We start from the raw sequence: 51,990 nt of genomic DNA, 5'->3' as shown, positions 1-51,990 counted from the left end.
CTATGTGAGGGACTAGAATTAGGCGAATAAAGAGGAGATGGGCTAAATTGATTATGGATAGGTGTGGTGCAAGTGGATGCATCAAGAGAAGGAAGAGGTGATGAATTATTTGTCATTATCACAACAATTCATCTATATTTACAAATGTGGATATATGCACAGCTATCCGGATTTGTGAAATATAGGACTACAAGATATGAACTTGATAAAATCTTTCTCTCTTACTACGTTCATTCTATAATAATTCATTTTACTTGCCCAATTGACCCCTGTCCGAGCTGAATTAGTACATAGCTCTTGAAGGCATCCTTCCAAAGTAGCCAAAATGAATTCCACTTCTTGAACTAGTTAAAAGTATCGAGGATAACGTAATCTGTTGTATTCTAAGAGACAATCATCAATAGCGACGAAATATGTCTTAAGAAAATTGCTAATATAGGCCTTAGATTTGTCTAACTCTGTTCTTTAATTTTCAGTTTTAGTGTTCATATATTTTTTGATTAAGTTCAAATAAAATCCCTGTAGTTTTACGTTTTTACAGATCGGTACCTATAGTTTTTTTGTTAAAAAAACAAACCATGTGGATGACATTGTTAGCTATTTCGGATTGACTTTGCCAAATTTGGCAAATAAGAGCATCTCCAAGAGACTCTTAGTGCACTCTCTAAAAATAATATAAATAATTCACTCTTAGGGGGCGTTTGGTTTAAACTACGGAATCGGAAACGAAATCGGAATCGGAATGTGGCGGAATCAGAATCGGAATGACTATTTATTTATTATGTTTGGTTCAATCTGGAATCGGAATGAATCTCTTTGAAGCTGTTTGGTTCTTTAATGTTCGGAATCGAAATAAATAAAACATTTGTTAAAAATAATTTAGTAAATAATTATTATTATAACATCAATTAAAAAATAAATATAAAAAATATTAAATCATCCTAAAATTAGATATTTTAATACAAAAAAATAACTGTAAAAATAATACATTAAAATAAAATTAATAATTTTTTACAGATAATTATTATTAGTATTATTATAAACAAAAAAAATAGTATTATAAATTCAAAAGAAAAACAAACATTCCTATATAATTCAGATAAATTAATATGTAAAATATAATATAATGTAAGTAGTTTATCAAAATATTAACCATTAAAAATATAAAAAATAACCATGATCTTATGGTTTTGAAAAAACGTGGGTTTTGAAAATCATGGGCATTGTATTCTTTTTTAATAAAATCAATGTAATGGGAATGGAATGTGATTGATGTGGAGAGAGAGGAGGGAATCAATATTTCTATAGATGGGGGAATGAGATTATCATTCCTAAATTATATTTATTTAAACAAACACTAACAAAGGGAATAATTCAACTCATTCCCATTCCATAGTTTAATTTTAGCTAACCAAACACCCCCTTAGTGATTTAAAAGTGACTAAGATATATCATCTCCAACAATACTCCTTATATTCACTTTTTATTTATTATTTTATAATTAAAATTATTAATGATTGTTATATTTACCAATTGTGAAATGAGAAAGACTCTTTAATAATAAATTATTAATAAAAAAATGAAGTTAGAAGGCACTAAGAGGTGGAGAGAGGCTATCTATTAATAGAGATGATGGAGAGACTCTTAGTGATTTGAGGAGCCACTAAAAGGCTGTTGGAACTGATTTTTAAGGAAAAATTACAAAATTGGGTCAAATGGAGTACATATTTAACCCATTTACTCAACCTCCTATATATTTAGACTATGTTTGTGTGACTTTTCCAAAATACCCTCAATATGTTTGTAATTTTACGGTGCGGCTGTCTCCCTCCTGTTTGACTTCGTGAAATCGATGATTTCGTGAAGTCTGCGAAGCAAATTTTTGGTTTAGTTGATGATTTTAATTGGCATATGCGAAATCTGGACGTGTTTTTAACAAAACTAGTTTTTGACCCGTGCGATGCACGGATTCATCTTAATATATAAATATTAACAAAAAATATAATCTAATAATTACAATTAATGATATAAAGGTGCTATATCAATTAAATATTATTATTTTATTTTCACATTTAATTTAAATAATCTTTTTATAGATAAATATAATAATATAATTAAAATTAATATATTATATATTATATTATATTTTTTTATCAGTAAAAAATGAGGAAGTGACACCTCAGCACCACCGTTACAATTTTATATTATATATATAGATATGCAGAGAATTAGAGAGATTTTAGGGATTAATTTAAATTCTGTAGAACTCTTAGATATAGTACGGATAAAATAATCTTTTTATAGATAAATATAATAATATAATTAAACCTAATATATATTTTATCAGTAAAAAGGAGAAAGTGACACCTCAGCTCCATCGTTACTGTTTTATATTATATATAGATAGATTATATTATATATTTTATCAGTAAAAAGGAGAAAGTGACACCCCAGCTCCATCGTTACTGTTTTATATTATATATAGATATGCAGAGAATTAGAGAGATTTTAGGGATTAATTTAGATTCTTTATAACTTTTAGATATAGATATGCAGAGAATTAGAGAGATTTTATGGATTAATTTAAATTCTGTAAAACTCTTAGATATAGTACGGATAAAATAATCTTTTTATAGATAAATATAATAATATAATTAAAATTAAGATATTATATATTATATTATATATTTTATCAGTAAAAAATGAGGAAGTGACACCTCAGCTCCATCGTTACTGTTTTATATTATATATATATATATATATATATATATATATATATGCAGAGAATTAGAGAAATTTTAGGGATTCATTTAGATTCTATAGAACTTTTAGATATAGATATACAGAGAATTAGAGAGATTTTAGGGATTAATTTAAATTCTGTAGAACTCTTAGATATAGTAGATAAAATAATCTTTTTATAGATAAATATAATAATATAATTAAAATTAAAATATTATATATTATATTATGTTTTTTATCAGTAAAAAAGGAGAAAGTGACACCTCAGCTCCATCGTTACTGTTTTATATTATATATAGATATGCAGAGAATTAGAGAGATTTTAGAGATTAATTTAGATTCTGTAGAATTTTTAGATATAGATATGCAGAGAATTAGAGAGATTTCAGGGATTAATTTAAATTCTGTAGAACTCTTAAATATAGTACAGATAAAATAATCTTTTTATAGATAAATATAATAATATAATTAAAATTAAAATATTATATATTTTATATTATGTTTTTTATCAGTAAAAAAGGAGGAAGTGACACCTCAGCTCCATCGTTACTGTTTTATATTATATATAGATAATTAAAATTAAAATATTATATATTATATTATGTTTTTTATCAGTAAAAAAGGAGAAAGTGACACCTCATCTCCATCGTTACTGTTTTATATTATATATAGATTTGCAAAGTGGTATATAACAACAAAAAGGCACAACAACAAGGGATTCCAACATTAAAATCATAACATTATCAAAATTTATAACAAGATTGCCACAATAACAACACTAAAATTATAACATTATCAAAATTTACAACAAGATTGCCACAATAAACTCCTAACAAAACATTTGAAAGTGAACGTGATCAATCTGGACGGAAATTTCTCTCTGTATTGGAAGTCCAAACCTTTTGGGATGAGAAATGGAAGTCTGGACCTTTTGGGATGGATGTCTCTCATGGTACATACCAAGATTGCCACAATAAACTGTTGAAACACATTTCCACATGATTTTGATTTGACAAAATTATTTAAGTAAATGATAAAAAATATTCTAACACATTAAGTTTAAATGCTTTGATTTATTCACACTAATGTGTTTGTTCAATGTTGAGTTTATTGATTTATAAGACATTAAGATAAAAAGCCTAAAGACCCATAAGTGGAAGTCAAGCCCAAGTCAACAGATCAAGACCTCACGGCCCAAGAAGATAAAACGCAGTCGTATCAAGTGAAACGACGACTCAGCATGAAGAAGGATCGAGAAGCCTTCTAACAAAAGCTTTAAGAGGAAGCTGCTGAGTTAAGTGACAATGCAGTCAGGTCAGCGGCAGAACAGAACCAACTTATAGACAAAGTATTTCTACTTTGGGTAAAGTTCAGAAGGCGCAGGAAGCTGTCTGGAAGACTTTGCCGTAAATGTCGAAACATTCTATTTATCTAACGAAAAGCTGCTGAGCACTGCCGTAGACAGAAGATGCAAGAATCTCACTGGCCAACGACACTGAGCACGTCCTGAGTGACAACGATAGGAAGCCGTTAGCCTCCAACGGTTATTTCGAAATTCGAAATTACCGGTGCTTGAAGTGTCACTATATAAAGGCCTCTCAATTGCTTCATTCGATGCAGATCTTCAATTAGTCGAAACGCTGACCAAATTCATACTTGAAGTTCTGTGAGAAAAGCAAAGCAAAATCTTACACCAATTTCCAATCATTGTGTAAATGTCTAGAGCGATTTCATTCATCTAAAGTGTCTTAGCAATTGTTGTTTAGGACAAACACTTATCATTTTTAGAAGAATAGAAAGGAGAAGCTGAGTACTCGGTTATAGTACTCAGCGGTAGGTATAGGAGTGAGTAGAGGTATAGAGGAAGGTACTCTTGTATACTCAGCTTCTATTGTAAAAGGTTTCGTGCTCTACCTTTAAAGAGCTCAGTAGAGGATTCAAAAAGCTCGGAACGAGTTCCGGGGACTGGACGTAGGCGGAGAGGCCGAACCAGGATATGTCTGCTGAGTAACATATTTCTAACCCTTAAACTCCTTTATATATATTGCTTGCTATAAAACTGACTAAGTAACGAACTCACACTAAGTTGAGTGCACTAAGAAGCTGAGTTCAGGGGTAGACTTAAGTGCTATCTCCTGACTCAAGGAAAGAAGCAGACTTAGTCACCAGTTGACTAAACTTGTGTCTTAAAACTACTTAGCGCCGCTATGTAAACCTTTTCTTAAGAAAAGAAGTCAGCCTTAACGGATAAAATTTTAAATTGTTCCTATCCCCCCCCCCTTTGGAACTAACCTTGTCACGTTATACGGGACCAACATAAACTCCTAACATAAATGAATGTGACAAATCTTGATGGGAATTTCTCCCTGTATCAGAAGGAAAGTCATCCCATCTGCATCCGAGGACACCGCCTTCTTGCGGGATGTTATGTATTCAACCACCTACAGAAAAATTTAATCGTGTTAGGTAGAAAAAAGGAAGATTTGGCTTCGTGAAATGAGGATTCGCGAAGTATACAAATATAAATGTGCAAGGAAGAGGATGATTTGACTGGTTTCGCGAAATCTGTGAGGAGAAATTTGTTGATTTAACTTCGTGAAACAATGATTACGCGAAGTTTGCGAGGAGAAATTTATCAATTTAATCATCGTTTCACGAAGTTAAATCGATAAATTTCTCCCCGCAGACTTTGCGAAAACACCATACGCTAAGTGAATTTCTGAAAAAAAAAAACACAGAGAAAACAGTATATACTTGCATTTTTCGACAAAAACAATATGATAAACTGGAAAAAACGATGAAAATAACGTAGAATCACCATTTCTTCGATGGTTACAAGAAGAAAGAAACCAAGAAACGAGCAGGAACAGGAAGATGAAGAACTCTGGCTTCGTTTTCTAAGATTAGGAAGATGAAGAATCAAGAGATGAAAAGAGGGAGAAAAGAAATACATGGTGATGTGGAGAAATTGTGCAGATTTCGCGCAATTTAAAGAAAAAGAGAAAGATCAAAGGTCTGGAAATCATTTGGGGAAGATGAAAAGGTCTGGATTAATTTCCAACCGTTCGCGTAACCAGAAAGGAGGTGGAAGATGAAAAGGTAAGGGTATTTTGGAAAAGTCACACACACAGTCTAGATATGTAGGAGGTTGAGTAAATGGGTTAAATATATAAATGGGTCTCCCATTTGACTCAATTTTGTAATTTCCCGATTTTTAATTCTACCTATTGAAATTTTAATTTAAGAGTCAAACTAAGAGACTCTTGTAGATGCTCTAATAACCTCAAAATGAAAGTTTCAAGAATTAAATGACATTTTAAACAACTTTAAGTCTTCAATTTTTTTGGTTTGATATCATTTAGGTGTTGTTTTGTAAGAGAGATTAAAATTTCGAAAAAGAAAACTCAAAAAATGATAATTTTGAAAAATAAAATATTTGGTTTCATATTAAATATGATATTAAACAACTTTAATTCTTAAAAAAATTCCATTTTGAGATTATTATTGGTCAAATTTGGTAAAGTCAACTTAAAATGACTAACAATGTCAACCATATGGATTGTTGTATAAAAAAAACCACAAAAATTTTTATTTGAAATTAATTCTATATTTTGTTCTGTTTTTGTATTTGATTTAATCATGTCTAACATGAAATTATTAGTCGGAAGTTTAATTATGCAAAAATCAGAAATAGAAAGGTCAATTAAAACAAAATTAAATATGAGGGTTTGTAAAGAAATGTATACAGATAGAGGGGTTAAAACATGAGAGTTTGTTAAAGAAATGTATACAAATATGACTTTGCCTCTTGAAAGTTGAAACAAAAGACTAGTCTACAAGCAACAAGAAACAATAAATAAATAAATCGTATGAGCAAGGCTGGTTTGGCTGCTGTCAAAAGGAAATACTCCTCTATTCTCAAATAAGTGTCGTTTTAGGTAGAGGTGGCAAAATGACACACGACCCGATTACACGATACGAACACGACATGGATTTTTAGTGTTAGTGTTGAGCTTAATAGGTAATGGGTCATTTTTGGGTTGACACGAAACTGACACGCTAATTTTTGGGTTGGGTTAGTGTTGATATGTGAACCCGAAAATGACACGAAATGACACGGATATTGAAAATTATTGTTATATTCTCTCATGTTTTTTATGTCACTTTATTAATAAAGATAATAAAATTATAATTATTAATTGCAAATATTAATTTGAATTTCCTAAATTGTTATAAACACATTACATGACCCTCTAATATGATATTATCGAACTTTTCGATAATTATTGTTTACATACTAATCTAAAAATGATATAAAATGTTTAAAAACAGTATCATATCTTCTTATATTTTTAAGAGTTATTATTAATATATATGCATAAAAAAATTACATGTAACCCGAAAACACGACACGAAATCGACACTAACCCGAACAGGTTAACACGACTTTGACACGAAAGTTTTTGGGTTGGGTTTGGGTTTACTCTTTTTGACACGAACCCGAAATGACACGACACGAACACGACTCGAACACGATAATTGCCAGGTCTAGTTTTAGGTAATTGTTTTTGTTCTTTTTTAAGTGTCGTTTTCGTTTTTCAATTAGTCATTTAAATTTTGTCTTGATTTATGTGTTTTTTAAGCTTTCAAAGTTTCTTCTCCAATCATTATAGGAGAGAGAATTTTTATTTAGTTAATCCATGTAAATTTATTAATTTAAATGCATATTAATTGTGTTTCTTAATTTGTGTGAAAATTCTAAAACGACACTTATTTGAGAATGGAGGAAGTAGTACGTAGTTCCAAACTCTGTCTATCAAATCCAATTAAGTGATCCAATCCTTTTCCGATTTCTTAATAATCAATTTCTAGGATAGGATAGGATATATACGACTATACAATTATTTTCTATTTTATTTTTATTTTTATAAAAAATAAATATATATTTCATTCAATTTGGATTGCAAGCAAGCAGGGAATAAAACATCATTCATACATAGGTTAAAATCTAATATAACACCCCCCAAAAAAATAACAAAACTACATGGATGGATTTAGAGGAGGATTTGAACACCCACAAATTGCCAGAAAATGCTATAAATTCTATGGAGATTATATACAAGTTTTTAATTTTTTTATATAAGAACACCAAAAATATCATTTCGGCACTCAGAAATCAAGAGAGACAGTGAATCCTAGAACCATCATTACAAAACTACAAAGAGTAAAAAAAAACATAAAATATACAACTAAAATAAAAAGACCACAAGTCACATATTTCTCTTGAATCCAAATTCGCATGAAAGCAGCTGCAAACCAATTGTCATTTAGTTTCTTCTGATTGTTCGGATTTGAATCCTTTCTACTGATGTACTACATATAATATAAAGTAAAATCGGATAAAAATGTATGAATTTCAACTAAAAAGAAAAGAAAACGTTGATAAAAAAAACTAAAATAAAGTTGTAAATGTAAAGTGGAAGAAGGAAGACAAGTTTTTTTTTAATAGATTTAGTTAGTTTTATTAAATATAAAAAGGACACAAGGTTTGGAAAAGAGAAAGGAAGAAGAAGGAAGTAAAGAGACAGGGCGGCGGTTGTAGGGTTTGGGAGAGTTCTCTAGTCAAGCGAAAGAAAGGGTTGTGTCACAAATACACCAATAACATTTATTTATTTATTTATTATACTTCACAATGTCAATGTTGATATCAATCAATCCAGCTGAGATGCCTAAACTTTATTTAAGATCATATGATTCCATTTCCAACAACAAATCATATAATACAACGACAAATCATATATATAAAGGCTGTGCATTATGTAAAATACCGTCAAATAAATAAATTGAGTAATAATAAAATAAGAGGATAAAAATTTTAGAGTAAATTTCAAAAAAAAAACCAATGTGGTTTGATGTTCTTCTAAAAAAACACTTGTGGTTTGTTATTACTTGCGCCGTTACCCGAAAAACGGAAAATAGCTTAACGGTGTTAAAATACTGACGTGGCACAGATGTAAAGTTGGAAATTCGAATTTTTTTTATTTTTTTTATTTTTTTATTTTTTCCTCCTTCTCCTTCTCCTTCTTCTTCCTCCTTCTCCTTCTCCTTCTCCTTCTTCTTCCTCCTTCTCCTTCTCCTTCTCCTCCTCCTTCTTCTTCTTCTTCTCCTTCTTCTTCTTCTCTCCTCTTCTTTCTTCTTCCTTCTTTCTTCTTCTTCTCTCCTCCTTTTTCTTCTACCTTCTTTTTTTTCTTTTTTTTTTTTTAAGTTTCGGAAAATTTCCAGATTTCAGGAAATCTGGAAATCCGAAAAAAATAAAAAAGAAAAAATAACAAAAAAGAAAAAACAAAATTAAATAAAAAATAAAAAATCCCAAATGGACCCACCTTCTTCTTCTTCTTCTTCTTTCTTCTTCTTCTTCTTCTTCACGTGCAAATTTACAGAAGTTGTTCGTTGTTCTTAAAGGGTAAAACAGGAATCTCAAAGAACATGCTACTGATTTATTAAACACAACAGGAGAAATTAGGAAAAACAGAGAAAAATCAGATGCAAGTTTTCCGCGAAATCAAAATCCTCCGCCAAGCAGATTCTCCTTACATCGTTCACTGCCATGGAATATACGAGAAAGCTTCGGGAGATATCGCGATTTTAATGGAGTATATGGATTTAGGAACTCTCGATACTTTCAGTGAATCAAAACTCGGGATCGTGAAACTCGCAGCCGTTGACGAAGCCAACGCGATCGATCGATAATCTCACAGACTATTATTTCGAATCTTCCGTTGCAGAAGAGTTCCAGATCTTCAACGGCGACAATGGAGACTATTACTGAGAACGGCAATCATTTCCAGACGAGGAAGAAGAAGAAGGAGGCGAAGAAGACGAAGGCCCCAAAAGAAGAAGACCTTGAACAAGATTTGGGGATTTTTTTAATTTTTTTAATTTTCTTTTTTCTTTTTTTTGTTATTTTTTCTTTTTTATTTTTTTCGGACCATTTTACCCCTCTGCCACGTCATCAAATTAACGGTGTTAAGCTATTTTCCGTTTTTCGGATAACAGCGCAAACCACATTCCTTTTTTTGTAATAACAAACCACAAGGGTTTTTTTGGAAGAACATCAAACCACAGGGTTTTTTTTTTGGAATTTACCCAAAATTTTATCAAAAAAAAAGATAAAAATAGAGCAAGAAGCAGATATAAAAAAATTGGCTGAAAAAAATCCTTTTTTAAGAAAAAAGCTATGTAACGGTGAAAATAATTGGTAAAAAGTATAATTAGACCTCTGATTTTTTTATTCATTAAATCCTTGATCTTTTATTTGAATATATTAGGTGCTTGATCGTTTATTTTTGGTCTTATTAAGCCATTGATGATCAAAAAAAGTAATTTTAAATATAAAATTCGGTTAACAGAATGTTATTAATTGCACCTGTATTTGAAATTTGTAACTTTTAATTGTTTGAAAACAGTTTTGGATGTGTAATGTGACTATAAAAGAACTATAAAAACCTTGATTCAAACGGTAAAAAATATATTTTTTAATAATTTTCAAATACATATGAAGTTAATAACGTCTTTTTAACAGAATTATATATTCATAACTTACTAATTTGGTCATCAATGGTTTAATGAGACCAAAAATAAAAGATCAGGGGCTTAATATATTGAAATAATTCAAAGGCGTAATGAATTAAAAAATGAAAAATCAGAGGCTTAATGATGTTTTTGCCAAAATAATTTTACTAAGAATATTAATAATGAGAATATAAAAACTGAGTCTCTCAGGCACACCAAAATTTGAAATATATAATAACCAAAATTTGAAATATATAATAATCATATTCAGTCGGTCAATTGTGCGGTTCCTAATCATATTATGCAAGCTTGCAAATTGCCTGAGCCGGTTCTTAAGGATCTGGATAAAATCAATCGTCATTTCCTGTGGGGGGATTCTGCGGAGGGGAAAAAAAATTCACCTCGTTCCTTAGAAAGAGGTTTGTCAACCTAAAGATATGGGGGGTCTGGAGATTAGACAATCCAAGGACAATAATAAAGTTTACTTATGAAACTTCTGTGGAGAATGTTGCAGCTTCCTTCTTCTCTTTGGGTTCGCTTATTATGCGGGAAATATAGAAAAGATAAGATTTTTGGTGGTCCCAAGGAGAGAGTTATTAATTGTTCTTTTCTCTGGAAAGGCCTAAGTAATGTGTTCTCGGAGTTTTGCTCTGGGATAGGTTGGGCAATGGGAAATGGGAATTCTATCAGTTTCTAGAATGACATCTGGATTGGTAAAAAGTCTTTATTAGAGGTTTGTACTTTCCCGCCGCTTGTGGATATCCGGGATTGGAGGATTGCTGATGTGATTGATTCTGAGGGTGATTGGATTTGGTCAAAGTTTGACTCTTTCCTTAATATAGAAACTCTCTTGAGGATTAGAGGAGTTAAGATTAGTAATAAGGAGGAAGATAGGGATAGTCACTGTTGGGCTTTGACTAATAATGGGACTTATACTTGTAAATCTGCCTTTGAGGCCTTCAATCAAAATTTGGAGTTTCCTCGCCTTGATATTTGGAAGAAGATTTGGGCTTTGAAAATCTCGTACCGCATTAGGAGTTTCCTGTGGCTTGGTGTCAAGAATAGGTTGCTTACTAATACAGATAGGAAAAGGCAGCATTTGGTGGAATCTGGGGCGTGTAGCAGATGTAGAGGGCATGAGGAAACCATTTGCCATGCTCTAAGGGACTATTCTATGAGTAGAGAGGTGTGGAAGAAAGTTCTCCCTAACCAGTTGTTGTGTGCTTTCTTGTCCCATCCTGAACTTGACTGGTTTACTGATGGTGTTAATGGTAAATTGTTAGCCAATCTGGAGCATGGTGATATCATCTTTGCAGTTGTTTGTCACCAGATTTGGAAATGGAGGAATATGTAGATTTTTGAAGGAGAAACGGTTATTATTCCTAATTTGGTTGATTTCTTCTCCAAGAAATTCTGCACTATTATTGATAGCTTCAAGGAGGACACTCTTGCTAGATCTATCCAGAAGAAGGCGGTTCATCTCTTGGGCTGGTGTAGGCCTAGCAGAGGGATGGTGAAGTTAAACACAAATGGCTCTTGTCTGAAGGACGGGAAAATCGCTGCTGGAGGAGTCCTGAGAGATGATGGTGGTGTTTGGGTTTTCGGGTTCGTTCAGAATCTTAGGATGGGTTCTTCCTTTTCTGCTGAGCTTTGGGGAATCTTTTATAGCCTTAGACTTGCTAAGAGTCTGGGCTTGCAGAAGTTGCTTGTGGAATCTGATAACCTTGAAGCTATCAAAATGATATCAGATGATAATGCTATTTGTTTGAATAGCCAGAATTTAATCAAAGGTATCAAAAGAATTTGTTCTTCCTTTGAGTCCATCAATTTCAGCCATATTTTTAGAGAACAGAACCGGGTGGCGGATCGTTTAGCAGCCGAGGGCCATGAGAAGATGTTGGGAGTCACTACTTTCTCTTCTCCTCCTACTTTCCTTTCCTCTCTCCTTTTGGATGATGTGGTGGGGGTTAGCTTCCCTAGGCTAATTCCGGGTTAGGCCTCTTTTTGGTTTTTTGTTTGTTTTTTCCTTTCTTTTTCCTACCAAAAAATAATAATAATGAGAATATAAAAATTGAGTCTCTCAAACACACCAAAATTTGAATATTCAGACTGTACTCTTACAGTCACAGTATATTATTCTCCGATCTTTCAAGTCTCTATCTCCATCCTTTTTGGAATCTCTTTACAATTATGACTCGATAACAAAATGTGACAAGTCATTCATATTAATCCGTTAAGTTCTAATTTCTCTCTCAACTTACAATTGAAAGAACTTAACGAAGTAATGTGAATGACGTGCCACGTTCCATTACATTTTTAAAATGTTAAATCTATATTGGTGCTATTTTGTACGTGGAGCCTAAATTGATACTTTCTCACAAAAAACCTTAAACTTATTTTTCTACCTTATCCCTATTAATTATGTTTTGTTTAACTTTTAAATTTGTGTTTTTTATTTAAGGAAAATATACATATAAATTCACTTTTAAAAAACTATCTACAATTATGTCAAATAATGATTATGAATTATATCAAACTAGTAAAATCAGTATTTTTAATATATTTTAAGGATTAGAATTTATAAATTAGGGGTTTAGAATATATTTTCTAGAATTTAGAAATTATGAATTGGGGTCTAATTTTTTTAAAATTATGATGTAAAATTATACTTTATTTATAATATATAGAAAATAATGGCATATTAAGAATTAAGTTTGATAATATGATTTAATTATAATTTTGTAATTAATTATCCAATCCTGATCATATTCATGTATTTTGACTCTTTATTTAATTTGATTTTTTTCTTGCAATTAATGATGGCCCAAGATTTGAGTAATAATCTCTATATGCGGAGAGTGTCCATTTTTGGGCAACTTTAAATCCCGCCATTCTAATAGTTTAACACCGTTTTTTTAAGATGAAAATTTTCAAAATGGTCCTTACTATGCACACCACTAGAGATGCTCTAAGCATCTTATTTCAGATGATCTTTTCCCTCTCCACTAAAATCTATTTAATTTCACAAGTTATCAATATTGATAATTTCAGTGCATTATGTGGTTTAAAAGTTTATAAACATGTATATTAGGGTTGGTGAAGTTTGTAGTTAAATGATATGTGAGTCAATTTTTCAATAAAAAATTAATTGCGATTTAGTTAATTTGCAAAGTCAGATTTTATATATGTGATAATTTGCAAAATCACTCTTCTTAATTGCACCAAATCATTCCCTTTTGAGATATAAATAGTCACCACACCAATTTTTGATGGAATAAATGAGTTTGTAAACTGCACAAACTATATACTACTATTTGAATACTTTTAAACCATGAGACTGTCTTTATAAATAAGTCAAACAAGAAAAGTTGGATGATAGGAAGATGTTAGGTGATCTTCGTCTTTGAAGGCTCTACGATAGGAGATTCTGAAAGGGGCTAGGGTTTCATCTTTTGCCTTGGCCGACTCTTTCTGTCGTTGTCAGACATGGTGAATAAAGATCGTTTAAGCCACGAACAAAGGACAATCAATTTCAAGGAGCGTTTTCTCTCTGGAGCTACGATCGGCGATTCTGAAAGGGGCTAAGGATTCCTTTCATCTTCTTCCTTGGCTGGATCTTTCCACTGTCGTCGGCCTCATGGCTGATAGTGGTTCTTCTTCCTCTCTTCTAGAGGTGTATGTCAGCGCTGCTAAGATGTTCAACTCAGCCTGTGAAATCGCTTCTCAAACTCGTGCAAAATCCTTTGTTGATGTTGTCAATGGAAATGCCAATCCTTTGCATATGAAAGAAGCGTAGATTAGTTGATATATCTTTGAAATTAGAGATGGAAGGTTGTGAGTCAGAACTCATTATCAGGTGGTTCGAGATTCTTGTGGCTTAGTTGCATTACAACTCGGAGCTCTGCTTTTGGGTTGGTGGTTCGAGATTCTTGTGGCTTAGTTGCATTATCAGGTGGTGGTCATATTAGATCATCAATGTTTGCTTTACATGCTGAGTTACAAGCAATCTTGTTTTCTTTTCAGGTTGTTTGCAAGGCTGGTTTTCATTCAATTCAGGTTGCATCAGATTATATTCATGCTATCCATCTTCTTCGTGGTGAAAAGAATGTCACAAATTGGCTTGGAATGGTTGTTAAGACATTTTAGTAGAGGCTATGGTTTTTCCACATATCCAATTTATTCACGGACGGTGTGCTACTTGTCAGGGGGCCAGGTCTGAGCCTGGCCAAAACCCTGTACGGCGTCTCGATTCCCCTGCGTCTCGGCCAAACAACTCCTACCCTCCCCTTTAAGAGTACTGTCAAGGCATATGTCAGTATTCTGTCCCGAAGGGTCTCCATGTGATTAAACCTCACCCTAAAATGGGCACGCAGTATGGACTTTTGCCGACCCCCTAGTGTCCATAGAGTTCCCCTTTATGGAGACATCTGCCTCCCTTCACAAAGGACGAATGCTCGACTCTCATGTCCCTAGTGGACGAGGATGGATCGCTTAAGCAGTTCCGACTACCGACACAGGGGGTGGTAGAGATCCAACGCCAGGGTAGTTCCTGTCCCCTATAGTGTTGCTTATACCAACTCAGTCTCTACCATCAGCGTACGTTGATATGTCTCATTCGCCATCGATGTTGAAGCCTTCTCGTAGCTTTGCCAATGCTTGGATTGAGTTTGCCTATGGTCAAACTCCCCCATACGCTGCTAATACAGTAGCATATAATTTGGCAGCATTAGTGGCAGAACGAAGGGGGTAGCCGGGGTTGAAGCCCTGGGTAAACCCCAAAAAATGGTGAAAAATGAATTTTTTTGAACCCAAAGTTTCAGAGCTGGTTGGAAACCTAATTGCTTCAGTCCCTCTGTTGGACAAAGTGAAGAAGATGAAGTCTGTGTGTTTTATTTTCTTTTTTGTTTTTTTAGTGAAATAAAACGACGTCGTTTCATTTAGTGAAATAGAAATAGAAATTAAAATTAAAATTTGGATTTTAGTCCAACAATTGATGTATTTGAAAGCTGTGAACTGCTCTCTTTCTACTCCACCACCATTGTCTTCATGTCATTGTAATACACTTTGGGTGCTCAAAAAATTTGGTTCAGTTTGCCGCTTGGCTTGGCTTGGCTTGCAAGCTCGAAAATCTCTCATTCATCCTTCGGGCAAGCAAGAGGGTCAATATTAGTTTAGTTTAGTTGATTTGTAATTTAAATCCCTAGCCCTAGGTTTGTATATATAATACATGATTTGTGTTTCAATTTGTCTTTCAATAAGTTTTCCTTTCAATTTGACTTGATTGATTAACTGTTGATTTGGCCTGAATAGAATTAAAAGTGTTAGTACCTTGTCGTTTTCGTTTTTGTTTAATCGAATTATCAAAAGTATCAAAAAAACCTGTTTAGAATTGAAAGGATCAGTAGAATGTTGATAAAAAAAATTTAGGTGTGAACGAAAAAGAATGTAAATTGAATTATGAACAAAAGACAAGTGTAAAAGGTTGAGACAGCTAGAGAAGGTTGTCTTTTGACATGTTCTTGGACAATTTGTCAAAAGGATTAATGCTCTGTTGTTTTCATTGTTGTTCAATCGAAAATTTAAAAACTACAGGTGGTAGAACTAGTGGAATAAGTTTCAGCAACTGTTTTTAAGTCCATTCAAGGTAAAAGAATATTAGGGAAATTGGGTTAAAAGAGAGAGTCAAATAATCTGATTAGTCTTCTTATGAAATACAATTGTTGAACAAAAATATACAAGTTGTTTCGAGATCCTACTCCTTTTTATGAATATATCTTTTTCCTCATTTCAACCAATTTGTTTTAGTTTTTTCTCACTCTTGCATTGGCTATGAGTTTTTGGATTTTTTTACGGTGTAAATTTTATGCTGTTAAATATTTAAGTCCTAAATCAATTGGGATTCTGATTCCGCCATTGGTAGCATGTGTTGGTTTTCTTTCACAAATGGAAATTCTGATTGAAGATTTCTCTTTTTGTTTTTAATTATATTCAAAGTGATTGTGGTGTTATTTATTGTTAACAAATTTGATTTGTTTTTTTAAAAGAAAAATGAGATTCCAATTTCCAACAACCTTATTCATTTTGTATGTTGTGATTTCTAAGCTTCTTGTATGATGCAAATTAACAAAATGAATGTGACATTTAGCCTACCCTAGACAAATCATCAATCTTTCACCCAAATAATGCACCGACACTCTCTAACAAACTTGGACATGTTTCACCCAATTGCTTAAACTCTATAAATTGGGAGATTTTTTACTATTTGACCCACCTTGGACCATTTCATGACCGTCAGAGCCTGGCCCAACGGGCCCTCATAAACAAACTGGATCGAATTACAGGAGTATTGAGAGGATAATTCACTCCCCACCCATGTTTATAAATACAATCTCAAAATCAACTAATAATAGGGTTGTAAATGAGTTGTTTCGGTAATGTCCGACTCGGTGTTCGTCTCAATTTATAAAAAAAAGTTATGTTTGCACACGAAGAAATTCGGTTCGAAAGTCGCGAGCAGATTCAATTATAAGTTTATGAACAAGTTCAATGGTTCGAAAGTCGCGAGCAGATTCAGTTATAAGTTTATGAACAAGTTCAATGGTATTGTTGTTGAAATGATGATGTCTTCAATTTGTTTAAAAAGCTTAATTGGTCCCTTAAACTTTCAAAGTATCCCGATAGCCCCCTTAACTTGCATAAAATGTTCAGTTAGCCCCTTGAACTTGCGCAAAATGTAGTCACTTGATCACTCGGTTGCAAAAAAAAAAGTAAGTTAAATGCGGAAGATGTATTGCACGCGTCTTAAAAAAGTAAAATGACCAAGATAAGAGGTATACGGTTTTAATATTAGTGAAGACAATTTTTATAGTTGAACAAGTAATAACTTTATTTTTAATCTATTTTTGAATTATTTAATAAAATTTTAAGATGCGTGGAATACATCTTCCACATTTAATTTACTTTTTTACAACCGAGTGATCAATAGATTATATTTTACGCAAGTTCAAGAGGCTAATTGAACATTTTATGCAAGTTGAGAGGACTATTGGGACACTTGAAAAGTTAGGGGGCCAATCAAGCTTTTTGAACAAATTTAGGAGGCTAATGATGTATTAAGCCTTTTTAAAAATATATGTTATGTATATAAGTGTTTTTCTATATTAAATAAATTTATATTATTATTTTTATATAATATAATACATATTTTAATTGAATTTATATAATAATTTATTGATTAACAAATAAAAAATACAAAAATATAAATCTGATTCATTTCCGACCAATCCCCAATTAATCATCAAGTATCATATCCGTTTGACTAGCATCTAACATTTTTTACAATCTTGATAATTTTTATTAACATGTTCATGAGCAAACTTGGTTCGATTATTTTTTTTTTAATAATAGTATTTCTATAAAATTTGAAATGTAAAACTGATAGTTTTGTTATTATATAATGTGATTTAATGACAATTGATATAAAAAATTATATTAGTATTATTATTATTATGGTATATGTATATATTAATGGATCCAAAATCCTTAATTAATATATCAATTATAAAACTATGTGATTAGATTTTTCATATCCTGCGGAAAGCTTGGTTCCACATATTTAAATCTAGAGGTGGTAATTTCATGTTTCGTGTCAAAATCGTGTTATTTCATATATATATATATATATATATTCCATATGGTTTTATATGTTTTATATGGTTTTATATGTTATAAATGCTAGAAAAATGATTTTTGTGTCAATCGTACCGTGTCAGTTGGATTGTCTCTATAAATCATGTTTTCGTGTCAGAAATTGTCACTTCTATTTAAATCATTGATTAAGGGCAAACAAATGATCAAATGTGTGCATGTGAAAACTACTTTTGTATGAGATTTCATCCCTTCAAGATAGCATGCATCAAACTCTAATTAAATTGGAGATACAAAATCATGTATCAACTTCAACAATCTGAAAATTTTCAGTTAAGATTATGAAGCTTCTATGCAATTAGAACAACTTCGTAATAGGAGAATACCCATAAAACCAAAGAAGTAAATAGATCAAAACTATCAAAGGATAACAAAATTTTACCGTTATTCACATACAGACACACGAGAAAGAATATATATGAAGGGTATAAAAGATTAGGCCTAGTATATCACTACCAGTGGCGGAGCAGGAAATTAGATTTGGGAGCTAATTTTAGCATTGCGGTTAAAGGTAATTTATTAAAGTACAGCCCGTTAGGACTGGACAAAACATTTTTAGCCCCAGTACATTAAAACATCATCATTTTTGTGTTTTTGCTAAAATATTAAAAGTATTCAACGTAAAAAATTAAACAAATTTAATTTTTTTTATTAGTTCAATGTTAGTTTCTAAAAGATTATAACATTTTTTTATTTTTAGTTCTAACATTTAATTTAGAAATTAAGTTGTTTGAGTCTTAGAAAATAAGAAATTAATTTTTTTTAATGGAAACATAATAAAAATGAGTTCAAAAGTGTTATGAAAATAAATTAATTAATTAATAATGGTAATATAGTTTTATTATTATTGAAAATAAATAAACACTTTCTAAAATAAATTGAGGTTGGAAGAATTGAACTTAAGACCTTTTTAAAAAAGCAAGTATCTTTAACCATTTCATCTATTTTTAAACAATAAAAAATTACTACATGAAATCTATATAGACTAATATTAAAGGGACTACAAGAGGCGAAACTATGAATACTCAAGAGTGGAACCGATGGCCGGGGGGCTCGGGTCCCTCCGGACACTGGGCTGGCTCCACCCCTGATCACCCCTCCATGTCTCTGGCCCTGACACTAGACATTTTGGTTCCTAAGCATATTAGAATATAAACTCCTAATTACAATCACTTCTTACTCAAACACTACTTCCTAAATACAAATTCATGTTTTGTCAAAAAAAAAAAAAAAAAAAAAATACAAATTCATGTGGTACAAGGAATATACATTTATCACCGCCTAGCCGTCTTAAAGTTTTGAGGGCCTATACAACACTTGATTTTTTTTTTTTCATTCTTTTTTTCACATTGAGATTCATATTCTTTTTATTTTAGGAAGTATATTGAGAAAACACTTGCTAACCAAATTAGTTAGTTGTCAACGTAGAATTCTGCTAAAAAGAAGTTATTAATTTAACTTGTATTTGAAATTATATATATATATATATATATATAATTTGAATTAAGATTTTTACAGTTTTTCTATAGTCACATTACACATCCAAAACTGATTTCAAACAATGAAAAAGTACAAGTTTCGAATGCAGATGCAATGAATAACACTCTGTTAACCGAGTTTTATGTTCAAATTTGATTTTTTTTGTCATAAAAAATGTTTAATGTGACAAAAAAATAAAAGATCAAATGCTTAATGTATCTAAATAAAAGATAATTTAATAAACAAAAAAAAATGAAAGGTTAGGGGCTTAATAATAATTTTTTGCTTTAATAAAGATATGCAAAAACATATATACTCAATTAAACCATACAATAAAGTTTCATAAACAAAAATAGAGCCCCTCCCAAATTAGGGGCTTGTGCAGTTGGGCACCTTACACTTACTTAACTATGGGCATGATCACCCCCCACCCCCCAAGTTATACATGTAATCACAAACTGTAAGCCTGTCATCTAAGAACTGAAACCGACCTCGAACAAAAGGTTTTGTAAAACGCATTAGTGGTTTGCTCATCTATATTGATATAGCGCACTACTAGAGCCTTGGATTAGACACGATCACGATCACGAACAAAACAAAAATCAATTTCCAAATGCGTGCTGAAGTTATGAAAAAACATGATTAAGTGTAAGATAAACAACATTGAGAAAAGCCAATCTCTTTGAGTAACTTTTGTAACCAAATGAGTTCTGAAGTGGAAATGGCAATGGATCGATATCCAGCCTCACTTCATGAGCGAGATATAGTCTTCTGCTTCCAAGATGACCATGATACCAACAAATAGCCCAAACTATTGTGTAAACCACTATAGTAGACTTTCTATCATCATTATCACCTCCTCAATCCACCTCAGAAAAGCAGTGAAAGGCGTGATGTAGGTCCTTTGACAAAATGAAGTCCATGAAAAATAGTATCATTCAAGTATAGAAGAATGTGCTTAACTGCTCCCCAATGAACATCCTTAGGAGCATGAATGAATTAAGAGACTTTAATTACTTCAAAGGCAATGTCTGAGAATGTTAAGTATTGGAGGCTGCCTACAATGCTTCGATACAACGATGCACCAGAACATGGTGGCCCTTACAATATTTTCGGCGAATTTTTGGGCTTGCTACATGCCGAAATTCTCCCATCTTTGCTTTTGCAATTACTGACAAGTAATACTTCATTTGGTGTAAAAACATTCCGCCTTTGGACCAATATACTTTAATCACCAAAAAGTAATGAAACCTTTCCAAGATTTTGTACAGCAACAAAAATTGGCCCAGTTTTTGAATCAGAGACGATGAGTTTCTGTGATCAAGAGATCATCAATATAATCAGATAATAGATCCATGTGTCCCCTTTCAGATAACAATATAGAGACCTGTTAGTTTTTGAACCCCGAAAGCAAAATATAATTAATCGAGATGTCAATTTTTCATGCCACAGATGGGGAGATTATTTGAGTCATAAAGTGATTTGTGTAATTTACACACAAAATTCGACTTTGATGGATCAACGAAACCAAACGGTTGGACCATGTATACATCCTCGTGTAAATCACCATGTAAAAAGGAATTGGAAACATCCAAATGAAAAACGGTCTAATCCAATGAAACTGCAGTACCTGTAAATCTCTACAAAAAGGTCTCTAAGAAGGGCCCAAACCAACCAAAATACAATCAACAAAATCATCATGTCCCATAGGATGTCCACAAATAGTTAACTGATAAAACAAAACTTTTGCTTTTTGCATATAAATCGTGATAGAACCTTAATCATGTTTCAGAGTTAATAATTGATGTCTATCTTTCTGAAATCCTCTCTTCCAACGGTATTCCGGTGACCTGAGATGACAACAGTTGTCAGAAAAGGGGGTCGGAGTTCTGGCAAACCTTCTCCAATGCTAAAGTCAGTGAATATTTGAGAAAATATTAGACCAACTTAGAGCAATGGAGTAAGAAGATGAGTTATGAAGTTTATGTACCTGTAATTACTGATTCTCAAGCTATTTACTGTGTTATTAATATAGTTACAAAAAAAACTAATAAAAATGTACGAAGCTGCTTTAATTTATCGAACAATTTGTTTGGAAAGTCTGAGAAATTTTTAATAGCGCAAAACTAAAATTGATCTTGCTTAAATTTATATCATTTCATATATTAGAATTAAATCTATACATAGAAACAATATTATCAAAGTCGGATCAGACCGGTTCGATTGGGAACCAGCAGGAAGTCGATCCGAGCTTGATTGGGTTAATCCACCTTTAGAAAACTGGTGTGAACCGGTCAAATCGGGAACTGGTGCAACCCGGTTCACACCGAACTGATATTAAAAAAAATCATTTCGGTGTGGCATTACATGCAAGTGCACCCCTAACCGAATGGTGGCTCAACTACACCCCCTAAGCATGAGAGAGTCTTTCCCCTGGTAATTAGTTAAAGGCTTGTGAAAGCCATTTACTTATAAACTAGTTAAGATTCTTATTTCTTTCCTATATGGGATAAGAATGCTTAGTTTATTTTTATGTTCTTCTAAACCATTTCAAGTGGTTCACTCAAATTTCTCATTCATCACTTGTCCGTTTTGAGTTTATAATGTACCGTTAAAAAGATTGCATGACATAGAATATGTTGATATATTTGAAATCATTCTAAATTCTATTTATCCGTTATATATTTAAGTCTCAAGTTGATAAAAAGTAACAAACCAAAAGTTGTTTATAATTTGTTTTGGATATATATAATTTATAAAAATAATTTTAAATTAATTATATATATTTAATATATATAAATTTTATTTGTTTATTTATTTATTACGTCATCCGGTTCGATCAATCCGAACCATCCGGTCTGATCAAGTGATCCGTGATCCAGTTAACAATCCGATTTAATATCCGGTCGGTTCTGATAATAATACAGCTGTTTGAAAAGGTTCATTTCACAGTAAATTCCCCTGTTAAATTGGACAAGAAAATTAATCGAAATGAAGGAAGGATATCTACTTCAAAACTTGGAAGAGCTTCAAGTTCAAAATTAAAATATCTTTTTTTGATGTTTATGTGATGTGATAAGGTCTCCTTCTTTGTTTCTCTCCATAACCAATACCAATACCAAATATCTTTTACAGCAACAAAAATGGCATACAATCTCTGCTCTTCTCCTTCATCTCTCTATCAACCACTCTGCAATTCTTTCACTTCTTCTAGAGAATCTAAACCAAGAACTTTGAATTCTTCTTTTCGACTAACCTCTCCCCAACTTCAATCCAGACCACCTCTCCAAATTACCCATGTCTCTTTACATGACCCAATTACACAAGAAACAATGCCAGATGCGAATTTGAGCTCTCCAGATACCAAAAAGGATTTATCTTCAAAATCTTATGTCTGGGTCAATCCCAATAGCCCCAGAGCTACTCAGCTTAAGCAAAGATCGTATGAAGCTAGGTATGCTCATCTTCTTAAAATGGCAGACTCTTTAAATTCATGTAGCCCTAATGAGAAAGATGTTCGTGACATTTTGAGTGGTTTAGGTGATAGGATTTTGAATCAAGATGCTGTAGTTGTCCTCAATAACATGTCCAACCCAGAAACTGCTTTGATTGTTCTTAAGTATTTCATAGAAAGACTCAACTTTGATAAGAAGGTCATTCTTTATAATGTGACCTTGAAAGTTTTTAGGAAATGTAGGGATTTAGATAGAGCAGAGAAGCTGTTTGTCGAAATGCTTGACAGAGGGATTAAGCCCGATAATATCACATTTTCTACTATGATTAGCTGTTCTAGGATGTCTAATCTTCCTGAGAAGGCTGTGGAATGGTACGAAAAGATGCCAAGCTTTGGGCTTAATCCTGATGATGTTACCTACGCAGCTATGATTGATGCCTATGGCCGGGCTGGTAATATTGAAATGGCTCTGACCTTGTATGACCGTGCTAGAGAACAGAAATGGCGTATTGATGCCGTGACATTTTCCACTTTGATCAAAATTTATGGGGTGTCCGGAAATTTTGATGGGTGCTTGAATGTTTATGAAGAGATGAAGGCTCTGGCTGTTAAACCTAACTTGGTTGTATATAACACTTTGTTAGATGCTATGGGAAGAGCAAAGAGGCCTTGGCAGGCAAAGAAAATTTACAGAGATATGATTGATAATGGTTTCACACCGAGTAATGTGACCTATGGGGCTATATTGCGTGCTTATTGTAGAGCTCGATATGGTGAGGATGCTCTTTTCGTGTACAAAGAGATGAAGGAAAAGGGTGTTGATCTGAATGCTGTTCTTTATAATACCCTATTGGCCATGTGTGCTGATCTTGGCAAAGTCAGTGAAGCTCTTGAGATATTTGAGGACATGAAGAATTCAGGTGCGAATCCTGATAGTTGGACATTTTCATCTATGATTACCATCTTTTCGTGTAGTGGGGAAGTGTCCAAGGCAGAGAGCATGTTGAATGAGATGTTGGAATCAGGCTATGAGCCTAACCTATTTGTTTTGACATCAATTATTCAGTGTTACGGGAAAGCCCAACGCACTGATGATGTTGTGAGGACGTTTAACCAACTGGTCCCATTGGGCATAACTCCAGACGAGCGGTTCTGTGGGTGTCTTCTGAATGTGATGACTCAAACACCAAAGGAAGAACTCAATAAGCTTGCTGAATGTATTGAGAAAGCAAATTCGAAGCTTGGTATTGTGGTAAAACTTCTGCTATCAGAGGAAGGAACCGAGGCGAATTTTAAGAAGGAAGCAGCTGAACTTTTTGATTCTATTGGTGCTGAGGTAAAGAAGGCTTTCTGCAATTGCTTAATGGACCTGTGCATCAACCTTGATATGTTAGAGAAAGCATGTGAGTTACTTGACCTGGGGCTAACGCTTGAAATTTACACAGACTTACAGTCTAAGTCTTCAACACAGTGGTCTTTACATTTAAAAAGTCTCTCTTTCGGGGCTGCCCTTACAGCACTACATGTTTGGATAAATGACTTGTCGAAGGCACACGAATCTGGGGAGGAGCTTCCACCATTGCTCGGGATCAATACTGGACATGGAAAACACAAATACTCCGACAAAGGGTTGGCTTCCGTGTTTGAATCACATTTGAAGGAACTAAATGCTCCATTTCATGAAGCTTCTGATAAGGTTGGTTGGTTCTTAACTACAAAAGTTGCAGCTGAGTCATTTTTAGAATCTAGAAAATTAGCTGATGTAGTTGCTGTCTAGGTGGGTATTTTCTGCAACTTTGCTTTACTATGTCCATAAATCGTACGGCCTCTTGTTCGATAATTTTTGCTCTCTATGAAATCTATTTACATGTTGAAGGTTTATAGAGTTGAGGAAATTGTAACTTACATGCTATTTATGTTCTTTTTAGCATTTCAATTTTTCAAAAGCTATGGGTATATGTATGATCCTTCAGCGCGTTATTATATTATTTTTGGCATTGCAATGTTTCAAAAGTCAAAACCTATATGAAATGAGAAACGATTATGCTAGTTGTGTTGACTTGCAAAAAGTTAAAAATTTAATTAAATTGTTGACTTTGGCATAGAATTTTTTATTTCTATTTTTCTGATAGTAATGAATACAATGAATGATCGCCGACTTCTGAACGTTTTAAGCTTCAGAAAAGAAAATAATGCTGAGAAATGCTTTGTCCCATTGACCTTCACCATTAAAGAAAACAAAAAAGAGAACGTTCTGCTATTTTTTTATTTTTTTTTTATTAAGGGTCAAAGGGGAAATAAAATAAAATAAAGTTGTGATGGATTGCACGTCAAAAAGTGAAATCAATTGAAACCACTGTATAAATTGATGATTTTGACGATTCAGAACATCATTAAACCATGGGAAACTGTATGAATGTACTCTGCCACAAAAATGCAGAGAAGAGCAGAGTTATCTGCTGCAATAGAAAACAAAAAGAGTTCAAATCATCTACACCAGTTAAAAAGATCAGTTCCGGCCGCTACCGGTACAGTAGGATTGTACACTATGCTTTCCCTTTTTCACCATTGTCACTTGACACCATGCGACCTAGCCTCAAACGTTTTCCCACATTGGCTAACCAAAAGCAGAAAATCAAGATTGTTTTGACCATAGAGCAGTTAGAGAAAATGTTGGGAAATGGCATGGAGTTCAAGTCTAGAGGAGTTAGTGTCCAATTCTCTGAGAGTTTCCGGCGAAAATGGCTGCCATCCTTATCTAGCATCCAAGAGGAGCAGCAATTTTAAAATCTGCTGCATCTTTTCTTTTACCAGTTGAATTGTAAAGCAATTCAACTTGGAAATGTATATCATTTTAAGATAGATGGTACAGGGTAGATTTTTTTCTGTGGTAGGACATACCATTTGGTATCCGGAGTCCGAAGATACCGACTGATCCAAATCGAACTGGGTAGGATCACAAGGGTGGAAAATGTCTTTTGGCACGGTAAATTCCGAGGAATCCTAGGTTCAGTGCAGATTGTATAACCCACTTGTTTTGTTTTTTGTCCAGTCAAGATAGGAACTTCCGAATTCAGATATGAAGTGTTTTGTCTTGCAACTGATTACTTTTATGATATCTTAGCAAGCAAAACATTATATTTGTTTTATTTGTGACCAAACTGTTTCTGTGTTTACATGTAACTCACTGAACATAAATCTTTGTTTCCGTTTTCTGTTTATTCATATACACAAACCAAACCAGATTGAACATTATGAAAAATTTAAGCAACAATGAACAATGAACCGCTATTCAGCTGTATCCTATGATGTTACAAAGTCAGAACTCCATCATCAAATCCATACTTTATTTTTACTAGCCATCCATATGAGTAGATCAGTCCCATATTTACATTGAAATATGAGAAAACAATGATGAAGAATCAAATGAATTTCAGGTACTTTGAACAGAAACCGATCCATGATGCTTTTTGTTTACCTATTGAAATCAAATTACGACAAAGGTTATCCATCATTCTCATTTCAGCAGTATAGCATATATAGTTGATCAATTATAAACCAACCAAGAGATTTCAAATTAACTAACCTTTTAGAGGAGTTCATACTACCAAAGGTTTTGTTGCTGTCCGGTTTTGTTGAAACTGTTGCTTCCTTCTCTCTTGCCACCATTTCTCTCTTGACCTTCTTTGACTCTACTTCAACGGCTTTCGCCAGTGTGTTGACCTTCTTTATCAGCATCTGAAATTCATTTTACTTGGTGAAGTAAATACCACTTTTTTTTTTATTGCTTATACTATATGTTTAGACAGATAATGGTTGTTATTTTCTCACCTGAATTTCTTGATCTTTAGCATCCAAGTTGCTATCTTTAGCCTCACAATATTTCCTTAGATGCAAGACCTCTTTTTGAAGCCTGTCATACAGAAACCCGGAAACTACATCTTCACCTTCAGTATTGATATGCAAATTGTCATTACCAGAATCCTTGTTCTTCATTTCTGCTGAAATTGCGGAATCTTGAAACTTATGCTTTTCGGTATTTGCGTCCGTATTTACCTTCAAGTCCGTGTTTTCCTTCCCAGTGCTATCAATGATCTTACTTCTAGACACCCACAGACTATTTCTCAACTTGTTATCACCAGAGCCATATTTCTTTTTAAAGCTGTCAGCTCTTTTAAATGCTACAGCAACATCCGGTTTTTCATTGTCTGCATTTGGTTGCTGTAAAGGCGTACTTCTACTCACAGTAGATGCCCTTGGCTGTGAGCTAGACCTCTTCCTAAGCCCCCCATTATTTGTTAAGAATCCGAGGATGTTACTAGTTTTTGCAGGTTTAGGCGACACACCAGATGCACCCGGATTAAGAGATAGACTCGATACATGCTTTATGCCCTCTTCTAGTGTGTTCAGCCTTAACTTAAACTTTTCCTACAGATACAGAAATTAACTGGTTAACAATGTTCACAATTGTCGTAAGAACGACGGGGAAGTCAAATCCCTAAATCACCTTCAGTTGTGCTTCTGCCTTAGCTGTTCTTTCGGATACAGCGAGTTTGTCTCTCAGCCTTTGCATTTCTGCCTACATGTGCATGAAACAACAAAATTGGACTAGATTTAGCAATAATTCAAAAATCTTGCTAAATTATGCAGAATATAAGAACCAAATCAACAGAGATCGGGTGCAGGAAGTTGTTAAAATACCTGCAAAAGCCTTCTCTCTTCCAGCCATTTCTTGATAGGCATGACCTTGTCATTTTCATCCTTCCACTCATTAGCTATCACAGTTGCTACCCGGTTTGCTGAAACTTTGGCTTTGGCTAGCTCCCTCTCCAGAAACCTTTTCTCCTCCTGAAAAATGACATATTTCACCTCTTTAAACAAACCTTTTCTTTAAAGAAAACTGTAAATCCATGAGCTCAGATAAGCCTGAAACCTACTTTTAGCTCAGAAATTTGTCTCCTATAGTCTCGGATAGTGTTGGCTGCAGCTCCACCAGCTAGAATGGCCTCTTCAAGCTCTTGAATGGTATGGCTAAGCTTTTCGACTTCCAAAACCTTTTGGCGATTCGTTTTCTCCAGAAGTTTGTTCTCTTCCAGGCAGATTTCTATCTGTCTCTTCAACTCATAATTTTGGTTTTGAACTTCCTCAACTATTAAAGCCCTTTCTAGAGCACTCTGCAGGATTCGCTCTGCTTCGAGCAGAGCTGACTCTTTCGACTTGGTTAGACGTTCCATTGCCTTCTTGTCCTCCTGTAATGCTGCAATCTGAAAAAGGACAAATCAGTAAGATAAACACTTTCAGTACAAGTATGTATAGTTCTCAGCCTAAATTTTCAAAGCACTAATTTCTCAAGAATGTTTTTACCTCATTTTTGTACATTTTAATTTCAGCCTCGAGAGGAGCAATGAACGACTCGATAGGGAGGGAACAATCATCCTTTTGATTAGCGTAGACCCTTCTGAGAGTTGATTCTGCAGCATATTGTGCAACTAATGCGTCTTTCTTTTCATTTGCAAGTTTCTTGATTTCAAGATTCTACAAGTAAATCAAAATTCATACATATCTAGACCATCTTAGTCCCCACATATCAAGCTCTGTGAATTTTATGAAATTTCAGCAAGAGCATTACACACCTTATGCTCTAAAAGATTTTCAGTAACTGTAAGTTTCTTGTCAAATTTACTAACTTCATTCTCGAGCTGAAACAGAATACAAAAATAGCAATGAAGCATCATAAGCATATCAACTAAGTAAGTAAAAAGAAGAGAACTTTCTCTGTATTTCTACAGAGACATTGACATAATATTGAAACATAGAATATTACTGGTGTCTAAAATTAATGGTACCTCTTCAATAGCTTTATCCTTTGAAGCTTCTGTTGTTCTTAAAGCTTTGATTTCTGCTAGAGCTGCCCCCAACTCTCTTTCTTTATCTGAAATTAGTATTTGCTAAATAAGTTATCTTGGAAACCTACAGTTAAATCATGACCAGAAAAAAAGAAAAAAAAAGGTATCCAATAATTAGAATGATCTTGTGGTTGTGGATTTTTTCTGTAATCCACTCGGCCTAAAATATGGTGATGAGACAAGAACCACATCGGAAATAGAGAATGAGTGACTATGTTATGTTAGTAAAATATGTTTTTAATATGCATAAGACATGTTTTAAAACCACGAGGCTCAATAAGTGTGATTTGGACCAAAACGGACAACTGGTTACATTCTCATAAGAATCAAATAAGTGTGATTTGGACCAAAACGGACAACCGGTTACATTGAAAATAATGCTTATAATGTTATATGAAGGTATGATAGTAATGAAATGGGAAACCTTTGAGAGTGTTTTGGAGACGGTTGAGTTCCAAAACAAGAGGGTCAGGTTGAGAAAGGGAAAGGTCTTCTCCTCCTCCTCCAAGAAGCTGTTCTTCATAACCCACCATTGTTTTTCTTCTTCTTCTTCTTATTTCTCTAAATCAGAAGCTGAGTTTTAGAATAGAGGAAAGATATGAGGGTTTAAAAAGAGAAAAAAAAAAGAAGTAGAAAAGGAGAGGTGAAAGAGTCCATGGCTTTAAGGAATTGACATAAGACCTTCCCTACTTCTGAAGCAAAAATCAATAACAACTCCTATGTTCTGATAAGGAGCCGGCCTAGACGCCTGCTTTCTCTCTTCCTCCTTCATTTTTGTTGTTTTGATAGTGGTAATCTCAACAGCTACCATTATCTTTTACTTTAATTTCTTAGATTATATTCTTCTCAATATTTTCTGTTTCTTGATGTTGATTATTTCTATTGTTTTGGATAAATTAACTTAGTTTGAATTTTAAATATATTTACCTAATATGTGACAATTATACTAGGATATGGACATTCATATTGTGTTGTTAAAGTATTGTTGTTGGTATGGTGCCATTTGTCTTGCCCGTATCACTTTACACTTATGAATTCACTGTTAAATCCTTTCTTCCAAATATACATTTCTTTTTTTTTTCTTTCTTTTTTTTTTTTTGGAATAAGTTACAGCTCAGCAACACTAAGATAATTTCTACCATTAAGCTAAGACTGAGAAACACTAAATTTACGGATTACAATACAAGTGCGAAAAGACACCCGAATAAGGGTCAATTTGCCACCAAGAGAAAATTAATTTTATCCTTGTAGCTTAATTTGAGATATTCCGTCAATGTTTACTTGAAAAAGGGTAAAATTGAATTAGAGTTTCTATCCTGAAGATAATATGAATACTTACATTTATGTGTTTAACACTATATTCAATCCAAAACTGCAAGGCAGTTGCACCATAAGTTTGTTTTGGATACGAGGAGCCAAATCATTTCTAACTGAACATCAATTATTTTGTTATATAAATATTATTATTTGAAATGAATCTTTTGGTTGGAGAGAGAAAATAAGAAAATGGATTGGAGCAAAATAAGAGAGTAACATCAAAACAAAGAGAGAAAATGAAGAAAACACGGTTTAATTTAGTAAAAATGATAAAAAAAAAAATGGGTTGGAGATGGCTTCAACGAGCTTAATATACATCATTAGCCTAAATCCTAATTGAACCTTTAAACTTACATAGTATCTTGTTAGTTCCCTGAACTTATTTAAAGTAATCTATTGACTCTTGAACTTGCTTATACATTTTAATTTATTCAAATCTATAAAAAAATCAAAATTTTAAAAAATAAAGATGTAATTCTCGATTTTAAATCTCAAAACAAATTAACTTTCTATTTTTTAGACCTTTAGGTCATTTTTACAAATTTAACATGTCACTGTAAGTAGGGCTGTGCATCGGTTTAAAACCGAACCGAATACCGAAATATCTAAAAATCTTGTACCAAACTGAACCGACGTAAGATAAACCGAACCGAACCGAACCGATTTTTTTCCGTTTGGTTCGGTTTTTCCCAAATTAACCGAATTAATATAAAACTTTACAAATAATCTAAAAAGCACAAAGCTTTAATTCATATACTAAGAGCATAAATTAATGGTTATATTAAATGTTGTTTTTAAGGTAAATAGGTGTTAGATTAGAATTTAATGGTTATATTAAATGTTTTTTTTTTCTAGAATCATAAATTCAAAAATTAGCAGGTGGTGTGTATAAATTTAGGAAGGATTAGAATTTTTTTTTCCAACCATACATGTATAAAATGACACAGTAGCAACTAATCGGTGCGGTTCGGTTATTTTGGTTTTTATTAGAAACCGAACCGCACCGAAAACCGATATTCACCAAAATAACACACCGGATCCGAACCGTGTAATAATAAAACCGAACCGAAAAACCGAATAGTGTCGGTTCGGTTCGGTTTTACGGTTTCAAACCGCATAATGCACAGCCCTAACTGTAAGTAAGTTTATATAGCTAACGAGACACTATATAAACTCAAGAAGGCAATTGAGTTTTGGGGCTAATGATGTATAATAAGCCATTGTAAATTAATATATTTATGACTTAAACACCATATCCTACCCAAATATTAAAGTAGTAGGTTAACCGGTCATTTTAATTACATTAAAATAAATTAATCGGAACTATGAAATTTTATTAATTTATAGAGATATTAATTTATCGAATTAATTTACTGAACTGACTTAAATCGGGACCAGAATAAATTATTATTTTAAAGAGGTTATTAATTTATCGAGTATTAATTTATGAAGATTTTACTGTATATCATTTTTATTGATTTCATATTCTATCAATATGGGAATATGGGGTTAAAATTCAATATTAGATTCTCAATTATATTATTTATGACGTTAAACGTTAAAAATAAAATTATTCTTATAATATACTTCCTATAAATTAAAGGCAAATGATATATACAACCCTAAGGGTTGTATATAAGCATTAATTATCTATAAGTTTTCTTATATTTTCCATAAAAAAAAGAGTTTTAATTCTAAAATAAACATTTATTTGTATTGGAAATATAACAATATATTATTACAAATGCATTTAAATATTTAAACATTAAAGTATCAATAAATTTTATGTATTGGAAAACAAAATTAATATTAATAATAAGAATTTTAAGGTTTTTATTTACAGCCCTAAGGATTGTATATAAGCATTAATTATCTATAAGAAAACTGGTGAAGGTTTTTACCTTTGATTGTTATGAGGGAAAGGTTGGACAAAAAGAAACTAAACTCTGTCTGGTATAAGGTCTGACTGCAAAAAATATGTCACCTAAAAACAAAATAATTCCAGATAGTTATGAGCAGTTTAGTGATTATTATTTTTCAGGTATTGTCATGATCTAATTGATAGAAGTATATTGTTTTGAATTAATCAAATTGCTTAACCGCTAAAACATCCATAAAACTATGAATTAGTGGAAGGCACTCAAAAAGGTTTTTGAACTAAATGAAAGAATATGAGGTCAACATGACTACTAAATACCAACTAAAGTGGCTTCAAAGAATAAATACATTGCAATTCTCATCTTTTCTTGCTTCTAAGGATTTATATATTATTATTATATATATATATATATATATATATATATATATAATATAAATGAGTTTCGTGGGTAAATAATTTATTAGTCCCTACATTTTCATCTAATACACTGTTAAGTTCTCGTATTTTAATATTACATTGTTTAGTTTTTTATTTTTACTATATTCAACAGTTTAGTTTTTATAGAGGGACCAAAGTGTTTAATAATTCAAATATATGAATGATTAAACAGTTGAATAGAACAAAAATTAATGATTAAATAATGTATTATTAAAAAATGAAGATTAACGATGTGTTAAATAAAAATAAAACAAATGATAAATTATCTACTTTCTAGATGATGTTAGCTCCATATGGCAAATTTATATGACACTTGCATATTTTTATAAGGAGACAAAAATATAAAAGCCTCCCCATCCTTACCAACACCATTTTCTATTAAAATCCAAAAGAATTCATTTGATTAATTAATTGATAAAGATAGATGGATGTGGGTTATAATTGTTAATTATAGCATAATTGAATCTCTTAACAATAATGGGTTTAGAAAGTGATGTTTAAGGTGGAATCAAGCTAAGCTTTTGAGGATGTTGTCTCCATTTGTGTGTTGTTTATTGCCTACATTCCTTTCCTAGCTACTACATTCATATAAATTGGTTGTAAATAAGTATAAGAAAAATTATTTAGCTAGAGGAACCTTGTTTCCTTTATACTTTTTTTTTCACATTGAAGATGATCCTTTTGTTCAAATAAGTTGTTGCATGTTTAAAAGAAGGAAGAGAAATATAGGGAGTAAGGAATGAATGTCAACATTATTTTATTTAAGAGTTTAGCGCACATAGATAGCGCTATTAAACAAGGAAGTTTACATTTTTCGGAGTTTCTTCCTTAATAGAATTCAGAGTCATTTTACTACTAATTAGATTAGGATTCTTCACTCATATATAAAGAGTCTGAACTTCCTTCACAAAGGTACACAATCTTACAAATAGTTAGTCTGTTACTTACTCTTTTCATATCCATTATAGACCAAATGTGATTTCTGCGTCGGAGAATCCCTTGTCGAGATCCAGTCAAGCTCTATTTTGCAGGTTTAGAAGAGTTGTGTCACTCAGCCTGATAGATATTTGTTCATCATCTACATCTTTGAGGTGACATACTAACATTCAAGATTCATTAAAAAGACTTATGGATCCTAAATATTGGGATTTTCCCGATACGTTATCATTGGTGTAGTAAGCATAAACTTGGAAACATTTTTCAAAATTTGACAGGTCTATTTGACTAGAAACGAACATTTGTTTCCTAGAAGATGATAGGTAACCCTCATGGCATACTTGCGATGTCAAGAAAATGCAAGCATGATGTCGTTCACACTCTTATAAAAAAAACTTGGAATATACTCCCGAGGCATGATTTTATTGACCTATCCTCCTTTTATGGTAAGCAAACACCTAGCTTGCACACATATGATTTAGTCATCACATCACAAAAAAAGATTACACTGTAAATAAGTGCTGATAGACACCACCAATTCTATTAAACTGGTCAATAAGGACTTGGTATGCCAATTACAAATAGCTTGTGTTACGATTAACCTTATGCAGGTATATGTGGCAGGTTTGAGCAGGCATGTATTTCAATGAGCGGTTGTATCACACTAAGTTGTGAATTTCGAGACAGAGAATCTATGGAAGGCAGATTGTGAGTTCGTTACAACCACTACTAGAAAACAGTTGATCAACAACTGAAGTTATTTCGCTACCGATCACTAGCGGAACAACAGTGGATAGAGTTCAGTTGAATGAAATTGATATTTGTAATTGTTATTTTAGTAATGTTGGTAAAATAGTATTTTTTAGGGTAAGTGTCAAATTTAACAATAACGTTTCAAGCGAATTGTAGATTTAGCCCTAACGTTTGAAATGAAGCAAATTTAACTCTAACATTTTCAAACAAAATTAATTTTAGCTTTGCGCTTTTGAAAATTTGAAAAGACTGGTTTGATTGTGATTTAACTGTCTCGGATCTTCCACAAGTTTTTCGATAAACTAAAGCAGTTTCATACATTTTTTTGTTGGTTTTTTGTAACTATATTAATAATACAGTAAATATTTTAAACAGTTTAATAGTTTTTCTTTTGTGATTAACTTGTATATAAGAGATATGACTTTTAGTATTTTTAACAGAATTTTGGTAATTTTGTTAGTTATACACTAAATATTAAAAATGTAAATGGAACGGGGATTCTCCGTTCCCGTTGGTGACCTGTCCTTACGGGGACATGAAATTCCCGATAAGAATCACCATGGGACAGAGATGGAAATAATTTTGACCCCCATAGCGGGGATAGAGAAAAGTATCCCTGCCCCACAGGGATCCCCGTCTCCATTAAACCTTGATGGGAATCCCAGATGGATCCCTGATTATTCCACGTAATAATTGAATCTATAATTTACTATTATAATTTATAAGCATTATAGACAATTTTTAATGTGTTTTAGTAGTTTCTTAATTGATTTTTTTTTTTATGATTTAAGTACATTTTAGTTAGGTGATTGTTTGTTTTCTGTTTTTAGTTTTTTATGGTTTGAAAAATTTGAAAATGATTGGTGATGCTTAGTTGTATTGGCGGATACTTCTTAAAAAAAATTAGACTTTACTGAGTTTTTGAAACATAAATGACGATTCCTCGCGGAGAACTGGGAATAAGGAATGAGGATAAAGTTTTTGGAAATGGGACGAGGATGAGAAAAAACTATCCATATCTAACTCACGAGGATGGGGATTGGAAATCCCCGAATAATCAAAAAATGGGATGGAAAACGCATTCCCTACCTCTCCCTGTTTACATTTCCACTAAATATTTTAGATAGTGAAACCATATTTTTTTTTAATTTTCGATAGCGCATGGCTAAGATTGATCTTGTTTGAAAACGTTATGATTAAATTTACATAAGTTAAAGCTAATTTAAATTTCTTTAAAATGTTAGGGTTAAATTTGGTCTTTATGTTTTTTATTATAAAAGTAAAATAGTATTATAAGAATTTTTTTTTTAAAGCAAAAATCTATTTATTCAATATCAGAAGAATCCTTACATAAAACACCTTCTAACTAAAAAGGGATCACAAAAGACATAAACGAATTAGCATTGAAACGGGTATTTCGAGCAATCGCATGAGCTGCACCATTAACTAATCTAGGAACATAAATAACTGAGCAATCAGGTCGGTGTTGTCAAATTTCTACACAATCCTATATAACCTCTCCAAATTCCGTATTATAAGAATGTTAGTTTTGATTTTTTTTTTTTATTTTATAAATTGTTTGTTTGCAGGTTTGATATTTTAAGAATAATAAATATTGTTTTTGTTTTTTTTTTTTTTTGTGTGAATTCGTCTTTATATTAGACACCTTGTGTTTAGTGGGCTTATGCTGGACCTATCTGTTACTTACAGGTTTCCTCTTTGGGCCGTCCGCTATATGGCCTTGCTGTTATACTACAATTTTTTTTTTTTTTTTTTTTTTGATATTCTATAGGACAATATACACAGATCAATCCTACTTATATTAATTCTCCATATGTCGTTACCAAAAAAAAAAAAACAAAATATTCTCCATATGTCAACTCTCCAACACATTTCTCAAACTGCTCTTTCCCTTCTTTCACCAATTTTATCGTTTAATTTTTCCATTGATTCAATTTTTCTTCTTTTTCAAGTTGCAATCTTCTATTTAAGGAGGAAGAAGGAAGACTATCTTCATTTTTTCTCATTGCACCGTTCTCTTGTTTTATTTTTCTTCTTCTTTGTTCAATAAATTATAGTTGAATTGCATATATTTCACCAAATCACTTACTCCGTTTGAATTCCATCTGTTGTTTGTTATCTTTTCATAGGTAACTTTTTTCTAATTTAGCAAGAGCAGAAATGGTAGATCTTATATATAGATCACTACATCTACGTGATTGCAAAAAAAAAAGGATTTAGATCCAAAGATTAAGAAGAGTTTAAATGTTGAAGATGAGATTACAAGTGTTTTTCTGCAAATTTGGTATTTGAAGAAGTGTATGTTTCATCTATTGTTTGTTTTATCTGTACATTTAATGATTTAGTTTGCTCTTTGTAATCGTTTTTTTTACCTTTATGGATATTATAGTAGGCATAATATGTACATATGTAAGGTTTTATTCCTAACTTTTTTTTTGCTGTACTTAATATTTTCTTATCTATAAAATGATATAAGCACTTTTATAAAAAAAAAAATCTCCATATATCAAAGAGTCCAAAACTATTAGACATACCCTTACCTAAACTTTTCCCTACTAAAAAAAAAAGTCCAAAACTATTACTCTAATTATCAAGTAAATCATCTATCCCTTACAAATAGGATGAATTAATAATTAATTTTTTTTTAGAAATAGAAACAATTTGTGATTAAACAAAACACGGTCAAAGCCATAAATCCAAACAAAACCACCAAATTCACATGTTTGGAATGAATCAATTTTTTTTTTTTTTGGTCAGAGTTGAAAAAATGGAAGATGATGCTATATTTGTCCAAATCATCTTTCATTCTATTGTTCAGAAGTTTTAATGGCTGAGTTTTTACATTTATAAGAATGAAGCATTCTGATTGCTTATTATATCTGTCTCAAGATTGAGATTGTTTAATAGAGAATCAAGTGTTGTAACTAATCTTGTTCTCAATTTCCCATTTTCAAGAAATATTTCCATAACAAATCTTTATAAAAGCTTGAGGTTTGTTCATCAACAACTCAATTGAATTGGAGGCTAAGAATGTATGTGGAACTCAAGATGAATTTTCAAGTTGGATATCATCATTACAACTTTCTAATCCGTCCATAAAATCCATAAATCAATAAGAGGAAAGGAAAAATGAATTAATAGAATCTGCACGATTATATTAAATAAAATACAAAATATTATATCGGAAGATATTGATAAAAGGAAGTTATTGTAACACCCTGGTACAGTATTATGTAGATATTGTCCGCTCTGGTCCAAATCTAACACTTTGGATCTCACGGCTTTAAAACGTATCTGCATGTATTGGATTCGTCCCTTACTAATAAGCCACAGTCACTCTCTCTCTTTTCAATGTGGGATTCAGTTCATTTCTGTCACCGTCGTCATCCCTTAGGGCCACTCCTTACTCAGTCCTTCTATCCCGACGTCACTCACTCCGGATCGGATTGTTACCATTATAATGTTATGTTTTTTATAAAATAAGGAAACCCAACTAATTGAAATGTAAAAGTTTAACCAAATTTGATGTAATTTTCTTTATGTTATATTTAAATTATGCTATAAAATTTGATTCTCAATATATTACTAATTTTTATATATTACAAATAAAATATAATTTTATACGCTAATTTATAAATTCTAAACCCCAACTCATAAATTTTAAACTTTACAAAATATATTTTAAACTCCTAATGTATAAAATCTAAATCTTAAAATATATTAAAAACAATAATTTTCTTAGTTTTATACTTTTTTAAACAAATTTTTATTAAATTAAATCTGAAACCAATACATCGATAAGAAAATGAGGTGGGCATTCTCACACTCCACGAACAGACACAGAAACTACCGCATTAGCTAAGTAATTATAATGGGCTACAGAATTCATTGAACGTTTGACGTAACAGATTAACACGTTGTCTAACTCTTTAATGAAATTGATTCACTCATGAACTACATCGGCCAAATATGATAAATAATGAATCGATTTATTAATGGCTTGAGCAACCGAAAGACAATCTGATTGAACTACCACATTACTTCTACCTGACAATTTAATCCATGATAGTACTTCCTGGATCGTTATTGTCTCTGTCATAACTGGTTCAGCACATCCTAAAATAGAAGAATGATAGGCATATAAGCATCACCCATCCAACTCTTAAAAGAGAAAGTTAATCAAACTATAGTCTTGTTCTTTAAAAGTTCCTGCATCCATATTGCAGTATAGGGAACCCGATGGAGGCGAATTCCAGAGTCTATTCCAATTCATCATGGTTGCTACATTAACTGCACCGTTGGCTGCTATAGATGTCTTGTATTCACTTCTAGCCATATGAACCCAACTTATCAAAATACCAATACCAATCATTCTCACATACTAGCCTTCGACATGGAATTGAGAAAATCAACTTTTGATCACGCTCAACAAATGTAGCTTGTATCAACTGTATCACTCCTCTGCATCCGATAAAAAAATCTCTTACTGTGTTTGGTTTGTGGTCATACACCAAGTCCTGAAGAACATTAGTGATCACACAAAAAAAAAAATAAATAAAAATTTATATAAAACTTCAGATTTGAAAAATTATCGAAGTAATTTAAATAATATTAAACTAAAAATTTCCAATAGTCTTTATCGTGGAATGTTTTTGTTTTTATAGAATCTCTTTATGAGAACGAGTGTTTTTATTTTCTCTATTCAAATATTTCTTCATTTTAAATGATGATTTTATTTAAAATTATGACATGCTTAACCTGGAACTGTCGTGAATTAATTGAACCATCCACGTGATGCGCTTATTATAATTTGATATTGAATAACAATATAGGTTCTCTAAAAAAATATATAGGAAAAGAAGAAGTCTATTAAAAGTGATTTAACACGATATGATTCGATAAGTAGAAGAAGAAATTGGACGGTTTCGAGAAAATACAAGAGAAATATGAAAAGATGGGACTCAAATTAATTATTAAAATTCTCCACACAAGACAAGCCCAATAAAAACAAAAGCGATTATGCCTTTCGTTTGGTTCTAATTTATCTACTAGTTTAATATAAGATGGCATTCGCAAGGATAAAGCAACCGACCACACAAGGAAGTGGACATGCCCCTACCCACCCTTTCATTTCTTCCTATTACTAACTTGCCCTTTCCATTTTCTTTTTAAAACTTAAAATTTTGTGATTATTCTTATAAAGTTTAAATCTCGTTTGTTTGTCGAAAAAATATTAAGTATGAAAACTTTTTGTATTGAAAAATAAAATATTTTTTCGGTGTTTGACAATAATACCGAAAAACGGAAAGAAATGGTGGATGATTATTGTTTTAAAAATGTTTAATGCATATTTATACCTTTAAACTTGGTACGTTTTGTCTATTGGCACCCTGAATTTTTAAAATAACTTATTTTAAAAAGTCCATAAACATATAGTTGGTTTTAAAAACCTATTACACACATATAGTTGACTCATTCAGACCTCCTACACACAAAATCGTTGATCTGTCATTTTTTTTACGGATGAGGTGACATGCATACTATAGAAAAGAAAAGAAAAGAAAAGCGCGTGAGTTCATTCTGTATGACGCATCATCTGTCAAAACGACAGATCATTGATTTTGTGTGTAGAAGGTTCGAATGAACTAACTATAGGTGTATGATAGATTTTTAAAACCAACTATAGGTGTGTGATATGTTTTTTAAGCCAACTATAAGTGTGTGATAGGTTATTTTAAAAGTTCAAGGTGTTATTAGACAAAACTTGCCAAGTTTAAGGATGTAAATATGCATTAAGCCTTTTAAAAAATGTAAGAAGAAATGTAGTAGAGTTTCAATAGCTTCGGAAAATGTTTTACTCTTTAAAAGATTAAAACATTTTCCTCATATTCTTCGCAAATTTTTCTGTTGACTTACCTAAAATTTTATATTGACTTATTTTCCTAAGTAAACTAATACTGAAAAATCAGGAAAATAATTTCATGCACAATATTTTCCGGCGAATAAACAGTGCCTACAAGTCAAATCTATTATTCCACAGTTTCTATTGACACAAGATATTCCAAGACCAATTAAGATTAATTTGCGTGATTAAAGATCTCAAGTCGCTTAAGTTCGAGTAGGGAAAATTTAATTGAATCCACTTAAATAATATATAAAGAACCTCAAACCAAATATTGTTAAAAGGATTCACTATTCATGGAGTGTTGCCTTAGGGTTACTTGTTTATTACGGTGGATTACACAAGAAGTCGTATCCATTAAAGGGAAAATTTTAGGGTATTCCTGGAGTAATATTCCCGATTAATGAATTCACGACACATGTATACATAGTTTTTTTTCCACCAATCATGTCCATGTAGTAGGATTCAAAACGATTTTCATTGGTCTGAAGTATTACTCCCGAAGTATTGTAAATTTCTCATCCATAAAGATTTGGTCATTAATTTCAGTTATAATTTTAACTTAAGGTAATTAGAAAGAGTAACCTATTATAATAAAGATAATAACAACTATATAAGAGGTATCTCTGTAAATCATATGATGTTACATTCGTTCACAACTCTTTCTCGATTTTATTAACTTAAATATCGAAGTGTAAATATCCCCCACCTGAAACCTCGATCTTTGATGTTATCCTTTTCCAGGTAGTCGATAGATTTCATTGAAGAGCTTTCTTATCACATATTCAATGACATCAAATTAGTGCAGTAAGCGTACAAGGTCAATATGGCAAATCCTAACCGATATCAACCGAATTTGATAAGATTGTTATTCGGCTTGGACTTAAGGTCCATAAGGCGTTTTCCAAGAGAGTCGGACGATTACACTTCTAGAAAGGTAGAAATCCCTCAATGTAGTTCAAGAAGGCCCTAATAGGAGGTGGCTTACTCAAAATAGCAAGGTGCCCTCATGCATAAAGATTTATTTTGGGGAAAGGACAGATGTCCCAGTAATAGCTTGACACGTGTGCATGCGCTAACAAAAAAACGGTTACAAAAAGACTATATTGTCTATACAAAAATATATAGAAATAGACCGTCATTTCATACTAGAAAAATTACATAATAAGATTATTCATTTTCTTTCAATTAAAACATGACATCAGTTGATAAGTATATTAACAAAGCCATTAACCATTATTCCATTTCGTTTTATGATTAAAGAAGTTGGATTATGCAACATATATCATCCAACTTGAGGAGAATTTAAATATGTTTATGGTTGAGAAACATTCATAGTATAAGGATTAAGAATGAAGTTTGTAAGTGTTAAATAGTTTAGAGACTAGAAGTGAACTTTCACATATAAGTAGTTAGAATTTGTCACAGTCAGTTACGAACTCTATATAAGCAACAACTTCACAAGTTTGTAATTACATTCTGAAAATAAAGAGAGCATGTCAAGAAGGCATGACGGTTAGAAGTTTATATAGGTCTCATCTCCATAACTTGGTTGAATATTGTCCTGGATTTGGTTTAAATTTTTTAAGAATACATCGTTAGTAATCTCCTAATGTTACATATTTAATACAGTAAAAAGCCATTTGAATAAATTGAACAGTAGATACTTTTAAATAAATTTAATATAGTTAATGAGTGTCCCCAAAATTTGGAAAACTAATGGATTATAATGTATTAATTATGTATCTTATGACAAACTAATCGATTGCACTTATCCTTCCATGGCAGTTAAAACCAATGTTATCAGGCTCGGACCGGACCGGCCGGTCGAACCGGAAACCGGCGAGGAAGCCGGTTCGAGCCTTCCGGTTTTTTGGATGTTAAAAAAACCGGAGAGACCCGGTGGTTCGGCCTGGAACCGAGGTGACCCCGGATCTCTAGAATTAGGCGGAAAAAATTTGCGCGGGCTGGGGAATTTTAGGCGGGGTGTGAGGAAAAAATTAAGGCAAAAAAAACTAGCAAAAGTGGTCAAGTTAAGGGACCTTATTTCGGTGCGACATTTGCGTTGCCCACATCGTGCGGGTGCACCCCTAACCCGACAGTTAATCGATTGCATCCCCTGCGCATGAGAGCATTTTTCCTAATAATTAGTTAAAGGCTTGTAAACATCATTTGCTTATAAACTAGTTAAGTTTCTCATTTCTTTCCTATGTGGAATGTGAATGCTTAATTTCATTTTATCTTCTTCCAAATCATTTTAAGTCGTTCACTTTGAGCATCAATTTCTCATTCACCACTTGTCCGTTTTGAGTTTATGATATATTTTTAAAAAGATCTCATGACATAGAATATGTTGATATATTTCAATTTATTCTGAACTTAATTTATTCGACATATATTGAAGGCTCAAATTAACAAAAAATAACAAACCAAATGTTGTTTATAATTTATTTTGAATATATATAATGTATAAAAAAAATTAAATTAGTTTCAATTTTTTTTTAAAATTAGTTATATATATTTAATATATAAAAATATTATTTATTTATTTATTACGTCATCCGGTTCGACCAATCCGCGTCATCCGGTCTGACCAAATGACCCTGTGATCTAGTTACCAGTTTGATGTCCGGCCCGGTTATGATAACATTGGTTAAAACAAACTTATTCAGTCATGCATGGTTCAACATCAAAGTTTTCTTTTTTCTTTTTTTAAGTAATAAAAATGGACAATATACATGAAAAGGGAATGTTAAAGAGAAAGGGTATTTATGTAATTAAGTAGAGGAGAGAAATGTTATCAGAAAGAAAAAAGAATCTCTGATTGACAATCAAGTCCCAAATGAAGGACATTGATGCATTATTGAAACATTGATTTCACTATAAAGCTCCTTTTTAAAAAGACAAGTATGTAAAACCCATTAATTGTCATTTTCCTATCTTTAATTTGCTCTCTCTTTTCTATATAAATAGAGAGAGATAGAGTTCCATTCCAAATCTAGATTAATAATTCTGTTCTTGTTCTTGGAAGAGAACAATCATAAATGGATATCCAAGAAAAAGTGATGCAATATAGAAATCACATAGTTGTAGCAATCATTGGTTCAGTTGTTGTTTGGTTGTTGTTATATGCAGCTCCGAGGTTTGTGACAATTGTTGCATATTTCTGGCCACTTTTTGCCTCCACAACAGTGTTCTTGGTGTTGATAATAGCATATGGTGGTGTTTCTCCGGTGGCTTCCGATGTTACTCCTCAGGCTGGCGAAGGGCTTCTTGATTATGTTGCAGCTGCCCATCAAGAAGAATATCACCCTCACTAATTTGAATAATTAATACTCTTTCTTTCTATGAAATTCCGATCAACTCATGTCAATGGAAACTTCTCCTGAGGTTAAATGCATATGCAAAGGAGATGTAAAGTCCCTAAATAATTGTAATTAAAAAAGTTCTCTTTACTATCATTATCATTCTTATTGTTTTTTATGAGGAAAGTTGTCTTTAATTTAGTGATGCATGTTTATACCTTTCTTTGCATTTCATATTGATTAGAATGATGCCTTATGTTTCCACTTTTGTTATTCTTCAACAGTTTAACCTTTTCTTTCCTTTGTTTCTTTTTAATTTCCTTTTTTGTTGAGCAAAGACAAAGACAAGTAAATTAATATGTAATTCTTCTGCTGGTTCCTGTGGAGGAATAGAAACGCTGAAATCTTTGAACTAAGGTCAAAGACCTGTTCTGATCTTTGCAACCACATCAGGGCCTTTTGCAAGGAAGTTCATCAGGCTAATGACCTCATTCCACGAGATGTGCAGCAACATCACCACCTCAAAATTGAGCATCTGATCTCTGGAAGAAACCTTCACCCCACTAGTCAAAGCTCAACATCGACGGAGCCTTCAAAGGCCACTCTCTCCGCGCTGCTGCAGGCGGCCTGATTCGAGACCATTACAGAATGTGGGTCGCTGGTTTTGCAAAGAATATCGGTCGCTGCTCTATTACTAAGGCGGAGTTTTGGGGTCTGTTCAAAGGACTCACGTTTGCTTGGTCAAAGGGGCTGCGTTTTGTGAAGGTGGAATCCGACGGCCAAACTGCTATCAACATGTTACAAGGTAATGACTGAGCCCAAACGAGTTCCACAACTTGACCGATGCCATAAAAGAGCTGCTGAGCCGTGAGTGGATGGTGGCTATTTCTCATAACCGAGAAGGCAACATGTGTGCCGACATGATGGTCAATCTTGTCTATAATCTCCCCTTGGGCTTACATACTTTTGAGCACCCCCTAGTGCATTGCAAGACCTTCTGCAGCAAGATATCCTGGAGTTTCCTTTCCCAGGCTGTGCCCTTCGTAGCCTTGTTTGGCTACTCTTTCTTATATATATAAAAAAAAGACAATAGTATTGTCATATGAAAAGCGTGTTTTGAAATTTCAACTCGTGTGAGATAAGGTAAATAGAAAAGAGTGTACACATGTGGTAGTCAAGAGAAGCAAGAACGTGCATTGTAAAGAAAGCCTTTGGATCAAACTAGGTAGTGTAAATAACCGCCAAAAGAGGAGTTCCAAATTCCGGATTAGATTCTTAATTTCTACACCTAAAATCAATTGAAGACAATTTTGGCATAATACAAACTGTTTTCATTATAACAAACATCTATCATTCAAATGTTGACGCATGTCCTTAAAGAAGCTAGGATGTATATTAAAAAATGACTACCAGAACTGTCCCTGGTACCATATAAATAGAACATAATCCAAGGAATCTCAGTTGACGTCAGGGCACTATTCACTCATTTACTCGTATCAAATTGGTTCAGTGAGGGTGAATCGAAAAAACCAAGAAACTAGAACCCTGTATATGTCAGTCGCAATCCTCTTGACTCATTAAGATCACCTTGACCTCTATAAACACATCGAAGAGTGTCTACACTCACTTGATCCCATAAACAAGGAGTTCATGGATATAATCACCAAGCAACTCCTTTATAATTCCATAACTATTTAGGACGCTACAAATATAAACATAGCTTCAATGGCACAGCTGCAGGAGAAGTTAGATGCAGCGGAACAAGCCAACAAGCTTTCAAAACTTCAACTTTCGGTCACATGTTCTACCGAACATCACACGATGCGTGGCCTCTTTTGTGGGAGAGATATATCGCCAAAATCCAAGTTAGAATGCCCAAAAAGGAGGTTTAGGGAAAAGCATAGAAATCCTTGCAAACATAGAAATGATCGGTCTCACTCATTTTCCTCACCCCATAGTGAAAGTAGTTGGAAAGAGTCTTATAGAGAAGACTACTCCCGAAATCATGGAAAGGCATAGTTAACTCCAAATCCCAACCATACCAAAGAAGAATAAAAAAAGAATCTAAATCCTCCCTAGATAGGCACAGACCTAAAGAACATTTTGACTGACCAAAATCTCCCCCAAACAAGCACAAAGCCCGAAAGTATTCTTCAGGATCTCCATTGTTGGTCCATAATAAGATTAGATTAGTTCCAATGGGGTGAATGGAACTATTGGTTAATTTTAACCTTTAATAATTTTTCCTTTTTAGTTCAATAGCAAACACATGAAAACTTCGAAATTAGAGACAAGTTCAATCTACTGAGTTAATTAGTCTACTAAGCTAGATTTTGCTTCTGACTTAAGCACTCAGATGACTGCTCTTTTAGTAGAGCTTCTGAAGATTCTTAAGATAGATGATAGTTAATGTGCACACAATATTTAGAGCTTAGATGTGAGATAAATAATCAGAGCAAGCAATAAGGTAGAGTTAGAAAAGAAGTTACTCAGTAGATTTATACTGGTTTGGCCTCTTGCCTATGTTCAGTCCTCAAAATTCCGTCTTCCGAGCTTTAATCCATTAATGAACTCTTTCACATGTAGAGCACAAACCTTTTAACAATAGACAAAGCTTAAGTAAAGTACATTCCTTTACAACAACACTCAGCTATTTACTCTCTTATTACTTGCCTATAACCTAAGCAATAACAGAGCTTCTGATATAAAAATCAATTGAATTACTCTCTCTATTGAGTTACGCAAGTAACAGAGCTTCTGATATAAAAATCAATTGAATTACTCTCTCTATTGAGTTACGCAAGTATGAAAATGATTGTGTGTAGCAATTTGATCTAGTTTTTCACTTGAAAGCCTTATCTCTTTTTCGCTTGAAGATCAGTTGTGAAAATGAATTTTGGAGTTAGCTTTTATAGTGGAGCATTTGGAAAAGACCGTTTGAATTTCAAAAGATCCGTTGGAGGGAAAACTTCTTATGTCTTCTGTCTTACTTCTAACCAATGTGCCAATTTATCCATATAAGGAAAGTTGTCATTTCGAAATCAGGCTTCTATCGATCGTTGAGCCACGCGTCAAATGATCGCCTTCTGACTTCGCAGAGTTATAGTCTGCGTCTTTCCTTATTTGGTTGATAGAGAGACGTGTGAATGACATGGTCTTGTCTTCTGAAGTTTTACTACTTTTGGAATGCCTTGAGTTGACTGTTTGTCAAAGGCTTCTAGTTTCGGTTTTGGGCCATACTTAGGCTTGGACTTTTAATTCTTTTAAGTTGTCTTTGTTTTATGATCCAAGTTAGAATAAATATTTAACAAACACATTAGCATTAAAAACAACTTAATTCAATTCTGAAATTGAATATCTTGGGGATCTAATTCCTTAAACATTATTTTTGTCATAATAAAAAACTCTATGGAAATTGTGTTTCAACATCCACAAGGTAGGAGAAAAACACACAATAACTCTTCTAGATTAAAGTTTCGGATAAGACGAAGACATCAAGGAAAGACTATTATACTAATATCTTCTAAATATCGAAGAAAAACTCATTGATGAACATCTCAAATAGTGAGGAGTACGAAAGGCCAGTGAATAAAAAGTCCATGTACAATCTCATTTTAAAAGAGCTGAGGAGCGTTATGGCAGACACAGGAATTGATGCCACAATGTCGAGGGGTAACAGACAGTAACTCCTAACTTTGTGCATGTATTCTGGAAACCGATGCCTTAAGGATTCAAGTATCCTCCTCTGAAGAAATACCTTGGCGTTAGAAATCCAATAGTCTATATAAAGAATTTCAAGAGAGCACTAGAAACCGCGACAACCACTGATGTTGGCATGTGTTGTTGAAACACCTTTCCACAAGATTTTGATTTGACAAAATCATTTAAGTTTAATCCATGATTAAGAGACAATTAAATTTAAGTGCTTTGATTTAATTATACTAATCCGTTTGTTCAATATTGAGTATAAATGCAAAAGGAAATAAAGATTAAGACAGGACAAAGTCAGCATGAGAACACAACAAGAGCTGAGTGAAGAGCTACACAGCACAAGAGAAGATAAGTCATCTTTAGAACAACGGCTTAAGAATGAAGCTGATCAAAGAAGCTGAGTGGAACGAAGCTCAGCATAAAAGAAGTCTGCTTCAGAACTAGATCCTACAGAACGAAGCTGACCATGGAAGCTGAGTGGAAAAGAACTCAGTATGAGAATTGGTGACAATCAAAGACAATGATTATCGAAGTGAAGTTGAGTGATCTTCAGGACAGTATGAATGATCCGTTAGCTAAAAGACAAATTCGACAACTGTCTGCACCAATAATATAAGCCTTGAATTATGCAAAAGCCAAATTTCAAGATGCATGGGTCAACTGTTCGATACTATAAAACAAACTGCCGCAAGAAGACAAAGTCTGTAGGAAGAAGACAAGCCTGACATCTGAAGAAATCAGAAAACATGATTGGCCTGCACATCTGAAGCTAGCCAGAAGCTTGTCCCCCAAAAGAGCCATTTTGGATTCAACGGACAAATCAAATTCAAGTCATTTGATCCTCAAAGTTCACCTATAAAAGGACAAGCAATCATCTTGGATCATTGCCGAATTACAGAATATACAAGAGAGAAAAATACAAGTTCAAAGCACTCAAAAACAAGAAAGAAATCTTACACCAACTTTCTATTCCTCTGTAAATGCTAGATTGATTGTTTTGTAATCATCTAAAGTGTTCTTTATCCCAAAAAGAGCAAGTTGTATCAATTGTGAATTGAGAGTGTTAAGCTGAGTGTTTGGTTGCAAATACTCAGTGGTAGAGAAATCTAGGTGCTGGGTTGTAGCACTTAGTAAGAGTTGAGTAGACGAATAGAGGAAGGTACTCTTGCATATTCAACTGCCTTGTAACCGGTTTGTGCTCTACCCTTAAAGAGCTCAGTATTGGATTCTAAAAGCCCGGACGAGTCTGGGGACTGGACGTAGGCAGAGAGGCCAAACCAGGATAAGTGATACTGAGTAATTTCTAACTCTCTTGATTATATATATATATATATATATATATATATGTGCATGTGTTGCTTGTTATATTTACTCAGCATATAAACTGTTTAAAGCTGACACTGAGTAAATTAGAGTGCTGAGTTGGAAGCTGACCACAAAAGTGTCAATTCCCAACTCTCAAGTGAAACAGTCTTAGTCAGCATCTGACTAAAGTTGTCTTACATTAAGATCGGCCAAGCTGACCAAAGCTGAGTTAATAAACTCACCAAAATTATCAAGTCAGCAAGATTAATTAGCGAAAAAGTTATATTAGTTCCTAACCCCCCCCCCCTTGGAACTAATCACACGAGACCAACAAGTGGTATCAGAGCCTAAGCTCACTACTCAAAGATATAACTATCTTGAGCTGATCCCGATAAATGGCTGAGAACATCACTCGTTTCCTTCCCGGGAACCAAACAACATAGGTACTCCCTGAGGGATTATCAATTAGTCGGCCTCCCCTATTCTTTGGATCCAACTATACATTCTGGAAGAATAGGATGAAGAACTTTATCCAAGCCACAAACATGAGTGCATGGCTTGCAATAGTTCAAGGCCCATACGTGCCATATAAAACTGTTAACAATGAGAAAGTTGTTAAGAGTGAAACTGAGTGGTCAGAAGATGACCTTAGAAAACTTCAAAACAATGCTTCGGCTATCAATATGCTTCATTGTGCTTTAGATGCTGCAGAATACAATAAGATTTCAGGTTGTGAGTCAGCACAGGAGATTTGGAAAAAGCTTGAAGTAACCTATGAAGGCACAAGCAAGGTCAAGGAATCAAAAGTAAATTAGCATATGAGATTATACGAGTTGTTCGAGATGAATGATAATGAGGAAATCTCGGGAATGAATGCTAGATTTACCAACATTATAAATGAGCTGAAAAGACTTGGAAAGAACTTCACCGAGGAAGAACATGTGAAGAAGATCTTGAGAAGTCTTCCCAAAAGCTGGCAGGCCAAAAAGACTGCAGTGGAAGAAGCTCAGGACCTGACTATGTATAAGTACGATGAGCTGATTGGATCGTTGCTGACTCATGAAATATCAATGAAAAACTTTGAAGAAAAAGAGAAGTCAGAAGACAAGAAACAAAAATCACTTGTCATGAAAGCTGACTCCACCGAAGCTGACTCATCTGATGATGAGGAAATGGCAATGTTCACCAGGAAAATGAAGAAGCTGTTCAGGAAGAATGATAGGAACAGCAAAAGGTCATTCAGAAAAAATGACAAATACAAAGCTCAGCCCAGTGACAACAAATACAAGAAGGACAGCTCAAAGCCTGTCACATGCTCCGAGTGCCACCAAACTGGGCACATCAAGTCAAGTTGTCCCATGCTAAAGAAGGACAAAAAGGGCAGCAAAAAGGCTATGGTAGCCACATGGAGTGATAGTGATGAATCAACCTCATCAGAAGCTGATGCAAATGAAACAGCAAATATATGCTTCATGGCCGATGATGCTGACCGCACTTTTTCTGAGCAAGCTCACCTCTCTGATGAAACTGACCAGGAGGAACACAATAATGAGGTAACATCCTTACTATTGCTTAGAAATGAGATGATAAACGCCCTGAGTGATTTATATGCGCTAACTAAAAAAATGCAATAAGAAAGTAAAGGCACTCAGCAGGCGGTGTGATGAGATTGAAGAGGTCAAGCTGAGTGACCTCCGATATCTTCTCCAAGACAACTCAACTTTGCATAGCAACATGGAAATTATGCACAAGTTCGTCTCGGAGGTCCAATCAGATTCAAAGAAACTGAAAAAGGATGTCACTACCCTACAGAGCCAAATAAGAGGCTCAAATAAAAATAAATCCCATGCTGAGTACTCAAGTACTAGTCAGCATAAAAAGTTCACACAGTGTGACTGTTGCGGGAAAAAGGGGCACACAAGAGAAGTGTGTTGGTACAATAAGCGGACTGTCCAATGTGACTTCTGCAGAAAGAAAGGACATACCACTAAGGTATGTTGGCATGCTCAGCACAATAATGCTGACCACACTCAACATCACCCTCAAAGGGTAATTCATTGTGACTTCTGTGGTAAAAGTGGCCACACTATCAAAGTATGCCGTCACAAATTAAAATATGACTTTGCACCTGTTTATGCTAACAAACGAGGACCCAAAAAGAATTGGGTACCTAAAGATGAATAGTCTAAATTGCAGGTGAGCCTGAGATGCGTGGAGAAATCAAAACTGTGGTATATAGACAGCGCATGCTCGAGGCACATGACTGGTGATGAAACTCAGTTCATCACACTAGAGCTTAAACGAGGTGGAAGTGTAAGCTTTGGAGACAATAAGAAGGGTAAGATAGTCGGCTCAGGTACTATCGGAGGTAACCCAACTATTGAGTCAGTCTCCTTAGTTAAAGGTCTCAAATACAATCTGCTGAGTGTAGCTCAGCTTTGCAAGAGCTGCAGAAAGGTTGTATTTGATGATACTCAGTGTCAAATACTCGAGGGAAAAACAAACGAATTGATTTTAACTGCCCCTCGTGTAGACAATGTATACATGCTGAGTTTAGAAAAACAGTTTTCTAAAAATATATGCTTAGTGCCTAAAGAGGATAACTCCTGACTATGGCATAGAAGACTTGGTCATGTAAGCATGGACCTTCTTGCCAAATTAGCTAGAAAGCAACTAGTTGAGAGATTGCCCAAACTTAAATTTGAAAAAGATCAATTGTGTAATGCTTGTCAGCAAGACAAACAAACTAAGAAGTCATTTCAAAGTAAAAATATTGTCTCAACCAAGAGACCATTGGAATTACTACACTTGGATCTTTTCGGACCTGTCCAGCCACTCAGCTTGGGAGGTAAGAAATTTTCCTTAGTCATTGTAGACGATTTCTCTCGGTACACTTGGATCATCTTGCTGAGTAGCAAGGATGAAACATTTGAGACGTTCACAACATTGATTAAGAAACTTGAAAATGACAAAGACCTAAGAGTAGCTCATATCAGAAGTGACAATGGTGGAGAATTCAAAAACCAATTGTTTGATGAATTCTGTGAAACTAGTGGTATTGACCACGATTTCTCTGCTCCTAGAACACCTCAACAAAATGGGGTTGTTGAAAGGAAGAACAGAACAATTGTCGAAATAGCTAGGACAATGCTGAGTGAAAATAGGCTTCCAAAGTATTTCTGGGGTGAAGCTGTCCACACAGCATGCTACATTCTTAATAGGGCTTTAGTTAGACCTATTCTTAAGAAAACCCCATATGAACTTTGGAAAGGACGAAAGCCCAACATTGGCTACTTTCGTGCCTTTGGGTGTAAATATTTTATACTCAACACAAAAGACAATCTTGCAAAATTTGATGCCAAAGCTGACAAAGCAATCTTTTTAGGGTACTCAACTAACAGCAAAACATATAGGTGTTGGTCCTGTGTGATTAGTTCCAAAGGGGGGTTAGGAACTAATATAACTTTTTCGCTTAATTGTATGCTGACTTAGTTATTTTGCGAGTTTGTCAACTCAGCTTTTGGTCAGCTTGGCCAGATATGCTATAAGACAGCTTTGGCCGG

The 51,990-nt window shown here is 33.3% G+C and overlaps 2 protein-coding genes across 3 annotated transcripts; one reads left to right on the top strand and one right to left on the bottom strand.

The window, feature by feature from the left end:
• The first annotated feature begins 22,488 nt into the window (after positions 1–22,488).
• Positions 22,489–25,013, top strand: LOC136206204 (pentatricopeptide repeat-containing protein At4g16390, chloroplastic). Its single transcript, XM_065997166.1, has one exon. It carries the CDS (start codon positions 22,644–22,646, stop codon positions 24,729–24,731), a length of 2,088 nt encoding a protein of 695 aa, XP_065853238.1. The 5' UTR covers positions 22,489–22,643; the 3' UTR covers positions 24,732–25,013.
• Positions 25,014–26,088: 1,075 nt separating this feature from the next.
• Positions 26,089–29,615, bottom strand: LOC136205254 (microtubule-associated protein 70-5). 2 transcript variants are annotated; one of them, XM_065995767.1, is made up of 11 exons: positions 29,542–29,615; positions 29,285–29,433; positions 28,801–28,886; positions 28,588–28,653; positions 28,319–28,489; positions 27,892–28,218; positions 27,656–27,802; positions 27,462–27,533; positions 26,786–27,382; positions 26,541–26,692; positions 26,089–26,432 (listed from the first exon to the last, which is right to left on the bottom strand). In XM_065995767.1, the coding sequence occupies exons 2-11, from the start codon at positions 29,391–29,393 to the stop codon at positions 26,429–26,431; spliced, it is 1,731 nt and encodes a 576-aa protein (XP_065851839.1). In that variant the 5' UTR covers positions 29,394–29,433; positions 29,542–29,615; the 3' UTR covers positions 26,089–26,428. The 2 variants fall into 2 exon arrangements, with proteins under 2 accessions (XP_065851839.1, XP_065851840.1); XM_065995768.1 differs by having other exon boundaries at positions 29,285–29,421; positions 29,542–29,590.
• Positions 29,616–51,990: the final 22,375 nt, after the last annotated feature.

Source organism: Euphorbia lathyris, chromosome 9, assembly GCF_963576675.1.
Source record: "Euphorbia lathyris chromosome 9, ddEupLath1.1, whole genome shotgun sequence".
Classification (NCBI taxonomy): Eukaryota; Viridiplantae; Streptophyta; class Magnoliopsida; order Malpighiales; family Euphorbiaceae; genus Euphorbia; species Euphorbia lathyris.
The sequence above is the reverse complement of the archived record's forward strand: the minus strand, read 5'-3'. Positions and strand labels throughout refer to the sequence as shown.

What these genes read in the sequence shown, in the direction of transcription:
- LOC136205254 (XM_065995767.1), bottom strand. Translation starts at nt 29,393, where the DNA reads ATGGTGGGTTATGAAGAACAGCTTCTTGGAGGAGGAGGAGAAGACCTT. An exon ending in AGGCAGAAGCACAACTGAAG is followed by an intron (nt 27,383 to 27,461) that starts GTGATTTAGGGA and finishes CTGTATCTGTAG; the next exon opens with GAAAAGTTTAAGTTAAGGCT. An exon ending in CTAAAGATCAAGAAATTCAG is followed by an intron (nt 26,693 to 26,785) that starts GTGAGAAAATAA and finishes AATGAATTTCAG; the next exon opens with ATGCTGATAAAGAAGGTCAA.
- LOC136206204 (XM_065997166.1), top strand. Translation starts at nt 22,644, where the DNA reads ATGGCATACAATCTCTGCTCTTCTCCTTCATCTCTCTATCAACCACTC.